The 72,089-nt window shown below is 38.8% G+C and overlaps 2 protein-coding genes across 2 annotated transcripts; one reads left to right on the plus strand and one right to left on the minus strand.

Moving 5' to 3' along the window:
• The first annotated feature begins 1,688 nt into the window (after nt 1–1,688).
• On the plus strand, nt 1,689–6,032 carry CUNH8orf88 (chromosome unknown C8orf88 homolog). The gene is made up of 5 exons (XM_007430001.2): nt 1,689–1,758; nt 1,884–1,975; nt 3,485–3,569; nt 4,076–4,182; nt 5,985–6,032. Exons 1-5 carry the CDS (start codon nt 1,689–1,691, stop codon nt 6,030–6,032), a joined length of 402 nt encoding a protein of 133 aa, XP_007430063.1.
• Nucleotides 6,033–13,794: 7,762 nt separating this feature from the next.
• Nucleotides 13,795–59,109, minus strand: NECAB1 (N-terminal EF-hand calcium binding protein 1). The gene is made up of 13 exons (XM_088148697.1): nt 59,002–59,109; nt 55,929–55,953; nt 51,057–51,165; nt 38,265–38,290; nt 37,102–37,199; nt 24,512–24,648; nt 23,617–23,729; nt 22,515–22,591; nt 20,899–20,952; nt 19,516–19,628; nt 17,713–17,787; nt 16,950–17,041; nt 13,795–13,820 (listed from the first exon to the last, which is right to left on the minus strand). Exons 1-13 carry the CDS (start codon nt 59,107–59,109, stop codon nt 13,795–13,797), a joined length of 1,053 nt encoding a protein of 350 aa, XP_088004823.1.
• Nucleotides 59,110–72,089: the final 12,980 nt, after the last annotated feature.

Consider the following 72,089-nt stretch of genomic DNA (forward strand, 5'->3'; position numbering starts at 1 on the left):
ACTGGGGCTTCTTGATCCAGGAACTATGCATTCAAATTTGCAGGAGTTATGTTTAACTACATACATAGTTGAATGAACTTCTGTTCACTTTGGGAACACACAATTTAACCAGAGGTGCCTAAATTTTTACGTTACTAAACATGCAAAATTATTCAACTGTTACCCTTTAAGTAGGCGGGCCTTCTCTGCTGTGGTGCCTGCCTTGTGGAATCTTCTCCCCCCAGAAGTGAGATTAGCTCCATCCCTCTTAACATTCCCCAAGTCCCTCAAGACCCAGGTATATGATCAGGCCTGGGGGTCCCAGGGGACCTGGGAGATTTTGCGATGGCTCCCTTATTAATTTTATCCCCTTCTGTTTTGTGTGTTTTTACAGTTTTTTATCTGTAATTGTTTTTATGTATTTATTCTTTTTAATTGTTGTATGCTGCCCAGAGTCACCTTGCGTGAGATGGGCGGCTATATAAATACGATAAATAAATATTTTATACTCCCATTTCTGTGCTTACTATTTCCTTACAAACTTCAGCAAGGGTACGAATGCTCTTCGAAATAAATATTAAGCTGAGCGAAGGCAAGAAACGCAACTCCCTGGGAAGAAAAGGCCTTAAGCGGCGCCGATTTCAGGTAGCAGAAGATGCTCGAGAAAAGCCTCCCCCTCAATCCTGACTTGAGCACAGCAGGACCCCGACAGTCGTGAGCGAGCCGACCCGCTCTGCTTTCCACGAGGGACCGGAGGCAAAGAGACCAGGTTCGAAGCCAACTTTTTAAAAAGGGTCTGTGGCCGCAAAGCCAAAAGGTCGATGATGGTGGTGATGATGATGGAGAAGGATAACAACGGCTGCCGCCAGGCTCCCCGCGCGCCTTTAGAATACTGGCGACTCGCGAGGAGGCGGTTAGCTGCTTCTCCGCCAACAAACATTCCGGCCGTCACTCAGCCGAGCTGCCCCGTCCGGTTACCTCTCGAAGACGGCTCTAGCGCTCGCGGGAACGGGCGGCGCTGCTCTTGCTCCCGGGGTGAGAGCGCACAGCGCCGGTGAGCGGGCCTCGCTAAGAGCCGGGAGGGGGCCGGGGCCGGGGCCGTCCGCCAACGAAAGGGTCGAACGCGACGGCCTTACCGGCCAGAGAAGCGCCGAGGGCGCGCCAGAAAAGGGACCGCGCATGCGCACGTGCGCGCATGTGGCGCGCCGGGGCCGCGGCTGTTTCGGGGCTTCGTTCTTCGGCTCTGGGAAAATACTTCCTCAGCTTAGTGGTTAAAACGTCGCCCGGGAGGCCGTCCTTCCGTGCGAACTCTGTAGCGCTTTTATGAGACCCCTCAGAGCCTTCGCGGTTTCCCGCCATTCCCCGGGAGCCCGCTTTCTCTCTCGTTTTTAACACCTACTAAGGTCCCGGGGTGAACTTGGGGGCTTTCGAGGGGCAGCTCCTTGAGGAGTTTCGCAGACGCTCCGGTCCAGCTCCCACCTCCTTCATCTTGCAGCCTCCTCCTAGGCTATCCCAGTCGCTAACGCTGGTCCCCTTCGTGGGCGGGATGGGCGCGTAGGAAGATGGGAGAGCGTTTGGGGCTGGCGCGTAAAGTCCGGTTGAGTGGCCATGAAGTTGGGAAGTGCTGAATTAGCAACCGCCCGGTTTCCATCTGTGTGTATTTTCGGGCTGTTTATTTTATAGCATGGCATCTCCAAGTGTTTTAACAGATGGAAACTAAGAGACTGATTGGTAAGCCCCTCCAGCCAGCAAGACCCGTGCGCCACCTCTCGCCTCATGGTAAGTGTCTTGATCACCCCCAAGGTGTTTTGTGTAGAAAACCTTACCTTAACACAGAGGTTTAGAAGTGCACTCAGCGTCTTAATGAAAAACTAAGCCTATTGCTTTTTCTTTTTCTTTTATAGCATCCTTTTCCACAGTATCAACAGCCTCAGTTAGCTTTCAGGCTAAGTTTCCATGCAGGGCTCCTGTCTTTTTGCATAATGAAATTGGTTCAGTAAGTATTATTTCAGTAAAATAGCAACAACAAAAAACCCTCTTTTACTTGAATCATTACAAAACCCTACACTATAGATAAGCTAGATATTGAGATTTGTAACAAAGTCTGGCTAGTTTAACAAGCCAGCTTCATAACCCATTAATTGAACTTGTTTTGAAATAACAGACTACAAAAAGATAATTGTGGTTATCTCAAATTTTAAACTAGTGCCTGGGATGATGACTTTTATTTGCTGTACCTACCAAAAATCCAAAGCCTGGTATAACCTTTTCCAACTAACAAGTTTTACACAAAAGGATAAGCTTTTGTGAGCTACAGCTCGCTTCATCAGATGCATGTAATTCTAATGATGTAGAGTTTAAATTGGGATGAGGCAGGGAAGAGGGAAAGGAGGAGAGCACAGGGTGGTTAGGCATATACAGATTACACGTTATATTATGAGTACCTTACCCATTGACAATCATAATGTCTTAAAAACATTTAAAATATTGTGTGTGTTGAGACATTTTGAGATAGCCAGATAGTACTTTAGAGAACTTCTAATGTGATATTTGCTAGCAGTGCCCCTCTAGTAGAGCAAACTTTGCACAAAATAATGGACACAAATTTGATATCAGGACTCAAAACAAGGACTAAGTAATATCACACAGCATTTCAATCTCCCGGGCAGTTTATTGCAGATCTTAAAGTGACCATTTTGGAAAAATGAGACTCTAGCAGCATGAATGAATGAGAAATTGCTGAACTCACATACATCAAAAAATTTCAGGCTATCTCAAAAGGTCTCAACAAAAGCAATGTGTTTTAACACATTACAAGTGTCATCTGATAAGGTACTTCTAATCTGTCTCACATGTAATCTGCATCAGCATAAAAAACCTGTCTTCTCTTCAAACCCCTCATCCCAATTTAAATCCTATATCAGACTGGTGATTTTTGTCTACGATAGACTAAAATGGCTGTCTTCCTATAATGTGCATACCAAATTGCTTGAACTCTGTGCTATTTCTTAAATTATGTTTGTAGTGAGTAGATTGTATCTTGTTCTTTCAAAATATAAATGGTGCATTAAAAATAGCAAAGAAGAATCAGAGAATCAGTATATGTGACAATTTTGATCTGACAGTCTTAACAGCATTTTCTCATGTATGCCTGTGAAAATGTTCTGATAGAATTTGAATAAATCTTGTTTTTCCTCCCATGCTGTATGCTGTGACTACATAACTGCCAACTTCATTGATTTGTAATACAGTTAATGTTTGGGTGCTATGGTGAAACAAGCTTGAAATGTTTGAGTGTTTCTACAGTTGGGCTGTTTTGGTGGTGCTCTTCACTATTAATACTACATGTGGTATCTTTTTAATTTTTTTAAAAAAATGTATTAACTGAATCATAATCTTAAATAAAACGTGTGCTCTTGTATGGATTACCAGAAGTTCCTAGAATCTTGTAAATCAATATACAAAATATGTGTATTATAATATATTTATGTACACTTAATTTTAGATGTGTAAATCTAATGGAATGCTGGTCTTAAATGAAAATGTGATTTCTAGTCTGTCAGAGCAGCAAAAACATGAAGTCACAAAAGGTAAACATTACAAATTCTAAATATGCCATGAAGAATTACACAAAGTATATTTCAGGTTATAGGTTTAGACTTTTCTAGCATTTTTCAATTTAATAAATATTTGGGATTTATCTGAGAGATTAAAATGAATTTTTATTCAGGAGCTCCTTTAGCATGTCGTGCTTACTGCAAGAGTGGTATTTATACTTCAGAAGCTCATGGGATAAGCCATATATTGGCTGTATGTCATTTCCAATCTCTTCACAACACTAGACATTGAACTTTAAAACCGTGTATAAATTACTATACCATTGAGTGTAGAATGCATACTCATTATAATTCAAATGATAGCTATATAAATATCCAGAACCATAATTTGTTGCTTTTAATGATACAGATTTGCTAACTAAAATACTTTTGTAAAATATTTGCAAAAAAGTATCTAGCTACTGATTTTCATAGGAAGATACCTGATTTGTATATCAGTGTTCCTCTCATTTTCCAGTAATCAAATTTTGTGTTGGCAGAAAGAATAACTTATAGCAGAGATTTCCTTCTGAAACTTTCAGGGGTTTCACTTGCCCAAAAGAAGCCAGAATTTCTTCCTGATCACCCTGTTGTACTGGAAAATCCAGTAAGTATTTGAATGTAAAACTGAGTTTGTGGAAAGAATTTAACTGACATTTAAATTAACAGTACAGATTTATTATATAGTGAAGCTTGCAGCATAGGTGTGCATTCTTAATCACGATGATGGCAAAATGATGTCATGATGCAAGCTCCAACCTTTTGTAGTTGTATTGTGATGTTGCGCCCAAGTATATGTGCAAAACTAAAAGCTATAGACAGAAGGTCCTTCCAGCCACCTTCCCACCAAAATATTGGGGGATGGGCTTTACAGTGAAAGTACAGTAGAGGTATATGTAGTGGCTATCTAGGTATATGAGTGAGGAGACAGCCAGGTGGAGTTTCAGAAGCTGCTCAACTTTGCAAAAAGCATGCTTCTTTAACAATGGGAAGAGAATGCTGTGTTTCTGTGTAGCAAAGTACCTTTCTTCAGGAGCAGCTATTGTTCCTTCCTATGTCACATTATTACGTAGATCAAGGACAGTTTTTTCATAGCATTTTTCTATATCTGCGAAGTGTTGTATGGTTTAGATTGAGTTATTATAATTCAATAATTGTTTTTGCAATCATTCACACGATGGTTATAAATACACAAAGGGTACATGTGATTAAAACTGTGTTATAAAACCTACTAAAACTTAATATAGGTACTCCTCGACTTATGGCAATTGGGATCAGAATTTCTGTCACTAAGCAATGTTGTCATAGGGGAAGGAGTGAAGGGGTGCAGCAAGGGTTGAGGGTGCATGGAGGTGCGGCACGGGTTGGGTGTACAAGCACACAGGTCAGTGAGGGTGCACGGGGGTGCACAAGTGGCCAGCGCAATGCGAATGCAGAGGGGCTGGGGGAGAGCATGTGGGTGGGGGAGATTTACCCCAGTGACTTGCAACTTTCTCTGCTGGCTTCCCCATTGACTTGCAGGGAAGGTTGCAAATGACAATCGTGGGGTGCTGCAACCGGTCGTAAGTGAAAATCAGTTGCCAGGCACCCAGATCGTGATTACATGACTGCAGGGGTGCTGGTATGGCCAGAACTTTGAGGACTGGTTGTAACCACCATTTGTTCAGCGCTGTTGTAACTTCGAATGGTTGCATGAATGGTCATAGGTCGAAGTCTACCTGTATATCTTTCCAGTGATTATGAGCTTCTGGGCTAATAGACTGTTAGACTGTCTAATTCCTGGTATCCTGGTATTCATCAGCAACTGTGGCTGGCATCTTCAGAGGTGGCAGTGATCTGCTCTGTAGCAGATTTCTCAGATAATCTAATTAGACCACAGCCTATTAGCCTGGAAGCTCATCAACATTGGATTGACACTGGCTGTGAAAGCCTGCATTAGTATATTAGTATAGCTTTATTGATGAGAGTTGAGAAGAGAATGTCTAAAATAACTTTAAGCCTCACTGGGTATAAAAAGCAATTTATGGAGGGTAAAGCTTTGAGAGTTACCAGCATAGAATATTATTCTGATGGATGTCCTGTCACACATTCTTTTATCCATAAATGTTTCCAGTATGCATTAATTATTTCTGTATTCTTCATAGCTCATTTAATGGCTTATGTAAGAGATTTAGGTTTCTTAAATAGTTTTATTACTCTGGTTAAATATTTAAATGGATTTAAATTAAATGCTTAAATAATTAAATTAAATGCTCTGGTTTCTCTTTTTTATTACGCGGGAGTTTCTTAAATAGTTTTCAGTCTTATCTTGAGTTATGACTCAATCTAATAAATGCTAACGTGTTTCAAAGCTTGTTTAAATATGTGATGTTTTCTATTAACTAAATATGTGGGCCCTTTGTCTTGTAGAAAAATTATTATTTATTACCTGCTACAAGCAGTGATAGAGCTTTCTGAAGATAAGGAATGCGTCTCTTTTCACCAGTAAAAAAATTAAGGGAAAGTGATCTGCAATACGAATAGACTGAATTCAGATGTATCCTTTATAGTTAGTGTAATTATCAGTTCATGTCACAAGTAAAGCTATGTTCAAGCAAAAATGTATGTGAATCAATTTCAACTTTTTGTCTGATTCTGAACTAGTATTACATTGAGATTTTTGTAGTGATAAAGGAAAGAGCTGCTGAAATGAAGCAGGATCATTATCACTTGTCAAGTTTTGCAAATGCTACATATGATAATAAGCTGCTATAGCTTTTAGATCCCAACAAGGTGAGCTCATTCCTCACCTTTTATTGTAGTAAAATACCAAGTATTGGGAACATGCCATATGTCTAACTGCTATAAACTGCTGATATCATGTGGCTGTTTGTGCTTTAGGCTAGAAGCCAACTCATATGATAAACTAACTGGGTTGGGTAACATGGATGCAAACCTAAGCTCGGTTTCCAAGTACCAACCTGCTTGCTAGATTGCAGCACATTTAGCATTAATATGTACAAATAATCGGTATAAGCACATGGAATCTTTGCAAATCTTCATGCTAAACATTTAACTAGTAAGTAGCACAACATGACCGTTAAAGATACAGATTAAATTCCACCTTCTATGTGTCCTAACTTAATTAGTTGTGTGCAGGCAAATGCTTGTGTAGGGCTGTTGGGTATATTACATAGGTTTGTACTGCCTTTTTATTAAACACATGTTTAAAACTTTCCATTGAATTATTAGGGTTTAGCTGCTTTGTCATTTTTTGAAAGTTTTTTTTTAATATTTTAAGTACAGAGTATTGTGTTATGTGTTAATAATTTGGTCTCTAGATCTGACATTTTCCCCTCCCTTTCCCAGATTTTCCTGTACACTCTTTTCCACATGGTAGCATCTAAATAGTTAACAAGATTTTGAATGCAAAGATACATTTGGTAAAACTGTTTCTCTTTTTCTGACAAATGAGTATGCTTTTCAGGCAATCATTGTAACTCTTCTGGAATAATAAGCCAAATTGAGCTGAGGAAGAATTATTTTAAACAATATGAAGATTTAATAATAGAATTGTTAGGGCCATGTATTGCTTTGGATGGCTGATTTGATTTAATGAAGCTTCAGTTGAGTCATCCCCCCCCCCCCCAGCGCTGTGTGATTTGAAGCAGTGCATTAAAATGCGTTGCCCTAAAGTGCTTTATTATAATTTTATACAATGTTGCCACTTCAATAACAAATAGAAAGAATGCTGAGGGTCAAATGGTGTGATGGCCTGACATTAACATAAGCAGCTGGCCAACGTGACGGATTACCTTATTACACTCTGCCTATCACCTCTTAAGGTAACAAGGCTAATATTACTTTGGGCTTCACTGACTTTCAACTTAAGCGAGCCATATCCTCTACCTTTCCTGTTTCTTGCTAATAAAATGTTACATTCCTATGCTGGTTCTGCCAATACAGCTGGGAGCTCAGCTCAGCTCTAAACACCCTGAATATGGGCTAAAGGGTGACATTTTAAATTCTGCATAATTGGAGCAGGTGTAACTCACTTAACAATGAATAGATGCCAAGCTAACACAGATACCAAATTTCTACTAGTCTAAAAATGGGGATGGGGTGGCAAGGATACAAATGGTCCTTTCTCTGTACAGGTAGTCCTCGCTTAATGACTGCCCCATTTAGCAATCATTTGAAGTTGTTATGGTGCTGAAAAAGTAACTTTACAACCAGTCCTCACACTTATGATTATTGCAGCATCCCATGGTCATATGATCACAATTTGCATACTTCACAGCCAGCTTCTGATAAGCAGTCAGTGGAAAAGCTGGCAGTAAAATCACAAGTCGTGGTCACATGTCTCACTTAACAACTGTGGGTGATTCACTTAGCGACCACAGAAGTGAGATTGTAAGCCTGTTCCAGTCACATGTCTCACTTAATGACATTGCTTAGTGATAGAGTTGCCAGTCCCAATTGTCATTAAGTGAGGACTACCTATACATATCTTTCTCTCTGGCTTGCCATTCTGCTTTTGCTATCTCTCCTAACTAACAGTTTATTCTCCGCAAACCACAACTTTGACCCAACCAATTCCTGCTAGTAATGGAGTCCTTTCCTAGAGGGACCAAACTTGCCAATCACCAATGCCATCTGAGAAAACCCAGTGATCAGAGGTAGCAAAGTACATCACTCCACCAAGAAGTAAGTTTTTATTCTTCTGAATCCTGTCCAGCAGTCTGTCTTTGCCAGTAGGCACTGGTACCTCTCTGATGCCTGTGATGATGGGATCCTTTCTAGGAGAGGCCATGCTTGCTAACCAGCTATGCCAGCTTTCTGGTGCCTCTAAAACCCAGCGAGCACAAGGAAGAAAGCACAAGCCTGTGGCTCCCTAGAGAAGAAAGCAGAGAGCTAAGAGGTTATTCTTAACACATTTTTCTACATTTGTTTTTTAACTTGGGATAGGACACTTTTTGCATTGATTCATTCAACTTTTCTGTGGGCTTTTTGCTAGATAATTCTTCATCTGTGAAAATGGGCAGTATTAAAAGGTACTTTGAAGTCTTTATTGATCCAACCAACCGTTTTGGAACTTTGATGATGATGATGATGTGTCATCAAGTCGTCGTCTGCTCTTAACGACCACATAGGTAGATTTTTGGAACTTTCACAATCCATATTAATATTTGACTGCAAAACAATTCTAAGACGACAGCTGGAAGTAGTACTGGGAGGGACTGCAATATGCAATCATTATTTATAGCAACGTATAAAGAAGGGCAGTGCTGTCGGCAGTCCCATGTGAATCAGGTGACTAAAAGACTCCTACCGGTATGATTAGAACACCCCTGATGTGACCAATTTGGCTTGCATTACGTCCAGTTGAAAGTAACGTTAATACATTGGCATTCATGAGGCCAATGTTGATGCCAATCTTTGATAGGTATGACAACTTTCTAGAAGCCTGCAACAATTTATTCTGCAGTCCCAGCTTTTGGCATTACTAAGGCTATGTAGTGATGAAAATGTAACTTTGTGACTTTCTGTAGGCAAGTGATATCTAGCCTTTTAGAAAGGGTGCAATCTAAATTTTTAAGAAACATATTTCAAGTCCTGTGATTTGTTCCGAATGTGCCTTGCACCATGAGGCTGGTGTGACCAAAACTGAAACTCATATTTGGACATGTGTCCTCTCTTACTGCCTAATGTTCGGTTTTTTCCCTGTGGGCTCAACGCTTCTGGGTTTAACTGATGGCTTGTTTCATCTTGGGATAGGATATTGAATGAGAAACTGAAAAATTAAGAGTTTTACTCACCTGCTACAATCATGCTGATGGGATATAAACATGCAGTGGCATCCCTTAAACAATGTGCCAAGGATTTGGAAGCCCAATCTGACCTGGCTTCCATGCTTAAAGATGGGCATTCTTGGGTAGTTGCTCACCTTTTTCCAAGCCATCTAAATATATAAGCCACATAACGGGTCCCAAATTCAGAAGAGCCTTAACCCTGGGATGATTTAACATCCTTCCAACAGCTATAATTGAGGGGAAATTATGGGGCATCCCATTTGAATGAAGACCGCTGCTGTGGTGAAGGAGTTGCTGAAACATTAATCCATGTTTTGCTATATTGCCCTTATTATAGCTATTAACTCTCCTTTTAGTCAGAGTTCCAGAATCCATTGTTGCTGTCATTGTGATTTTATTTCTCTGTGGCTAAATTTTGTTTTGCTATTTGTAAAATACACCATACTTTGACAACATCAGTTTTATAATTATTAAGTTTTACTATGGTATTTACTTGCTGTTTCAGAATTAGTTTTATTTCTGTTTTTGAGTTGGTCAGTGATCACAGTAAAATTTATTTTTACTAAAATTCCTGACCAGCTATAGCAAACTGCTGAGGTGATGTGAGTGAAAACAGTGAAAATATATACAGTGGTACCTCGGGATATGAACTTAATCCGTTCCGTGACTCTGGGCGTATCCCGAGTTGGTCGTAACCTGACGCAAATTTCCCCATAGGGTTCAATGTAAATCCAGTTAATCCGTTCCACCCTCTGAATTTGGTTGAACCCCGAAGCAAATTTTCCCATAAGGTTCAATGTAATTACCGTTAATCCGTTCTGGCATCCGCAGACCACGCGTCAGGGGCGGGAGAACGGCCGGGCACGGTGCAGCGGGAGAACAGCCGGGTGCGGCGCAGCGGGAAAACGGCCGGGTGCCGCACCACTCGGCGGGAAAATGGCCGCGGACCACGTGTCAGGGGCAGAAAAATGGCCGCGGACCACGTGTCAGGGCAGAAAAATGGCCGTACCCCAAGGCGGAGTTCGCACATCGAGGTAAATTTTTGCGGCCGGAGCTGGTCGTAACCCGAAAAGTTCTTTAGTAGAGGCGTTCGTATCCCGAGGTACCACTGTAATGGCTGATAACTTCAATCCTGACTTCCTGGCTAACATAGTTTGGTTTTTTTTTTTAAATATCAGCTGTGAGATGAGTTGGCGATACAGGCTACTAGCAATGATTTTTATGATCAAATATACATATCCCAATTTAAAGAATAATATTTGGCTAAAAAACCATTGAGATTCAGAGCACTTAAGAATGCAGGAAAAAATGGAAAGAAATAGCTATTTTTCAAAACAAAAAGGCAATTCTGATTTCAGTGCACACCTTTAACATATTCTTTGCCTACTCCTTTTTTTCCTGATTTTTTTCTCAGTTGCATCTGGATCCTTTTCAGTTGGGGTTCACGCCAGGTTATAGCACAGAGATGGCATTTGTCGCACTGGTAGATGACCTGTGGAGGGCTTGGGATAGGGATGGTACATCTGTCCTAGCCCTTCTGGGTCCCTCAGCAGCTTTCAGTACCATCGGCCATGGTATCTTTCCGGACTGGCTCCAGGGGCTGGGAGTGGGGGGCACTGTTTGTGGCATTTGTCTTCTTTCCTCTGTGGCTGGTTCCGGTCGGTGTTGGTTAGGGGAGAGATATCGAGCCCTAGGCCACTGAAACGTGCAGTGCCTGAGGGCTCAAGTCTCTCACCCCTCCTTTTTAATATCTACATGAGACTGCTGGGATGTGGTACACTGAAGATGACCAATTATACATCTCCACCCCTGGCTGGTCAACCAATGCTATCCCTGTGCCGGTCCAGTACCTGGAGGCTGTAAGGGTTTGGATGGGGAGGAACCAGCTTCAATTCAACCCTAGCAAGATGGAGTGGCTCTGGGTTTTTGAATGTCTTGGGTCCAGTGATATGTCATCTTTGTCTCTTGCCAGGCTAGCACTCCCTTGGACAGAGCTGGTATGCAATTTGGGGGTCCTCCAGGACTTGTGGCTCCTGTTCAAGGAGCAGGTAGCAGCCATGGCTGGGGGGCAGGCTTCGCACAAATCCATCTCATGCACCAACTGCAGCCATTCCTTGACTGGAAGGCTTTGCTCACAGTCATTCACACCCTGGTCACTTCACAGTTGGATTACCGCAATGCACTCTACATGGGGCTGCCCTTGAAGACTATCCAGAAACTACAATGGTTCATAATATGGAAGTGTATGGAGTTCTGGGGGCTCCATGTTTTGCCCATATTACACCACTGCTGCAGTGGCTTCCAGTTTCTTTCCAGGTGCAATTCAAGGTGCTAGTTATCACCTTTAAAGCCCTAAATGGCATGGGACTAGGCTACTAGCAGGACTGCCTCTCCCTGAGGGTATCTGTGTATCCCACCAGGTCAGATATGGTGGGCACGCTCCAGATCCTTTCCTTTAAATGTTGTCATCTAGCTGGACCTAGGAAGTACACTTTCTCTGTAGCTGTCCCTGCCCTGTGGAACAAACACCTTTTCCCATAGATCTGGCAGGCTCCCATCTTCCTTGCCTTCCAGAAAGCCTTGAAGAAGTGGCTCTTTCCATAAGCATTGGGGTAGGATGTAGCTGGAGCCCAGCAAGATGGTTTGTAGATGTATGGAGAGTGTTGCCCCAGGATGCTATGAGTTTTAATAAAGTTTTTACTGATTTTTATTTTTTTATTTGGGAGTTTCTATTGTTTTTACTGCTTTGTGTGCCACCCAGGGTTGTTCTTATAATATGGGTGGCTAAATAAGTCTTTTAAAATAAATATTATTTGTTCTTATCAATCTCCCATTAGCAGAATTTACTGTTCTTGAGACTTAGCCACACAGCCTCTAAGAAAATAATAAGGCTAGTAAATTACCTCTGTGTTTTGTTCCTTTCAATCTTTTCCAAAATCTGCAGATGTGTTACATTTGTTATGTTTTTCTGGTGAACACTGAGCCTTATAATATTGGTTATGAATGTTAATGTAGAATGGTATTTGCCTCTGGAGACTTTTTTTTTAGTACCTATGTATAGACTTACAGATAATACTTGTTTTCATTTAGAGCAATATTTGAAACTTTACGTACATATATATTCATCAGATTATTCCCTTTCAAAATAAGCAGTGTTCTGCAGAGTGCAGAAAAGGAGTAAACACAATAAGCCAAAAAAATTAATGGGCTATAAGAAACAGCCAACTCTAATTGACACCAATATCAATACTTTTCCATATTTTTCTGTCTTTGCAAACTGTTCTTGCTTCCACCATGTCCATGCACCGCCTTCTTTAAACTTCTTGTCTCTTTTTGAGGTTCTGTCATCAGTTTCTTTCAACCATCATGGAATTTCTTTCCCTTTCCTTCCCTCTTTATTTATTTATACTTATTTTGAATTAACTTCTCATTCATTCTTTCTAAATGACCTCAGTGTATGTTTTTCATAGTGGTTATTTACTCAGCATTCATTCATTCTTGACCCAATTTCTTTTCACTTTACCTCACACATTTAAGTTTCATTTTACAACTCACTTTTATATTTCTCCTGACATACCTCTTACTTCCATAAAGTAAATGGGAGAGAATCACACCATTTTCACTTCTTTTGACATTCATTCCTCAGAAATATAATAGGCTACATACTACCTTTCTAATAGCATTTGGACAACTTATAATTTCTCCATCTGTTTCCCATCTTCAATAAACATATGATGGCACACAAATTCATCCATTTGCTCTAATTTTTCACCATTGATGTATAATTTGCAATTGTTCACTCAATTTTCCTTATCAAACATAGCTATCTTTGTTTATAATAGATTAATTTTCAGATCCACGCTCCCTGTTGCATCATACAGTTTAAAACATTCACTGCAAATTATTCAGGTTTTCAGCTAAAAACATGGCATAGTCTCCATACAAAGATATATGCTGTACTCATATTCTTACTGATGTCAACATAACCATTCCTTACACATTTATTTATAAATATAATGAAACTTTTTCTATTAATATAAATATGAAAAAACAGTAAAAACACTTTAGTTTTTTCACAGGTCTGTTTCTATACAGATCTGACTTCACTGCACATCAGGTTAGTAGGCAAAGGGAACAATGTCAAATATGATTGTAGAAATGAATTTTCAAGGAACTTTTGAAACAGTAATGCACACGGTAAGCACAACCAGCACAATACTACATTTAAAAAGAGCCTCAAGAAACTAAAACTATTTTACACTATTTCATAAAATACTAGAAACAACAATTTATACAACATGGATTTGTTTTTAAATGGAAGAATCTATCAGTGAAAGAATAGCTATGATCTGCTAACTTTAGAGACTTTATGATTGTTCTCTGGGAGCTGTTTAATGTAGAGCTTACTTTTAAGAAGTATAGTACTTCTAGTTGTTCAGGATGCACCACGAAGCTGAAAAGAAAATATTAATGATTTAAATAATTTTATGTCAGTAATTTCCATCAACATTTCAAACGGCTGTTTAGTAATTTTGCAGCATGTAAATGGATGTTTCACTTTATTTAGCTGTTATACCAGAACAGATTAAAACATACTGACATGCATAATATTATAAGAAATAACATGAACCTTGCAAAATTCCTATAAGATTAAAATATTTTAAATGGCAGAATATTCATATCCCAATTTGACTAAGACACTTAAATTGTTGAGCCTTGGCAATCTTTTTTATCTGACTGATTATTAACAGCACAGCTTTAGAGTAAATTACTTGTAACCTGCATATAAGTTTATGTATATAATGTGTGTTTTTAGCCTGATTTAAAAAAACAGCCACCGATTTCCATCATAACATACATACACAGAAATGGGGGGGTGGAAGCTAATGAAATTTGTTCAGTTAACCCAACAATTTAGTAAAATGATGTATAAATAAAAGTGCTTGCTTGACATTTAAATGATAAATGTTTGGGAGTCAGGTTAACCCCTTTAGAAAGGTACCACAGCTGAAAAAACTCCCATAGATTAACTTTGCAACTTCTGATGAAAAGATACAGAGGAGGATATTTATAGGAGATCTTAAATGTTGGGTGGATACAGAAGAATTTCTTCAACTTTTTTGGTTCTTTCTGGATCCAGTACTAACTGAACCTTCAAAATGATCAACCAATATCTTAAATTGGATCTGGAGGCAAGCATTCAGCAAATAAAACTCATATGAATCAGCATATTTGAATTACAATTTTGACAACTGTATTCCCTACTAATAAATGCTTTTGAATTATCTTCATTGAATGGAGAGGGGTTGGACTCAGTGACCAATTCCAACTCTGAAATTTATAGAACAGAGCAGTAATTCAATAGAACAGAACAGATGTCAAACAGTCAAACAGGGTGGCATCAACTAAGTTCATATATTCCACAAACCATAATATTTTTGTTCTAAAACTCATAGGTAAAGCCAGCCATCTTGTTTTGCAACATTTACAACTTCGCATTATGTATGAAGCTAGGCTTCTATGCCTTATTTAATAAACTATGCTTTAAACATAGTTTGTTGAACATAATATTTATAACATATTTAACTGTAGTTTTAATTGATGTGTTTTTATCTTTTGCTTTTTTGTACTACTGTATATTTGTTAACTATCCTAAGTGTTTTATGAATGGAAAGTTGCTATTGCTATATAAATCAAATGAATAAATAATGTCCCTATTGCCTCTGTCTTGAATTTCTGAAAAATAATTATTTAATGATAGAACACCAACTAAAAAATGGGGGCCTGATACTTGCTTGCCTTCCTGCTTAGTTTTGAGGTTGTTTCCTAAGAAAGTGGTTACAAATTTAGGGCTTTACACTTTGTAAGGTTTGTAGACCTGAATCTCAGAAAATCCAAAACTAGGAATTCAGGCAGAGGCTCTTTAAAAGGAACAGCACTTCATTTGGCCAAGTGAAGCCGCTGGGTGGGCAGCAATCCCAAAACACAGGCGGCAGAAAGTTCTGGGAAGCTCCACACCAACAAGATTTTCAAAGGTAGTTTTTATAGCTTTGCAAAGACAATAGATTGCAACTAATAAGGCAGTTTAAGGCAGTTTGAACCAGTGTCCCCATTACCCTCAAGACCTCTCCCCCCTCAAGGTCTTCTGTGTATATGTCCTTGCTTCAAGATAATGATGTCTTCCTAGCCAAGCAAAAAATACAGAGGCGAGATAGCGAGAGCCCGGCTAACCCCCCCCCCTTCACTTTAAAATTTGCACCTTTACTTATGTTTGAAGGGCTAGAAGGACTGTTTTGTGAGTCTCAGGGAATGAAATGTAGATCTAGTTATTCTACAAAAATCAACATCACACACAATCAATATAAATAAAAAGAGGAGTTCTGATGAATATTGAAGCTTGATTGTAAATTGTCAATTTGCTTGGTCATTTCTACCATAATGGTAATTTTATTAAGAATAATTACCATTTTGTGTAAATTAAAACCTCTGGTATTAATAACATTATTTTGGTGAATTTTAACACAGTATTTAATTTTTGTGCTACAACTGCCTGAAATATATTAGTTATCAATATATTTCAGGTAGTTATAACACAAAATTTAAATAAATTTAAAATCTACAGTTGTTTGTAGATTAACAATAATTTACAAAGATACAAACCAAATCAAAATTTCTGCATGCATTTTTTCTTTTAAAAAACTATATTGTAAATTGGTCTCCTGATTTCCAATTTAAAATGTATTAGGCAATGCTGTTTTCATAGTTACAGACATTAAGACTTTGGTCATCAGTTTTCTTACCACAGAGACACTAGATATTTTCAATCCACTTACATTAAGAAAGAACAGGAACAAAAAAAGGTGTGCTAGACCAGATCAAAGACCTATTGAGCCCAAAAGTTGTTCTCAAATAGCTAAAGAGATACATATTGGAAGGCCCAAAGCAGGACATAATTGTAATAACACCTTCCCACTTTGGATCCCCAGCAATTGCTGTTGAAAATCATGCTGATACTGGAGGTAACTGCAGCCATCAAGACTAATAGGCATTGGTACTTTTAAAGTTTTAGTGGTGACTATCATTACATATTGTGGTGATGATTTTCATTGTTTTACACAATATTTGGGCAGACTGGCCCAAAGTCACCCAGTTGGCTTTGTGCCTATGTGAGGCTAGGGCTCACAGTCTTCTGATTTCTAGACTGGTGCCTTAAACCATTACACCAAGCTGGCTCTCCTACACACTTAATAGCATTACTTTAAAAATACCTTTCTCCTGTCAGCTTAGAACAAACGTATTAACCCCTTCCAACATTAAGATATTTCCTTTTAAATTTGCTATTTGCAAAAAACAACAAGGGAATTGACAGGGTAGAAATACAGCTGTTAACCTAATGCCATTCTGTGCATAGTTAGAAGCAAGTCTATGAGTGTTCAATGAGATTTATATTCTAATAAAATTCGCTAAATGGATATTTATCTGCTACTGTTTCTAAGAGTAGAAGTAAATGATGATTGGAAAGATGGAAGAACACAAGGAAATAGATAACTTATAAAGTAAAAACAAAAAACACCACCATTACCAGGAACAAGCATAGTTGTAATGCGTTCTGGAGCTTCCAGGCAATCTACATTACTTCTTTGGAATGACTTGCTATAATTCATCTGGAGATGGCTGTAGAAATAAATATTTATTTTCTTACACAAAGTCATACTTAGAAACCTTTTTGGTTTCAATCTGTAGCATTAAAATGCACCACTAAATTAATCAGGAATAATAAAAATAGCCCAATCCAAACCTAGAGGTCCCAATTCATATATGAATTCTTCAAAAGTGCACAGCCTCACAACCAGACAGAACTCACACAGAGATATGACTTGTGATTAAGGTGCCTCAATGGGGGAAGGTGTAGTTGTGATTTGTGTTATCACAGAGCTTCTTTCTCTGATCTAAAAATAAGATAGAGCCACCATGGGCTTCTGAGGCATTTGTTCTGTAGCCACACTTTTATGCCAGAAAAGAATTCTCACATATTAAAAATATTGCCATATTTTATTTGAGTATTTTCTGAGCTTTGATGCATCAGTGTTTTCATCTTCAACTCTATTAGAATCAGCTGCATGCTTTTATCTCATTCTTTTACATTACTTCCTGCTTGACAAATGCCTGTGGCCAAGAAAACCTTCATATTTTAAGGATCAGTACTGCTGGAATAGGAAGTTGGTATTTATCAGAAAGGTAACTGATTACACCAATTAATGTAGAGAACTGACACACAATATACAGCTTATGTTGCCTAAGCCCGATTATGCTGATGTATAATAGTGTTTTAGAAGTCTACTTACCTGTTCCAGGCATTGTGCTCCCAAAATTCATACACAATGAAACAGGATTTGCTTGAAAATTTCTGAATGGAAACACTAGAAAATAAGCACATAATTTAGTTGGATAAAAAACAACCCATGTGAATACTTCATTTATTTAAAAGCATTTCTGTAGTATTTTTCACCTTAGGGTTGGTACAGGCATAATGAGAATGTCTAGTTTCTGTAATGCTAAACTAAGAAAGGTCATTTTTTATTACCTTGAGATTGATATTTTAAATAAACCATCATTCCCAGCACTGGAACATCATATAAAACTGACTGAAAGCCAAAATGCACGTGCGATAAATGGTATTCAGAGGGATGTTGAGCCTAGGGCTGAGCAGAGTATATTTTAGCACAAAACTGTGATTTCCTAGCCATAGCATAGTGGTCATTTGAACTGTGTATAACTTAATAGAAATTTGACATTCACTGTTAGACTTTTCAGTAAGGAAATACATGAATATATGCATAATTATTTTTACTGAAACTTTTAAAAAGTGAAATACTGTTAGTTGTTTGGAGGAAGAGCCATTGAATCCAAACTCCCCAAATCTGATGGATTTCATAATCTGACACCTAGAAACTACACAAGAAGTATCTCTTGGAGCACACAATTCCTTATTCAATTGGCAAGACTTGTAGGAAAGCCTACTTTCTTGGGCATTTGACCCTCAACTGAATGAAATGGAAATTTTCAGTCCTGGGGTCAAACTCATTTTCAGCTACATAATTACAACAAAATGTCAAATTTGAGAAGTACCAGCAGATGGCATCATCTACACGGGAAATAATAAAACATCAGATCAAAATGGAAATGTATCTTAGTTTTCTATATTACTGATGTTAATTATTTTCTCATATGGATAGCAGTTTCCAGTAAAATTGTTGTAATTCTACTCCACTTACATTCTTTTGTTCACTGTACCTTCAAGAATTTCAGTAGATGTTACTTTGGCATAATGGACAACATTTACTAGTACGACTAGCTAAATGTAATGCAAAGTGTGTTTTTTTTTAATATTGATTTTTGTTTATATAGCTCTGAACTAGTTTTGTCAACCAGTTTGCTTTGTCAGCAGTAATATGCAACATTCAAACAGAAATTGGAATTCAACTTTTGGGAAAAATGTAATCCTATGCATCCAAATAAGTTTGACTGGTCAGCCATAGTCTGTTAGCTTTCTTGGAGTCAGAGAGCACAAGTGACAGCCTGCTGTAATGTATAATCTCTACTTTTTAATAGACAAAAGTTTTGCAGTTAAAAACATAAATATTTTACACTTTGAATGATTTGCACTGTAATATAAGTAAACTAAAATAAAGTACCGAGAGATCCCATAGAGGCTTTTGGCAACAGGAAAGCACTCATTCACTTGTTCTTGGTTAATACTTGCACATTCAAAATCTAATCCCTGTTTACTCAAAAGTAAATTCTGTTCCTTGAGATTTACTTCATAAAATGTATGTTAAGGATTGAGGCCTTGTATGTGGCTCATCTTCTGAGAAATAAGGCTGCTCTATTCAGCCAGATTTATTCCCAGGAAAATAAAGATGGCCTCTTCTGTCCTATTAATGGCTGGTTTCCTAGGTTACTATGGCCCGAGTTCTGTACAATTATAATCCAAGAGAACAATATAATGGAGGGACAAAGTTTGCTGAATCAGTCAGACTAGGATGTTTTATAAATGCCCTTTATTAGTGATTTCCAGTGCCTCTCAAAGTGCAATCTCCTATAATGACCTGCACTCCCCCATCCTTTGAGAATAATGTCATACTCACTGCAGACATCCATCCTGAGAAGAGGCCATATCTATGTACTGCTTTAGAGCAAAGCGGAATGGCTCTAGTTCTTCTGTGATCACTGACATCTGACGTTGAACAATCATTATTTGCTGACAAAACAGTAGTACAATCTGATTAATTTACATTGACTGAACTGCCATCAAATTACCTTTTGTCATTTTTAATGCTTATTCTATACCCCTTCCCTCTGGTTTTCTGGTTCTTCCTTGCAACCCCAGCCACATTATTTTGGGTCCACTGAATATGCCTCAGTTAGTTGTTATGGCCTTTTTTTCCCTAAAATTTTTTTTGTATTTTTATCGATTCTGGGTTTCCCTTCCATATGCTAACTTGCTTTATGAATTCAACATGTAAAAATATTTCTAAAGCTTAATTGTAGTACAGTGGTACCTCGGGATACGAATGCCTCTACTAACAAACTTTTCGGGTTACGACCAGCTCCGGCCGCAAAAATTTATCTTGATGTGCGAACTCCGCCTCGGGGTACGGCCATTTTTCCGCCCCTGACACGTGGTCCGCGTCCATTTTCCCGCCACGCGGTGCGGTGCCTGGCCGTTTTCCTGCTGCGCGGCGCAGCACCCGGCCGTTCTCCTGCCGTGCCGCGTCCGGCCGTTCTCCCGTCGCGCCCGGCCGTTCTCCCGCCGCGCCGCGCCCGGCCTTTTTCCCGTCGTGCCGCGCAGCGCCCGGCCGTTCTCCCGCCCCTGATGCGTGGTCCGCAGACGCCAGAATGGATTAACGGTAATTACATTGAACCTTATGGGAAAATTTGCTTCGGGGTGCGACCAAATTCGGAGGGCGGAACGGATTAACCGGATTTACATTGAACCCTATGGGGAAATTTGCGTCGGGTTACACCCAACTCGGGATACACCCAGAGTCATGGAACGGATTAAGTTCATATCCCGAGGTACCACTGTATATGTTTGTCCAGGCTTTTAAGTAGTTTATTAAGCTAGTATGCACACAATAAAACAACAATAGGTTAATTAGCCGCGCATAAGATAGGATTAAGCCTTTCATTGATTTAAAAATGGATCAGTCTAAGAATGACTAAACCTGAATCCAGTTCCAATGGTCAAATAATAACTAAAGCAAAAAAGTAAAGTTTTAAATGTTTGACTGCAACAAGAGTATGGCAGAATTTAACCTTGAAAAGTAACTTGTGTGACTCTTGGATCATGTTTCTAGAAAGCCTTTATTAAAAATAAGTTCCAAGAAGATTGTGGATTCATTTCTAAATCAGTGAGCACAGGTTGGCAGCCTTAGCAACTCCCAGGACACATTCAGAACTCTTTTCCTTCTGCTTTTCCATTCATATGGATTCCGTGGGGGGTGGCGGGGGGGGGGGACATGACTTACAGATTTAGTATTTCCTTCTGATACCTCTTCTTCTAGTGGCTCAAGCTTTAGATCCTTGTCAACCGATAAAGGGGAAATACAAACAAAAGTGTGTATCTAATTAATGCTTTAACAAACAGTCTTCAACTTAATAAAAAAAGAATCCCCAATACCATGATGACCAATTTTGGTAGAAAAGAACATGCAAAAATGGTGTGGAATTTAAGGGTATTGAAAAGGTGATTTCCTGTAATTATGGAAACAGACTAGCATTGTCCTTTGGATGCAATAGCTTGTGTGTGGGGGTTGGTAATGGAAACACATCTCTGGAGATTGCTAGGATAGTTACAAATATTTCTACCATCAGGTCATTTTTGAAAAGGGGAAAAACCCAAGAATATTCCAAGTGAACACCCTAACCCTAACCCTAACCCGAACATCATATCCTGCCAAGTAGAGCCCTCTTCTGATTTATGGCTGACCATAAAAGCCAATGTACCTCTTTTTTATCAGGATTAAAAACTCTTTTTGTCTGGGATTGGTTGAAGACAGTCCATGTGACTGAAACATTAGGAACTATGGCTGTTGCAATGACAAAGCTTATCAGCAGATAGCAGATGAAACATGGGCAAATCGTGATACATGAATAATTTCAGGTGGTTAAATCTGCAGTGAAATAGGATTTGCAATGGGTGGTAGATTAGAAGATAATCTACTTGTAAAATATCATTCTTTTAAATACAGAGATTAAAAATAAATACATCCTGGTTGGTTAAGATACATCCTTTTTCTAAAAAGCAATACATTGTGCTTCCTGGAACTTCTTTTATACAGGTTGCTTATTGATTAACAAACCTTTCCTCTACCTAGCCTATGATGAAAGGCAATAAAGATATTATGAGAGCAAGAACATGCCTTAATTTGCCCTGTGAAGTCACTCTGTGCTTTTTGTAATACACAAATTTTTGTTGCATACCTGCTCGACTGCAAATAAAGAACAGGCATATTTGTGACTTTCTTTGCTGATAACAGTTGCAGCTTTTCTTGCATTTATTTATTTTTTATTTAAAATTCCCTTCCCTCCTATTTTTTAAGTCACAACCCCTGCTCCGATCCATACCATTTTCAAAGTGGATCTTTCTTTTGTCAGCTTCTCTCACCACACAAAATTTGGTTCCATTCTATTCTGTTGTTGGAAAGTTGCCCTGCTGATAAATGGATGGACAGAGTCCTTAATCCAGTGTTGTCCAAACTTGGCCACTTTAAGATGAGTGGACTTCATGGCTGGCTGGGGAATTCTGGGAGTTGAAGTCCACTCATCTTAAAGTGGCCAAGTTTGGACAACACTGCCTTAACCTCTTAAATGCTGGTGGATGTAGAGGACATGCCTGCCCTATACTGTACCTTTTTTTTTTGGTTTAGTGAAGACATACAAAACAGTGGGATGGAAGGGGTGTATAAAGAGTACAGATCTCATCAGTTTGTCCTGTTTCTAGAACAAAGTAAACTTCAGAGACTCTTAAACAAACAGACGAAAAAGAAACCCGAAATGCTGAATGAATCATATTTCTTACAGAAGCTTCCTATAGCAAAGGGGCATGGAGAAATGCTGTGAGTAATGAAGTCATCGTGCACACCTTCTGTTCTAGCTTATCAATCAGCTTCTGAAGTCTGTTTATCTGGGTCATCCATTGGTTGTCGTCCTTCTGCAAACCTTTGGAAAACATACGTAACAGAGTTGAAAGCATGATTGAAGACTGTACTTGCTTAATAAGGGAAACTTTTATGATATCTATATATCGTTTCTTGGAGAGGGAAGGGAGTTTTTGTTTCACTTAGCAAGTGGTACAAGTAAAGTATAAATCCTATGTTGTTTCTGTCTTGATTTAAATCTTTCTATTGCTGCTATTGATAATTCTTTTGCAAATGTAGGAAATCCCATGGATGGCCTGCACTGCATCTGATTTGGCACCAGAGAGTAAATATTAGTAAAGATAATTATGCCTTCAAGTTTAGCTCAAGCCCTCTGTGAATTTTTCTTGGCAGCCATTTCTTGGTTTACTGCTGTTTTCTTCTGTTGTTGTTTTTTTTTTTTACTCTCCTGTCTTGCCAATAGTCTTGGAATTTATTACACACACACACACACACACACACACACACCACTTTCTATTTAAAACACCTCACAGCAATTTACAATTCCAAAGCAGCCAGTCTAGGTGCTGTCATCTGCTGAAGTGAATATTGGTGGGAAGGGAGAAAATTCCTTCAGAAAGTCAGACTTTTATCAGTCTGCCAGTTGTTCAGAAGGATGGAAATATCCTTCTCTACATCCAGCAATGGTAAACACACCATGAAGTTGGAAACAGAGAAAGAGCCTTTTCATCACAGTGGGTTTATCAGGGCGAATGTTTGTTACACAAGTGGCCACTTCAGATTATTTTGCACACAAGACATTTGAGGCATGTTACTGAAAGTATTAAAATGCATAATCTAAAAAGATTAAAATTCAGACGTTCAAATATTTTAAACCCTGTGAGAGCCATAGTTGGTTGTAGATGCTTGGCAGATATAAAGCCAGTACACAAATGATGTAAATATAAAACATGATCAAAATATAAGAAATGATCAATTTTATACATTTTCTGTTTAAATGAAATTTATTTCTTCATTAATTTTATATGACTTCTTATTGGCATGAGTTTTAAAGAATGAATAAACAATGGTAAATGTTAATATTACCTGGGTTAAAAAGAGGACTAACTGGAGAAAAACTGTTATTTCTCTGGCGCCTTCGACCTGAACGTCTTCCTGGGTGTTGTATTTTGAGCACCTCTGGCTTCTTTGGGATTTGCCTTTAGAAAAAAATTACATAAAGCAGTTCAATGCTTAAATTTATCTCTATTTTGAATCTGTTTGCAGCCCTTTACATAGACAAACTCTGTTAAACTTTCCTATTATTAAGGTTTTTTGCCTGCCACAAAATTGGCCCTAAATACACTGGCTATCAAAATAAAAACCGGCAAGTTAGAAACAAAACCAGCAATAATAATACAGGCATAGATAACATTTATTCTATTTCTATACTGAGTCAACATAATGACATAAAAAGTCACAGACCCTGATATATTTCTTTATTATATTTCTTTATTTTTATCCAATCTTTCACTTAGGAAGTCAAGACATACATAGGACTCCCTCCTCTTATATTTCTCTAGTCTCTAGTGAGAACTAGAATCACAAAGGATCATTTTGGGAGTGACACTTTGCTTTGATTAAACTGTGGACCAGGCAATGGGATAGAAAGCTCCAAAGTAGTTCCTTTTTAGTTCAAAGGCAATGGTGGCAAAAAAAAAAAAAAAAAACAGCTCATCAAGACAAGAGCTGCCTTGAAATCATCACTACCTGTAAATGGATTCATTGGGAAAGAAGAGTCTTGAAACAGAAGGTACAGTTAAGTTAGGGAACAATTAATGTTCCCCAAAATCTTTTGTGCAGCTTTTATTTAATAGAAGTTGGAATAGGAAAATGTCATTCTCTAAAATAATTGAGCAAGTCATTATTCCACAGCAGCTTCATTCCTAGAACAATTTCTACCACGCTGCCATTATGACACAATAGTAAGAATCTTCCTTACTTCTCTTGTTGGGTTTGTTCCTCTGTGGTTTCCATGGCACATTCCAGGGAATTATGGAGAGACTGTAGTTGATTCAGGGTTTCTTTTAACAAAAAGCGAGTCACAAACTGTTCCAACTTAGAAGCCACTTGATAGTTCTACACAAATGGGGAAAAATGCTAGTAAAAAGAAAAAGCTTAACATTTCTCAGCTACAAGTGCTTTCTCCTAAATAACAGTTCCATACAGTCATTGTTCTAAAGTCAGATTTGGTGTGCTACTATTGTGATTCCAAAGAAATATATATTGTCTTACAGGTAGCAACTAGCCAAATTTTGATGATCTCAAAATATCTAAGCAGGGTAGGACCTTTAGTATTGGTTGGGAGACTACTAAAACTACTAAAGTTGTAGGCTACACTGGAAAATTAAAAAAAAAAATCCCATAAGGCAGCAGTGGTAAACCACATCTGCATTATTTCCAAGAAAATTATATGTATGTGTCCACATGATTACCAGGAGTCAACTTTGACTTCTGGAAATACAATTGGTCCTGGGTGGTTGAAAGAGGGTTAAATCATCATCATGTTAAATCATAATATGGATAGCTTGGTTTTGGCTTAGTGTGTTGTCCAAATCCATGCATTGTAGACTATAAACCATGATTTAGGATATTGTCCATCCCACATGCTTGGGGTTTGTTCACCAAATTGTGGTAAACAACAATCTATGAATCCAGGCATTGTGACTCATTCAACTATGATTAAAACAAGCCATGGTTTAGTGTAAGTATAAACTGATTTCCTGGTCTGGGTTGCCTTGTAATCTTGTATTCAGGGGATTTACTTTACTTTAAGGCTATTGCAAGATAATTTTTTTATTTATTTATACTTTCAGGCTTTTGAATCCATTCTCAATCAAGTAACTTGGCATACTTAGTAACCACAAGCAAATTTGCAAAAAATGTTAAGGGCAAATTAACATTAGGACATGCTTATATTCTAAAGGCTTTTAGAAGTCTAAAATGACCGAATGGCCAATTTAAAAATCAGTAAAATACAGATTTGTAATTGCTAAACCTAAAATGTAAAAAAAAAAAAAAGCTACATCTCATTTAAAACTGAAATAACATTCAGGAACATTAATCAAAAGGTTTACAAGTATAAAACCTCACCTGAATTCCCACTGAATGATTCTTTCAGACATTCATCTGTTCCCTTAACTGCAGTTGGAAGATGCCTTGCCACCCATTGTTTAAGGTCATCTCATGGCTCAGCCTTCCCCTCTCCTCCCACCCACCCAAATGATAAGTGAGGCTGCCTGGTTTTGGAGTTTTCTGATCTGGTAAGAAAGCGGGGTTTGCCATCTTCTCCAATGTAAGACTTGCTACCTATATCATGTGAAGCACTGCAGCTGTGACCTTGGTGAGGATGTAGCAGGGGTTGGGATCTGCCCAGATCCTACTGGCCACTTTTAGGAGGTCACATGCTGCTGCCCCCCCCCCCCGAGCAACTTACTTATCAGTCACGGCATTTTTGTTTTCTAAGTCAGTGGGCAAACACATATAGAAACAAATGCCCTAGTAGGGAGGCCATTTTGTGGGCCAGGACAGTGCAGGCCTTCACCACTCCACCCTTGAGCTGCTGATAATCTGTACCATCCTGTACAGCAACCTGCCTGTCAGCCCTACCCACCACACAGATCATCTGCAGGTGCGGTAGGTGGTACGGGTGGTGGGGTGGGACATTCCAGTAAAGCCGGAGTGGAAAGTTCCCACTCACTTTGCAGATGAAGGCACTCTACCCATTTATCAAAACTTGCCTCCTCACCCAGCTCCAGCCTATACTAAGGAGAATGATTGATGGATGTCTCTCTCACCAGCTGGAACTCCATTAATAGCTACACCCTAACTTGCCCCATTATGAACTATTAAGACAGTACCACTTGCCAAGTCACAATAGGGATTGGCTATGGGGATAGAGCAAATTATGCTGGCATACTCAGAGATTGGAGGAAAATTTGTTAAACCAGTGGTCTGAACCTTATCCTTTATGACTTCAAATGGTTTTTATATCTGCTTGTTTCAGTATATGATGTGTATTTAGTTATGATACATTGCAATGAAATAATGCAATTCAGTGAGTAGGGATCAAAGATAAACTGTCTTGAGTTTCACCAGGGAAGCAAGGAAGAGTATAAATGGAATCAACAGAATAGCAATTCAGTTGTCTCGATTTAGACATTCCCCTACCATAGGCATCTTTGTTATTAGAGATTTATCACTCATATTATATTGATTTTTTTTTAACTAGGCCAGAGGCATTTCTTATTTCTCTTCTTCTGTTTGTGGTGGAAGATCAAACAGTTATTGAAAGCCCAGTTGTTACTCGTCTTAGAAATTGTCCATATTAATGTGGAGCAGAAAGAATTATATTCTTCACAAACATTTATTTAGCATTCATGAACATTAACCAAGCCTATAATGTCACCAATCACAGTAGCTGTTACTTCTAACATTAATTGGGAAGAAAAATCCTGAGAAAATAAATTATCTGTCATTCCCTGCTTTTAAGCTGATATCAACTCTGCATGAAAACATTTGTGACAGATTTTTGAAAGTGTCAGAACTCATTTGTTCAAGTAAGGCTAATTTCTGTCTTCCTCTACATTATTTGACAAGGCTGTCTCTAATTAAATTGAGGATGGTGTTCCTGGAAAACATAATTTAATTGCTGGTGGTTTTCATTCTCTAGACATGAGGCTAGAGCCATCAGGGAGAATGTTGCCAGAAATGGGCAGTGAAACTCAAAATTTTCAGCAGATTCCTACAACTATTTGAACTAATTATACCTGAATAACTATATTCTTTTGCAGTAAATGAAGACAGACAAATATATTATTCGGAGATCTGCCTTTCCTATAAAAAGTTCAATAATATAAAAGGTGTTCCTTACTTAGGAATGATCAGTGGATATTCAAAGTCTGCCAACATTACAGATGTGTCTCCTGGACCAAGAATTTTGAAGTAGATATTTTGGGGATTGCTGTACAAATAGTTGTTTTTAATCATGCTGATTCAATTAAAAAGAAATTGCTTTCATTTTCTTCTTCAAAGGAGACCAAAATTTTCTAAAATTCTCATGGATAGATGGATGAGACTCTTGTATTTATAATTAGTTACTAAATAACCAAGAGTGTATGTGAATGTTCTGTACTCTCACCTCTTCATTAACTGGCAGCCTTTCTGCCTTCCCATACTTCAATTAAATTCCAAAAAAAGTTATCCTAAGGAATATCTATTTGGGGTGGATGGGTTCAGAATAGAATACATAAGCAAATAGGGAGAGTGAAAAGATAGTTGTAAAGGGAGAAAAATCTAAAAACTGGTATCCTCCACCTCTTCTTTAGAGTACAGTAAGTTCAAAAACACTATCAATTCTAAGAAAAGTTGGAATGCCTGCAAACGAGGGAAAAACAAAAGTTTCACAGGAGAAACCACCCAAGAAAATTGAATGACAGACTACAATATAACAATATTGGTTAGTTTAATATTCACAGATACTTTAGATTTCTATCCCATCCTACCCTGAAGTTAAAGATAGTTTGCCATTTAAAAACAAGAAAAAAATATATATACTTTCTGTCAGTCTTTTGAAGGAATTGTCCAGAAAAATGCTTTGTGACTCAGGAAAGAGACAAGTGTAATAAAGTTACAATAAAGGACCTGGTTAATTGTCAGAAGAGGCAATAGATTTTTTAAAAGTTTCTAAATTATGGATTTATGGCTCATTCCCTTTCTTCCTAACCATGTTTGAGAATAAATTTTTACATTATAACAAGAACTTCAAAAGATTTTAAGGATTATGTCATGAATTTGCAGGTCCAATCAGCATAAATGCATCTCTTACTGTGATAAATGGTCATCTGTGGATTAATAGTTTGTGAAAACTGTAACTCTCTCCTGTTTTTAGAAGATACGACACATCAGAATTTGAGAGAACAGCCAGCTAGAAGACATTTTTGTAGTCCAGAGAGGACTATAGCTTCTCAGTAGAACATATTGTTGAATACAGAAGTTTCCTCGTTCAATATCTGGAATCTCCAAGGAAGGGCAAAGTTTTGGTCTGATTCCATGAACAGAAGATCATCATCAGCTTTCATTTTACACTCTGGGGCTCCTGCAACATCAAAATGAGCATTGGCAGTTTAACCCTAGTCTTATATTCAGCCTGTAACTCAGGAGAATATTCCAAAGAGAGCTGAGAGACTGAAAAAAAGAAGTTACTATGCTATTGTTTTTTTTTAAGTGCCTAGGAGAAGTATGCGTAAGTGCATTGCTTTGATGTTGAGGCAGTTTTAATCATTTGGGTAAATGCAGAGGTAGAAAAAGATTACTGTTATTGACAGGCAAGGTGGGAAGAGTTTATTATATTTCTTTTTATATTAAAAACCTGCAACTGTAACTTTTAATAATCCATATTGGTGGACTTCTAATAAAGTAGGTTTATTAGAATTCTGAGAGCCTTATCTGTTGATACAAGGTTTCGTTTTATTTATATGGCTTTATTTGGGTCTATGGCTATAAAATATGGCCAACAAGAGTGAACCTCAGAAGTTCTTCTTGTTTTCCCATATAGGGAAAGACACAAGAGGAAACGTTCATAGCTCTATATTGCTTTCCTCCCAGCCCTGTTCCTGGGTGGTTTTTTTTTTTTGTTTTTTTTTTACGAGTCTTGCAACTCTGGCCTTCAGGATCCATTACACTTAGAAATACATTAAATCTAAGCTCTGTGCTGCCAGCAGGGTTCCATTATTTCATGCAGGTGAGAAAAATAATTAGATTTTATGTTCTCAGACAGCTATCACAGTACTTGTTAAAGGAATGCAAGAATTTCTGTTTATTAGGGGTTTTTTTTGTTTTTGCTTTTATTTTTTTACTAATGCTGGATTTCTTTTTAAACAGACAACAGAAAAGGCCTCTTGAAGTTGTTCTCTTGCTGTTAATGCAGACTTGTATCGGGCTACCATATCTAGGCTGCAAAAATCTGAATGGCCATTTGATGGCAGCAAAGAAATATTTTTTGCTGTCATCTAGCAGTCCTCTTGATCTTTGCAGCTCAAATATGGTAGCGCTATCTGTAAGTTGTCGATGTTGTTTGAGGAAAACAGTGGTTCATTTGTAAACATATATTCAGCATGTTTCTCAGGTTTAGCTCCTAGCATCTCCAGTTCAGTATGATCCAAGAAGTGTGATTGTGAAAGTCCTCTGACAGAAGCCTATGGGAACCACTGCTTGTCAGTATTTACAGTACTTTCCTATGTGTCAGTTCTTACCTGCACATGAGATTACCTCATGCGTTCAAGTGAAAGGGCCATGTAGCACAACAATAATGGTCAGGCTTAAGATACAGAATAGTTGCCTTCCGGGTGAAGTTCAGTGGTGAACTAGATATCCCTGAAGCAGCGGGGACAGTACTGTGGTGGAGATCGGTGGCCAGATGGCAAATTCTGGTTGGCAGAGTCTCTCCGGATAAGGAGGGACCATGAAATTGCCCATCTGGACACCGGACAGCTGCTCCTCGTCAGGAGACTGCAAGAATTGTGGTTTTTGTGGTCAACTTGTAAGTCGAGCAGCTGCGAGTCGAGGGATTTCAATCCTGCTCACAACTGCAATGCAGCCTGTAATGGACATAAGGTTCGCAAAAACCTCACTTTCTTTTTTTTAAAATATTTTTATTAACATTTATATATATAAAAATTAATACTAAACTAAAAAACCTACAAACAAAAAGAAAAAAGAGAAAGAAAAAAGAGAAAGAAATATAAAAGATGACTTCCCCCTCCCCCCAAGTATATGCATTAACAGTAATTTAACACCTTCTCTATTTTATTACTAAAACAAAAAAACCCTAAACAATAACTGAATTATGAAAAATATTCAACAATAATCTAATCAGCAAAAGCATTAAGACTGCCAGTAATAATAAACTATATATTTTAAGCTTAAACAAATAGGTTTATTGTGCATTTTAGCTTCTAAGTTTTTTCTAAGAAATGAAACCTAAAAGATCGCTCCCCTTAAGCATATAAAAGACCAATAATAATCACAAATGTATTTTAAGCTAAACCAAATAAATCACTTTTACAGGTATAAATCATCGTCTTACAGTCCTGGTCAGGAAAAGAAAATTCAGTATTAAAAATCCAAGATCAAAACATGGACAATTTAACCCTGATCTGATAAATCCACTTTGAATTCCTTTCTCTTCTTTTTGAAAAGCTCAGTCTTCAGTCTCTTCTCCAAATAAAACCCCAAATAACAATCTCTTATCATTCTCTTCCTATCTATTTTCAGAAAAGGTTTCAGAGATTAGGTATTTCCCTTCTGTAAGTCCAAAATAGGATAATTCTCAAAGTCACTATTCTGGTCCATTACAGCTTCTTTCTCCATATCATTCTCATAATCAAGCAACTTTGAATCTATCTTCAAATCCACAGCATCTTTTTCCATATCTTCCATGTCTCTCTTATAATTTGGCATTTCTTTAAAGTCCATTTTAGAATCCTTATTCAAGTCATCTCCACTGCTACTTTATCCAGTAAAATCTTTTCTTCTTCTAAAACCTCTGTTAGTCCCAATTTTAAAAATAGTTCCTGGACAGACTGATTCCAAACAGCTAAAAATTCTTCTTTGAAAGAAGGATACTCCTCCATTGTGTTAAAACAGATATATTTCTTTAGTTTCCGTTCCCTCTGACCTTGAAAGCTCAGTCTTATCTGGTGTTTACTTTCAGAAGCAACTATTTCCCAGGACAGATTTTCTTGCAATTAAATCCAAATTCACTTACTGTATTTTCTTAAACTTTTAAATCAATCCTTAAAAAACCTGTTTCAAATCCACCTAGCCTCTTAACTGTCCCCAATCAACATTCTTAATTCCCTTTCGCCATTTCCAAATGTTAAAATATTTCTTTTTGATCTTTAAACTTACTTTGGTCTTCTTTCTCCCAGGATAATAGGAAATTCTCCTGGTGTACAGCAACTTCTCTTTCAGGAGGTTTTTAATTGCCAAATAAATCACAAATAGGCAGTTTACGGTGTTGATTAAAAGAAGAAGTAAAGCAAATCTAGTGTCCTTTTGAAGGCTCCACACCATAGCTTGGGCTCAATGTTTTTTCCCTCGACTCCCAGAGTGCTCCACATGCTAGAGATTGCTAGATTGCAATCTCTTCACAGGGAATTTCTGTAAGGAGTACCTATGGGTGATCCTGTCAATCTCCTTTATCTGGAGATAATTCTGAAGAGCTGAACCAATGCCAGCTCCCCTAATTGCAGTGGGCGTCGCCTCCACAAACAATGGAACCATGTTCAGTCAGCCATTTCTTCCTCAGAAGCCAAAAGCCTCACTTTCTTAACCACTATTGAATACAATCAATTTAAAGTTAAAGAGAGATCTTCCGATTGGGAGGATAAGGAAATGCCACTTGGTAAGTCAGCCGTCTTTCTGGATCAAAGAAAGTGAAAAAAACAATCTTTTAAAGGATTTTAAATTGTTAGCAAAAAGCTTAACAAGGATTTGATGTAAGAAAGTTTAAACGGATAAGGGGACAATAATTTTGAAAGATTAATTTTTGGTGAAAATGCTTTTGAAAATATTGGAACTAAATAGACAAACAGACTGGACTTTCATGGGAATATTGTTTGTTTAATATTAAAGAATGCAGACAATTGGTGGATTTTACAAAACAAAGAAGATAAAGGTAATATGAAACAGACTGCAACTATGGAGTGTCAGATGAGACTAAGTATTAAGGATATAGAAAGGCAAAACAGAAAAGAAAGGGGAAGCCTGCTTTTTACTTTTTCCCTTGTAATTCACACTCTTTCACTTCTGGATTACAACATTAGAATGGCAATCACCAGGAAAACGGCACAAATGGGAGAATGGAGGAGAGGGTCATTAGAGCAACTTACAGAATGGGGGATCACCCCAGAAATGTTGCAAAAAATGTTTGAGGAATTGGGTAAGAAGATACTGAATCAGTTAATGCTAACTTGGCAGCTTTTGAAAAGAGAATGGAAGAAAGACTTGTAAAGATGGAAGAGGAAATGAAAGAAGATTGAAGAATCTATAGGACAAGTAACTGGAGATGTAAAAGAAATTAATGATAAAGTTCATTCATCTCCCATGAAGCGGGCCTGATCATGTATCTTTTTTTTGCTGCTCTTGCACTTTGAAACATCTTGCATTCCAAAGTACAGAACTTAGTAGCCTTTAGAAAGCTATCAAGTCCTAATTGTTCTGCAGAGCATTTGGAGGCTGATGAATGGGATGCCTGAAGATAGTTAATTAGATTAATTGCTTCTTGGTATACCTCTGTTTTGGTTATTGTAAACTGCCTTGAATTGACAATGTGGGCAGTCTATACATCAGTCTAATAATAATATAGAGTTGTTGGGAGTTGGGTGGCATACACATTTAAAAAATCACTATTGCTATTATTCAAATAATAAATACCAAGTATCCTGGTTTCTGCTGTTGGTTATTCAGGCTGCAACAAACTTGTTATAAATAGCCTCTCTCAACAACATGGTTATAAAACAGATATTTTAGAAATTGCCCTAATTGTAAGAAAGTTAAGTAGCATTGCAAAAGCTCTTTAAAATGGCCGTTTAATGTGACATACAACTACAGTTCTCTTTCTTTCATTGTTGCCTAATGGATAGGAATACTGCTGATGAGAATTGGAATTGATCTCTCAATATTGCAGCAAGTTTTTTCAAACCGTTGCTCCTATCTGAGGATGAAAAGGCTCTGTTGCAGGTAGTGAAATGTCTTATGTCAACACTGTTCATCACTCCATTAATCTTTGTCTAAAATGGCACCCTCCCTATGAATTGGATATATTTGGGGGACAGCACATTCGGGAAGTTTGCTATGGACTACACATGCAAAACACAGTGATTCCTGGTGGATTCCTAATATATGAGGATGACATTCTTGGCTTTTTATTTTTCCTGCGTTTATTATCACAAACAGCCCGTACAGCAAACAGAATTGAAGTTCGCAGTGTAAGATCTTTGCCAGACAGAAAAAGCAGCTTTGTGTGGTTGGCAGGTTCATAATGGATAATAGATAAAATAACCAAAACAAACAAGAGGGAGAGAAATAATGAGATGCTGCAATTCTTTTGAAGGATGAAGCATTCCATTTTTAACACATTGTTCTGGTACATCAAACAAGAAGAGGACTGAATCAATCTTCTCATTTCTTCTTTCATCAGGCAAGTTTTAAGCTAACAGAATTGCAGGAAAAAATATGTCTCAGATCAATTGTTAATCTAACCACAGTTCTATTTTGCAACATAAGTGACTCATAGCAATTCCCCTCCAGGACAGAAGTAATGAGATTTATATGCTACCCTTCTTCCCATCACCTTTCTTTCTTCAGACACTCCATTACACATACAAGGACTTCCATGGGCCTTTCTCTCCCTTGCCTTGCATGCTCTGCTTCAGTAAAACAACAGCAAAGCATTTGTCAAACCTGATTTTGCCAGGTATCTTTAGCTATCTGATCCCATTCTTTGAAAGTAGAAACACAACATTTTTCCCACAAAGAATGACAAGATAAAAACAAATGTTGGATGTGCCAAGGAGATGAGACTGAAAAGTCTGTGGATCTTTCATTTGGAGGTTCTTGTGAGGAGGAACATCTGGAGAAAGTAGAGTAACAACCTGTCTTGGTGAGAGTTTTAGCCATCCATAAATTGCTAGTATAAGTCACAGGGAAATTTGAGGCAAATTTGGAATGTTCTATTCAAACAAAACCTTTGAAGAGATTTGAAGAAAAGCAGAAGGATTTTGAAAACAGTAATAAAACAAAACAAAAAATCCTAATGAGTGTTTTGCATGTCCAGGAAGGCATTCTCTGTGATGTTGGCATACCCAGCTTGCTCTGCCGTACTTCTGAACCACTGACTTAGTTCATATATCATGCCAAACAATAATTGGTGTAAAAGCACTGGGAAGTAACCTGTGATCACATTGGTCTAGCCTGTCAACTGCAGGCCAGGCAGACTGCAAATGTTCTGACTGTACCTTTTCTCTCATATGTGGGGGTTCTACATGTAAGCAAAAGGCAGTTTTGCCTCAACCTTTCTTCCCCCACAAAGAGAAGGTTTCTGTTGTTATGGGAGACTGTAGGTGGAACTCCAGGTGAAAAGGAGGAAGAGAGTATGTTTGGGAAGGAGGGCAGGAGCACTATCCCAATATCTTCCAGCTTCTGATTAAAGTGGAATTTTCAGGTAAAAAAGAATGTCCAAATAATTGAATCAAAAGGGGAATCTGATTCAAGGATAGCTTATTCTCTAGAGCAGTATCTTTCAAACTTGGCAACTTTAAGATAGGTGGACTTCAACTCCCAGAATTCCCCAACCAGTATGCTGGCTGAGGAATTCTGAGAGTTGGTCCACCCATCTTAAAGTTGCCAAGTTTGATAAACACTGCTCTAGACAAATAAGAAAAAGGGTTAAGTTTAACCATTGTGTTCTTTTTGTACTAGTTAAGCAGTATTGTCTTTTAAATGTTTTGCTTTTAAAATTTAAGAAAATTATGCATTTAATCAGCAGTCTTAATTATTTAAATGAGGCTAGACTCCAGAAATATCTTTTACTCTGTAAGATCAGTTGATGGGTAGAGAGGTGTGTGGTTACTCTGCCAGTTAGAGGCAAGATATTGTATGCCTCGAAGCAAAGTGCCCCTTTGAAGTTTCTCTTGGCTTGATCCATATGTTTGAGGAAACTTAGGGAGAATTTTTGTGGGGAGAGATTATAAGGGTTTTTTTGGAGAAGTTGACAAAGAGATGCTTAGCTACACTCCTAGTTTGATACTGAATTTGCGTATCTCACTGAACCATAATTGGCTTAAACATAGTTGGCTGAGTAAGTCACAGTTGCTAGATTCACACAAAGCACTAGCCAAAATTGCTACCTCAATTATCTCTTAGCCCAGTGTGTCTAGTAGCCTAGGTGTTACCAGTGACCCACGGCAGGGTAATGCAGGTTCAGCTCCTTCAATATCCACTCATGTTTCTCATGGCTCCTTGGAGTTTTAAATTAGGTTGGCTCATTTCTGACCTCTTTTTGTACTGAAAAGTTACCTGTTAAATAATTAACAACCCATTTTCTTAATCTGATCAACTGTTCTCATACAAATTACTTAGTAACTTGACATCTTGAAGGAATAGCGTGATCTAATGTACTCTAATAAATAAATAAAATATATATTTCTGTTTGAAATACTGAGATTGATCCACTTCAGACTCGTTTTTTCCCTCTCTGCTCCTACTTTACTCAGTTACTGTGGATACTAAAAATGAATGTTTCGTTCCATGGCTTAATTCAGCCCTTTTCAAGTAAATATGTCAGTCGAGAGACATACTGACTGGGGCTATACTCCAAAATCTCTAGATGCCTGGTTGGATAAGATTGCTTTAGAGACTTCAGTTTCCCCACTAAGAGGATTGACATTCTTTGCTGATCTAACTGTGCACAGCACAGCACAGCATGATCTTTCTTTCAAGGCACAGATGTGAATTAATGAGTTGAGCCTCTGAGAGAGTGTCTGGAAAGTGCTTCTTCTTCCTGGTCCTGCAAGAAGGTGTGATTACAAGGGCAAAGGAAACAAATGTTACATTCTAAACAAAGATTGTCCACCCCAATCTAGCTCATTACAGACATATTAACAGTGGTTCTCAGAATGTTACTTCAGCTTTATTTTGGGTATACTTGAGACTGAGCCTGGGACATATTTCATGAAAAGCATGTATTCTTCCACTAAAATACAGAAACAAGTGCAATGTTTGAATATCTTCCTAGAGTTGCAGTTCACAAAACATAATATTTCACTTTATTTCATAAACAGTAACTTCTAAGTTAGGACAGGAAGGCCTGGCGCAATATGGTTCATGGGGTCACGAAGAGTCGGACACGACTTAACAACTAAACAACAACAACAACAAAAACTTCTAAGTTCCTTCCCCACCCCACTTCAGATGAAATCTGAGAATCCAGGCCCTTCCAATATTATTGGACTACATTTTGTTCTTCTGTGATAATTTGATATACTAGCTGGGGCTAGGATCATATACAGAGGAGGTCATGTGGATAAATTACCCATATGCCATCTGTGCTGAGTGCCCCACTCAAATTAAGGTTTAGTATTTGAAGTGATAAAAAATGTCATTTCATTCCATTCAAGGCAATAAAACTTACCACTTTACATATTAATCCCAACATTATTTAGTATTTTGAGTATCCATGGACCACTGGCTACAATTAAGAAAAAACAGTGGAGAAAAAAAAATATAGGATGTAGTGTGGAGGAGGGGTATGTGTGTCAATTTAACTTTCTATGCCCAGGCCCCAGAAATATCTTAAACCGGCTTGGAAGAAGTGATGGGAACTGGGACTGAACCACGCAAGGGTGGCCACTTGTTTCCTATCTAAGCAAATGTGACAATTATTTTCTCACAAAACAAATCCCTATATATTTAAGCAATACAAGCCACCATTATATCACACAGTTGGAAAAATAACATAAGGAACCCTACTTTTTTTGTAGCATCCATTGCCTTCAGTATGGCTACATTGAGATCTTCCAAAGCAGATAAGACACTTTCATAATCTCCCAAGTGTTGGGAAAAATATTCTAAAATAAATAGAAATACACATTCAAAAAGTGGAAAGATCCAAGAATCAAAATGGTAAGAGAGAGAGAGAGAAACAGACAAGCATAGGAAGCTGGGTCTCCCAAACCCTATAGGATAGCAGTTTATTAAGACTTTAATACTGGGTAAAAGTAATATATAGATTTATTTCAGCAGTAGCAACTGAAAGAAGAAGAAAGAAAGGAAACTAGAACAAGCAAAAAGAATGTCAAAATGTAGTTTATGAAGGCTATATAGAGATATCTTACATATAAGCTACACTTGCATCTTTGCTTCTTCACAGAGAACAGAAGAGGCTCTAGTAGGTTATTTAGCTCAAGCACCTGCTCTCAGAGTATGTTCAATATTCCTCTGCCTCGGCCTGAAGACATCAGGTTAGACAATGCCTCCTACCTAGCTGTACACCAGGCCAAATATCTCTAATTTACTTAGGATGTGGCTCCCTTCTGCTGCCTCTCTGAAGGTAATCAAAGTTGTGGAGGATTTCCATTAGGGAAATGATGTAGAAGCAAGAATTAAACACCCTCTACCTCCAGAGTCATGATTCTAATTAAATTGTTTATAGTTCAGCATAAAAGCATGAGCTTTGATGACAATGATAGATTCCCCAAGTCAAAGCCCATCTGATCTTTAAGCTAGCACAAAATGAAAACATAAAGGGTGAATGTGTCATTTCTTGCCTTATGGCAAAAATAAAAAAATAAAAATAATTGCCAGTTAAATGAGATAATCAAAGGAAATTGTCTACTGAGGATCCATGAATATCCTTGTCTTTTCAAAAAGTGAAAACCTTGCTTCCCCAAAAAAAGGGGTACCACCATTATTATAAGACAAGTCCCTCAGATCTGCCCAGCTCTACAGAGCTCTATCCATATGAAGATAGCAGGAGGAGGTACATAAGAGTTGTCTGACTCTTATAACAACTAGCAGTGTTGGCTCTAGGCTAAGGGAGAAGTTCTGTCTCTTCTCTCAGTGGCCTCTCCTCTCTCTCCTCCTGGAAGTGATGAATTTGATTCTCTCATTTAATTAAAAAAAGAATCACTTACCAAATAGTTCTTCAGTTTCCAAGTTGCTGCAAGGAAAAATATATGAAAATATAGAAAATGCATTGCTATTTCGTGCATTCTGTTATTGACTACATTTAATTAGGTTTGTAAACCAACTAATAATTTAAGTGTGAGTTTGTAGGTTATTGTCAACAGTGCGTGACCAATTTTTAATTTCCACTATGTTGGTTTGCAGAGATTAAAGTCTACATAAAATTTATTTCTTTATTCCAAACTGAATATGCAGATCAGATTGCAGCTCAGACAAATTTTCCAAGCTTTTCAAACTTGAATAGCAAGTTTGAAATGTGCTTTACCATTAGAATGCAAAATGGAACAGTTGAAAATGGCATAGCAAGATAATAACAGGCAACTTTCTCAAATAAAAGCTACATCTATAGATTCAGTTTGCTGCCTTGCATAAAGGAGTACTTCAAAGACTTCATTTTCTCTACAGAGAGAGAAGTATTACATCAATTTATTTCATTTTCTAACTGATGCTTATAACAGCTTCAGGAATGACAAATGAGCCTCTGGCGACCTATGAAGAATACAGAATGCTCAAGAACATACAATAGAGTTAGGTAGTATTGTGTGTTTGTAAGTTGGACTCCAGCTTTTATTGGGCTCTGTGCATATAGTTCAGTCCATCTCGCCCATATCCCATGAGTATGAGGGGAAAAAATGGGCACGAGATGGAAGTTCTCAGGAGCTGCTGAATATACATGGCAGTAAATACCAAGAAAAATAAACAGTAATAACATTCTGTCCTTTCAAGGAACCACAAATCGACTGTTGAGGTGACCCACCCCGCCCCCATGGTAGGGCCATCCATAAGAAGCTGAAGCAACCAATAGTCATAGTTTGTCCCTTATGAATTTGATATAGCAGAAGATGGTAGATATGGCGAAGCCAGACTCCTGCTATTTTCCTAAAAAGAAAAGTTGTTTTTAAAGTGCATAGGAATGGAGGGCGGAGCTGGCGTCGCAGCGATACGGCGGGGGATCCTGGGCTCCCAGGATCGCAGCCGATATCTCCTTCCCCGGACGGTCCCGATGGACCTAAGCCGTCCCGTAGAGATGGCGATCGCAAAGGGCGCGTCCCGTGGATCTCAGGGATACCGCAAGTCCCAGATTGATCCCGGGAGAAGCTCTTGAAGCCGGCGGAGGAGAGCCAGCCAAAATGGCTGCGAAAGCCGGGACAGCTCCAAAGGAAGAAGGAAGAGAGGGGTGTCAACTGGGTGAGATGGACTTTTACTATTCAACTATTCTTAGAGAACACCTTAAGTAACTTAAAGAGATTTTTAAAAGTGAAGAAAAGTGGATTAAGCGGCGAGATTGAGCCTTATAAAAAAAGGGGGGAAATTTTTTTTTTCTTTTCAACTTTCCCTTTTTAGTGGAATTGGCAAGATGTTTTTCTCTTAAAAAAATATATTTTTAACTGGATTGGCTTTTTCTTTTTAATACTTAATAACTCTTTATCCTAAGCCTTTTTTTTTTACTAAGATTTCTTTATTGTTGTAAGAAATTTATACTTTTTGATTTTGAAATGGGGAAAGTGGAGTTAAGAGAAAGTAAATGAAAGAAAGTTGCACTGCCATCTAGAGGCTCAACATAGTGCTCTTTTTCTTCTATTGTGACGCATGCTCAAGGTCCCTGTGCTTTCTAAAAAGATAGTGGGATGTGCATGTTTATACAGGTGCCATCCGTAACTATAAACAAGAAAGTGGAGTTGAAAGCGATTTTGAAAATATCAAGATGGAAAGTTTGAGCTAGTCACAAGAGCCCTGATTAGTGGCAGTAGCTCTTCTTTCTGCTAGAAGCTCTGCTTTGCTCTCCATTCCCCCCTCAGTTGGATTTTTTTTAAAGAGACTTAGTCTTTTCCCTCCTCTTCTTTTTTTTTTTTCTCCTCTTGCTTTTTTTTTTTCTTATTTTTGGCAAGAATAAAGATAAAGAATCCTTTGACTCAATGAAGGTTTATCAAGATAATAAACTATACGAGAAACACAATGCAGAAAAAGATCTTTAAACTATTGAGGATGACTATAAAAAACTGGAAGAAGAGCTGCAGAAATTCCCGCAAAAAAAAAGAAAAAAAGATATTAAAGCTAAAATGGACTTAATTAAACATAAAACGGGATCAATGGAAAAGGAAGAAATAGTACAAGAAATCAGAAACATTAAACAGAATTATTGTGAGGCCTATAAACTGAGAATTAAAAGGGTTAATTAACTGATAAATGAAGAGGGACAGACTTGTTCTTGGCACTGAGGGTGAGAAAAAGATTATACAAGATTATAATGGAAAATCGTACTAAGAGAATGCACAAAAAGAAGTAAAACAATATTGAAAGAAACTACTTCAGATGTTTAAAGAAAAAACGAGGGGAATACAACAATGATGGAACTGACAGAAGCTTCAAAAAGCAGAATGTTTGAAAGGACATTTATTATTGCTTTCTTTTATTCAATAATATAGAAAAAGGAATAAACAGCTAGATATTTTGGGATATTGAATGAAAAGGGTGAACTCAAAATTATGCAAGCGCTGGAATAAAGTATAAATCCGAGATATATAGTTAAAAATTGTATTTGATTGTAAATGTTTCAAGAGATTAGACTAAAATTTATGCATGGTTGAATATAGTAACATATAGATTTTAAACTAGAGACATTTTTGTTGAAACATGTAGTGAAGAATCTGGTTAGAACTGTAACCCGGTTAGAACTGTAACTGATATTGTAACTGATACTGGTTAGAACTGTAACTTTTAAGAATTGGAAAAATTAAAAAGTACTTATGCAGGAGGAAGTTATTGAAAATTATGGAATGTGCAGAGATGAGTTAAATTGAGATTTGAAATTAGAGTAAGAAGATAAGTAATTTTATATGACACTGAGAAAATATAGTAATGTAATGGATTAGGAAATTTTATAATAGAAATTTGATATTAATTATTATATATATACACATATAATCGATAGATGAAAATGTATTACTAATCCTATTGAAAGTTAAAATTTCTTGTAGTAAATGATTCTATAGATTAGCTATGAATGATTAATAATTGTTAATTGATAAGTATACAAGTATATTTTGAATAGATGATATGAGAATTTAAGATTATGAAAGGGGCACCAACGAGTTGGTAACTGGTTGACACACGGTATAAAATGGAAGATGCTTTTTTTATGCCTTTTTATGTTTTTGTTTGTTCATGTATGTTTTGTGTTTGTTGTAAAAATAAAAAAATATTAAAAAAAAAATAAAGTGCATAGGAATGAAAGAACCTATGGACTTTTGGGTGAGGAATGGTGAGCTAGCACATCTCCAAATGAGCGGAGATGACTTTGCGGCCACAACTGAAGGATCAGCAAGTAGACTGGTCCCACGGAACCTCTCTGGATAAGGAAAAGACAGGAGATCATCCACTTGTCCTCCAGACAGCTGCTCCTGATGAGACGAAGGGAAGCCATCATGCTCTCAACCACAGGGGACCCTTTTTAAGGAGACTGGGTTTGCTAACCTCACTTTCTAATCACTTTTGGAAATTACCTATTTAACTACCTTAAGGTTAATAGAAATCTTAAAAATGGCAAATTTGCAAAGCCACCTGGTGAGTTTACCTTCATTATAGAACAAAAGAAAAAACAACTGTAAGCTTAAGAATTTAAAGAATTTGAAATAAACGCAAAAGCTAAATAAGATTTTAACTCAAGAAAGCTATAAACAAATTAAGGGACCAGATGAATTTGGAATATTAGGACTTTTGCTGTAAGATTTTGGAAATAATGATGTAAATAAACAGAGCCTTTGTGTAAGCTAAATTGTTTAGTCTACTTTAAGTCATAACAGAAATATGAGACTTTATGGTTTCAGTAATTGGACACTAGAGGGTGCCAAAGATTCCAGGCCGGCATAAAAGGGAAAAGAAAATAAAATAAAAAAAGGGGCGGGGGGCAGGCTTGCCTTTTGTCTTTGGTCAGCATTGAGACAAAATGACAAAAAATGGTATGACAGTTGAAATACTGCAGGAGATATTTGAAAAATGGGGACAGAAACTAGCAGCTACAATGTCAGCAATGTTCTTTGCTTGTATGGATAGACTATGTCCAGAATACATTTAAAAGGAAATGACAGATCTGAAAGATAATACTTTCTCTTTCTACCAGATCTACAGGATAAAGAGCTGAAACAAGCCTTATCTGATGTAGAAAAACTAGAATATAAAGAAATTGTTGAAATAGTGGAAAATGAAAAAAATTATGGATTAGAAGACATAGATGACAGTTAAAATGGAAATACAAATGATAAGGCAAGAGAATGACCTGGACAGTGACTCCTTACTGCATTTACAAAAGAGGTTTGTTAAAGCTTCAAAGAAGCCTCTGAGATGGGAAAAAGAAAATCTGAAGAGATCAAATCCTATGACATCTTAATGAAATAATGATTAAGATTCCTAGAAGCAAAAGGAAGGAGTACAAAGTTGGTTTGTTTGACCAAGGTTAAAATAAGACATGCTTCTATAAAATTCTGGGAACCTTTTATGGACTTTTGCAGACACCAGGACTGAAATGTTGATTTATGGATTTGTATATGGATAAGGGATGGATTATGGGAAGAGGAGATATTTGCATGCAACCTTATAAGGGGTGAAGAATTACTAAGTTTGTTTGTACTTGTTGCGATGAAGATCGGAAGTCACTTCTTTAAATATTTCTTTTCTTCTTTTTTCCTTTTTCATCCTTTTTCTTCCTTTCTCTTTTTTCTTTTTTTCTTGCATTTTCTATTCTTTCTTTTCATTTAAGTTTAGTTTATATTGCCATTATCTTTAAAAAAAAAACTTTCAATAAAAATTATTAAAAAAAAAAAGGAATGAAAGAACCTAGGCACGTTTGCAGAAAGAAAGTTGGACCAAAAAGAAGCAAATTCAGCAAGCAACTTCCCCCTCAGCTGATTGATTGATTTAAAGAATTTATATGGCTGCTTGTGTCATTCTTCTTACTTTGGACAGCTAACAAGACATTAAAAACCAAAATAAAAACCAGAACAACAAAAATTGAATTATAAGAGGAACAAAACCATGAAAATAATATACAGTGGTACCTCGGGTTATGAACGCCTCTACTAACGAACATTTCGGGTTACGACCAGCTTCGGCAGGAAAAATTTACCTCGGGTTACAAACTCGCCTCGACTTACAAACCGGATCCGCGGCCATTTTCCCTGCTGGCACGTGGTCGCGGCTTCCTGTGGGCGAGGTCACGGTAGCAAGGAGACGTTCGGTGAGGCTTGTGGTGTGTTTTGTGGTGTTTTGCGAAGGTTTTGGTATGCGTGTTAGCATGGCTCCAAAGAAAATGCAGAGCAGGCTTGGCAGGAGTAAGGCTCTGAAGAGAAAATTGCCTCAGGTTGCGACCAAATTCGGGCGGGGGGTGGAACGGATTAACCGGATTTACATTGAACCCTATGGGGAAATTTGCCTCAGGTTGCGACCAAATTCGGAGGGCGGAACGGATTAACTGGATTTACATTGAACCTTATGGGAAACTTTACCTCGACTTGAGACCAACTCGAGTTGCAACCAGAGTCACGGAACGGATTAAGTTTGTATCCCGAGGTACCACTGTACAGTGTGCCAAAGCCCACCAAAAGCAACTTCTCACTCAAACTACACAAGGTGAGCTTGCCTAGTCTCCTGCCCCCAGCGCCTGGGGAAAGAGCCAGGTTTTAAAGCCTTCCTAAAGGCTAACAGGATCGGGGCCATCTCAGTCTCTGAGGGAATGCAGTCCTGGGGTCTGGCCCTGTGACAGAGAAGCGTGTGTCCTGTGCTCCAGTTCTAACGACTGTGTCTGTGCGTCTACAGCTGATTATGTTTTCTGAATAGCAATTGCATTTCGGAAACTGAAACCTCACACACTGAAATTGGAACTTACACCTGGAAGGGGTTTCAAGGCAGATCCTATCCCTGTTTTTTTTTTTTTCCTTTCCCCACTGGGGGGACAAAACAGTGAAACTAGAAGGTTTATTGATTCATTGCAATAACTGCTCTCTGAACTTTTTTCTCAATATCTCCACTTGTAAAAGGGTTAGATGCATATTCTGAAATACAGTTGAAACTATTAGTCATTACATCAATGTGTGCTGTATAAATACAAATCAAATTTAGATTTTTATGAATTTGTATTATATAAATCCTTCTAAAGCGGAGCACAATATTAGCATTAGAACTTGTATTTGATACATGCTTATATCTAAGGCAGTACAAGATCAATGGTTTTTCTTCCCAATAACAACCCTGTGAGTAGGTTGTCTGAGAGAGACAGACTGGCCTAAAATCAGCCAGTGAACTTCCATCATTGAGATCAATTAAAACACAGAAATCATCAAGTCTGTTTCAAGAGGGTAGCGGAAAGACTCTGTGACTCTGTGATGGAAGAGATATTCCTGTTAGGAAACATCAGGCCTTGATGGAAGAACATCTGCCTCCTTTAAATAAAGGCACCATGTAATTTACCTCAGTCCATCTTCCATGGAAGAGCTGTCAGTTCTCTATTTGAAAAGCTGTCCAATTTTAAAGATAAACTACCATAAGAAAAGAAACCAACACATATCCCAAACTTGCCCATCAACAATTAGAATTTGCATCTGTGATAATGTTGCATTTCTATGTACATTAAAATATTTAGTTATCTACATATTTAAATGGCCACGATAGCAACAAGCTATGGCCCAGCTTATCTGCATTTGAAAGGGGCCATCAACATAGTACTTTCAAGGAATCTGCCCCAAAATAATATCTGCAGCCCTCCTGCTTAAATTATTAAAACATATTTTTTTCAGAATGGCTGAAATCTCACAATAACACCAGATTCTTGTGAAAGACCTGAAAACTCGCTGAAATGGCAAAATGGTTGAAAAGTTATGACATTTCACAATTTGAGGTAAATTAAAGTGCTTGAAAGGGTTGCTAAATAGCACATTTAGAATATCTATAGAACACCACCATGAAAACCCCAATCGTAGCCATGCCAACTGAAGAGAACTCCCCATGCCTATATCTTATGTACCCACCTGCCTTCTACAGATTTCCCAATGAATGTTCATGGGTAGTAAAACACTCTACTACTATGATGCTATAAGCCCAACAACACTGCTACCCATGTGCATTCTTGGATGAGTGGCAAACCTCAAAAACGTGCTGCAATAGCTTTATCATATTTACAAGCATGCTCAGCAAGCTTGTACAGACAAAGGAGAAGCAAGTTTTGACAGATGGCCGAACCCATGCTTCCCTTCCCTAGATAAAAGGAGAACACAGGATTAACCATCTGACCAAACTATTCCCCTTTGACCTAGGGTAGTATCAGGCTTTGGGACAGCTCCCTAAAATAGAAAGTGCTTCTTTCTATCCCAGTATTATTTTTAGCAAGATTTATTGGGAAGAAAAGAATGAAGTTACATAAATTCCAGCAGCTAAATAATTTCCATTTAGAACCATTATATTTTTGTGAATATTAGGGCTTTTCTATTTCCTTTATAGCAATCCCCCCATGCTCTGGCAAGGTGGTGGGCCTTTACACCTTTTCAATAACAGAGAAACTGGCAGCTGGCTGTTTGTATAACAGTTTCCTGAATCCTTATCAATCTGGAAGCCAACTCTTACACCAAAGAAGTTTTGTTAGAAGGTTGCAGGTGATCTCCTCCAGGTAAAAGGAGAACATTAGAGTCACTCTGCAGTGAGATGGGCGGTGACAAATTTGAAATATATATGTGGCTGGATAGTGTAGCGGTTAGAGCACCGCCTTTGACGCAGGAAACCAGGGTTCAATTCCCGGCTGGTACCTATCTTACCAGCAGGGGTCCTTGGATAAACACCCCCTAACGCTTCACCTGCCTACCTCAAATATGAGAGTGACACAAACTAAGAGAGTCATGCCAGTTTGGGTGTCACCCAGATTAACAAGGGAACCAGGACAATCTGACGATAAGGGGGCTACTGGAACAAATCATACATGGACAAGACAAGAGAACTTGGAATTGATGGAATGCTACTACAACAGTAGACCTAATGAGAGGGGATATATGACATGTATGAGGGAACTATGGATGGACAGAAGACCTGCATCCACACTGAGAAACAACTAGTCACCCATTGCTTCAACATAGTGAAGAGGAAGCTGCTGTCGCAACTTGAGATAGACCAACTGCACATTACATCCCAGACACAAGAAGGCCTGAAAGAACAACTGGATGTGCAGCCAACACCTGAAGCTGGAACATCACTGTCAGCCCCTCCATTACAGAGCACAGCAGCTGATATGAGGCATAAGATCATGGATAAACTAGCTACAGTCAACCCTCGAGACTGATTACCAAGGCTCAGTGGAGAAGTACCATCAGATAGTATGCTAGAAGATGCCAATAGAGCCCTCCAGACAATCCCTACTACCACCATAACTCAAACCAATGAACTGGTATGCGCTACACCCACTGTAATCCTGGGAATGCTTGGCTACATGATCAAGAACAGCAGTATATATCCCCCGCTCCCCGGAAAATGAGGTTGGAGGCTAAGATCAAGGCAACTCAGAGAGAAGTTAGTCAGCTGGTGGAACTAAAGAAGGGTGCGGAGATTAAGGATAAGACTTGGCTACTGAAAAAAATACATGGGCCTGACTCCATCTGAAGCCCTAGAGACTGCTAAACAAAGGCTCACACCACTGGCTACCAAGTTAAGGAGATACACTAGAGAAGCAGAGGCCAAGAAGATAAATGCCCTGTTCTCCAAAGAACCATCCAAGGTGTACTCCCAACTGCAATGCAACAACAGAGTAACAGCAGAGCCACCAGCAGCAGAAACTGAATAGTACTGGAAGAATGTATGGGAGAAAGAGAAGACACATAACACCAATGCAAAGTGGCTGCAGGACCTGAAAGCAGACCACAGCAGTCTCTTAGAACAGGAACCAGTCACCATCACAGTAACAGACATCTAATAGTGGGTCAAGGACATGAAGAGCTGGACAGCACCTGGCCCGGACATGATCCACACCTACTGGCTAAAGAAACTAACAGCAGTGCATGAACGCCTAGCAGCACAAATGAACCAGGCTCCCACCCAGACTGGCTAACACAAGGGAGAACAGTGCTGATCATGCAAGACCCTCACAAGGGAATAGCACCATCCAACTACCGGCCAATAACCTGCCTCCCCACGACATGGAAAGTCCTGTCAGGCATCCTAGCTGCCAAGCTACAAGACCATATGGGCCACTACATGAGCACAGCTCAGAAGGGCATTGGGAACAACACCAGAGGCTCAAAACACCAGTTACTCATAGATAGAGCAGTTGCCCGAGACTCAAGGTCTAGGCAGACCAATCTGAGCACAGCCTGGATTGACTACAGGAAAGCCTATGACTCAATGCTGCACACATGGATCTGTGAATGCCTGGTGCTATACAAAGTCAACAGGACGCTAAGGACCTTCCTCAAGAACTCAGTGGGACTGTGGAAGACAACACTGGAAGTCAACTCAAGATAGCTCACACAAGTGGCCATCAAGTGCAGCATATACCAAAGTGATGCACTGTCCCCGCTGCTGTTCTGCATAGGCTTAAACCCCCTCAGCCAAATAATCACAAGGACTGGATATGGGTACAAGTTCAAGAGTGGAATCACCATCAACCACCTCCTCTACATGGATGACATCAAGCTGTATGCTATGAGTGAATGAGACACTGACTCACTGATCCACCTGACACGGATCTACATTGAAGACACTGGGATGTCATTCAGACTGAAGAAGTGTGGCAGGATGATAGTAAAGAGAGGGAAGTTAGTTAAGACTGATGGGGTGGAACTAACAGTGGGCCACATAGCAGACATACAGACCAGCTACAAGTACCTTGGTATTCCACAGTCACATGGGAACCACAATAAGGAGCCAAGGAAGACAGCAACATCCAAGTACCACCAAAGGATAAGACAGGTCCTGAAGAGCCAGCTCAATGGGAAGAACAAGATCCATGCCATCAACATGTATGCCCTGCCAGTCATCAGATACCCTGCTGGTATAGTGAGCTGGCCAAAAGAAGATATTGTCAGGCCTAGCCCAAGGAACTCCAGGAGACCATGCAGAATCAATCCAGCAAGGTTTATTAGCTACAACCCCTTAACAAGAATGTTCCCAGAATGAAACCAGTTCCCAGGCTCAGCCAGTTCACACCAATGGATTTTCTTAGGGAGGTGCCAGTCTCCTCCGCTTATCTCTTCCTCGCCCCTCTGGAGATGAGAGCACATTCTTTACTCCCCTCCCACCATTCCAGTCCATCACAGATATGGAGGCTGCTGATGTGAAGACCCAGAAGCTCCTCACAATGCATGGAGGTGTCCACCCCAAGTCCAACACCCAGAGATTGTACACCAGCTGCAAAGAGGATGGGTGGGGTCTGATGAGTGTCAAAGCCATTGTCCTGGATGAAACCTAGAGAATCCAGGAGTACATCACTAAGATAGCACCCAAAGATGAGCTGCTGAGATAATGCTTGAGGCAGCAGTAGACATGGGAGGAAATTCAAGTGGAGGAAATACCATGGCAAGACAAGCCCCTGCATGGGATGTACCATCGACAGATAGCTGAGGTGGCTGACATTGGGAAATCCTACCAGTGGCTGGAAAGGGCTGGACTAAAAGACAGCACTGAGCCACTAATCATAGCAGCACAAGAACAGGCACTAAGCACCAGATCCATAGAAGCAAGAGTCTACCACACTAGACAGGACCCAAGGTGCAGGTTGTGCAAAGAGGCCTCAGAGACAATCCAACACATGGTGGCAGGGTGTAAGATGCAGGCAGGAACAGCATATATTAAACGGCACAACCAAGTAGCTGGCATTGTGTACAGGAAGATCTGCACAGTGTATGGGCTAGACCCTCCCAAGTCCAGATGGGAGATTCCACAGAAGGTCATGGAGAATAACAGGGCTAAGATCCTGTGGAACTTCTAGATCCAGACGGACACGCAGGGTACTGGCCAGTCAACCAGACATCGTGGTAGTAGACAAGGAGCAGAAGACAGCAGTGATGATAGATGTATCAGTGTTAAGTGACAGCAACATCAGGAAGGAGTATGAGAAGCTGGGGAAGTACCAGGGCCTAAAGGAAGAACTAGAGAGGATGTGGAAAGTAAAGGCCAAAGTGGTCCCAGTGGTGGAAGGAACACTCAGGCTGTGACCTGTGACCAGGAACAACATCAGAGCTCTCTGTCCAGAAGAGTGCAGTGCTAGGAATAGCTAAGATACTATGCAGAGCCCTCAAACTCCCAGGCCTCTGGTAGAAGACCCAAGATTGAGGAAGACACATACCACCCATAGGGGTGAGAGGGGAATTTGTTTGTTTGTTTGTTTATTTGAAGGACGGACGGACATTTAGCTCACTCACCCTGTGCCTTTGCAGGCTCAGGATTCCTGGAATGGACCACAGCAAAAAGGCCCATCTGAAAAAGCTGTGAAGCCGAGCAAAAAGTAGCCTTGTGCCTGGTTTGTTATGAAAGAGACCCAGTGCCTGCTCATTCATACAGGAGCAATCCAGGGTGCTGAGGCTGGAAGGCACAGCTGGTGTTAATACATATAATTGCTACAGACGCCAGCTGAGCCCCATGTCTCTAATGGTAATTTCAGATCATCAGACTGATGCTGAGATCAATTCTAGCAAAGTAGAGATCCAATATGAGTTTTCTGATTTGCATTTTTGAAAACTCTGGCAGAAGCTCTAAATGTTAAAAATGTAATTATCATTTTGGAGTTGTGATTCACAGAGCTCTCTCCCCTGGACTTTGACCTTAGATAGGTTGCTATAGCTTTTTTTTTACCTGTCAAGACTTGTGAGCTTACAACAGCTGCATCAAATGCAAACATTGAAGCAAAAATAATGCCATCAGCAGGACATTCACAGTAACTACCTGACTAAATTCAAATGCATATCGAATTTCAGCTTCACTTTAAGTCTTTCAGATCTGGGCTGCAAAAATCTGCATGACCTCCAATGGGAACAAAGAGTTAATGTTCCCTATATCTCTTTGGTGCTACCTAGTCATCATCTGAATTTCTACAACCTAGATTTGGGAACCCTACAGTAATATAGCCTAATAAAAGCACCCCTACCTGGTGGGAGTATATTTTAATCATAGAATATGGTTCAAACGCTGAGTTAGTAACTTGGAAAATTGGCTTATTTGGCTGGCATGCTATGTTGGTAGCCTAAATCCAAATCCAGAACATTATGTCATCCATGAATATAACCACATGACAACAAATGGCTATATTTTCTTCCTCCGATAGCACAAAACAAAAGAGTTTACAGGCATTATGGCTCCTATATGAACAAATACTTTATTATCTCCACCCTGGTGTGTTTATTGAGCAAAATTGCATGGCAGGCTAGAACCCCCCCCCCCCCGAGTTCCTGGGACAACAATGGTATAAATCACTGATATTTCCCTATGCAAGCAAACTATATTTCAAAATGGTGGAATGACACTACAAGAAATAAAAAGGAAAAAGCACTTTCTCAACATTTATATAAACATACAAAACAATCCACTGTTACCCAAGGAGTACAGAAACATTCAACATTTGTAGATTATGGATAAGGCATTTCATATATACATTCATTTCATACATTATTTCTAAAACAGCAAGTTTTCCTGACAAATCCATGCAACAAAATGGCCCTGCCTTTCCAAATTCAGCCCCAGTGTCTTTGAATGATTTTTAAATCAATGCTACCTACTCTGTATTGTGTACGTCAATCGCCCGAAACAGCTGGTGAAGTTCCTCCCTGCTCAGGATTCCATCAGCAAAGTAAGCCTTAAATTCATCAAAGGACAATCTGCCATCATCTGGAATCAGAGAAAGATTTGCTTACACATAGAGCCATGTTACTCCAACTCACTTGAAGGTCATGACTTTTTAAAAGGAATCATCACAGACTGTGTTTTTTCTCATTTTTAAATTTAGAAAAAATGTGTTTCTTTTGACTATGAATGGCCATTTTTGTGGTGAAGTGAGTAAAGTTTGGCTGTTCACGTTCTTACATACTTTCCATGAATAGATCTGAAGGTTTTTTCCAGACGCACCCAGCTCCCATGGTCTTTGGGACCATGATCCCTGAAAGCACTGTGCCTCTTACCAGGTATCATTTCTTTCCAGCTACATACAAGGAACTCTAAGAACAGAATTCTTCATGGTAAAGGGTATGACCATTGAGCTAGGCAGGATGGATTTCCAAGCCTTAATAAGTTGTACTTACTCTCCCTGGCAACATTCTGTATAGACAATTTAGCAAATCATATTATGATGGAAGTTTTACAAAACACCCTTCCTGGTGAATTTTTTGGTAAGTCCAACTTGGGATCCCAATGGGCTACTTTTGTTCAGCCATCACATGACTGCCCTTCTCTTTCTTGGATCTCACTTGTCTAGGTATAATGTTTTTTTTTAGAAAAGCTCTTTGCTTTTGTAAAAAAAATTCTAAATTCTAAAAGAATTTGCTGCTCTTGAAGTAGCAACAAACGTGTGATGATGAATCACCAATTTTTTTATGCTGATTGTTATGTACTATCTACCATACTGACATAGATAACATGCCTCATATCTGCTAATGTCTGTCTCCTACGGCTAGAACAACTTCTACTCTGGCCAGGGTTTTTTAATGGAACTCCTGAATCATCCAGGGAGTTGTAACTTCAGTGCTGTTATTCCCAGGGGGCAAGGCAGTCATGAATAAAATTGCTGAAAAAACTGCTGAAAAAACTGAATTTATTAAGAAATACAAAGGACAGAAAAGCCTCACTTCTACCTACAGTAAACTACATCTTAAAGAGAAAGAAAGATGGAAGTGGGGGAGAGAGTTTGGTACACAGACACACTTTTACCTAACCATAGACCACATGGGAAACAGATACAAGGATCGCCTGAAAAGACCCTTCCCCTTATCTACAGTACCTTTTATGATTTGTTCTGGTGGTCAAATCAGCTCAAAGGTGCTGATGATGCAAGAGATGATGCAAGATCCAACACAACATACCCTCACATGGTGCCTTCCCAACCTGTTGGGACTACAACTCCTGGAAATGCTAGACTAAAAATTCTGAGAGGCAGAAAGTATCTGATTGGATAAGACTGCACTGAAGGTTGTGATAGGAAAATGAAAGTTCCTTTTATCTATTTCCTCCTGCATTGGATATTTGTTCCATCATCCAATGCCATCAGTGCTAAATAAGTCTCCTAAGAAGTTTTTGACCCATTTTTCTTGAATGATTGCCACAGTGAAAGGAAAATCCAATTTCAATGAAAACTAAAAACCCACACCTTGCTGTACATGATTCATGAATAGAGTTCCTTTCTGAAATGACATTTTCTTCAGATACACTGAAAGATAGCTCAATATTATATCAATTTCCTTTGCAACATTTTGAGAAATGATTTTACCTACTTTCATAGCTATCTTTTTCTAAAGTGTTTCATTAGCATCTCCTCAAGTAGCCAAAGAAACCTGTTCTGAGCAAGTAACATGCTATTTGTTTTATCTGATAGTTTATCCACCAATGATTCTCTCAACTTGCCCATCAGGTTGTGGTCTAACCACCAGATCCTAGCTGTATAATGTTAAGTATAGCTAGAATAAGAAAAAAGATTTCCTTATACTGATGCTTATACAGGTAGTCCTCATTTAGTGACTGCCTTGCTTAGTAACCATTCACAGTTATAATAGTGATGAAAAAGTAACTTTGCGACCAATCCTTGCATTTATGACCTGTAAAGCTAAGGAAAGCTGAAGTAAGATAGTAAGCCCAGTCATGGTTTCACTTAGCGACCACTTCATTTAATGACTGAGTTGCTGGTCCCAATTGTGGTCACTAAATGAGGATTACCTGTAGAATCCTAAGTCTAAGTCATCTAGGTACACTGTATCAGAAAACAAATACAGAAGGGTTTTTTAATATTTAAAAAGACTGTTGCTATGAAAGATGATTGTGAATTTAGCTAAAGCAAAATTAATGCCAAACTGAAGCCTAGCTAGTATTCTGCTCCTTCATACTGGTTATGTACCTCCCAGCCAGCATGGCTGTTGCAGATAATTCAGGTTCAGACATTTGGAGGGAATCCAGATTGCAAAAGATGGCTACAGTGAAGCAGAATCAGGTATGCATAAGCGTCAAAATCTGCAACACACTGGGGCATAATGTCACAATCCAAGCCCTACCACTTTTGTACATTTCTTGATGTTGCATGTACATGCAAAAGAGGCAGGACTTGGATCATGATATTGTAGCCCCTTCTTGCAGATTTTGACTGGCTACGCTCTATCAATAAGATTGTGTTCAGTAGAATCCTTTACTCACTGACCTGGGAATACGTTCTACTAAACCCAGAGGGCCTTAACTCCCAGATGTGTATAGAACTGTGCTATTAATTCTACTTTAAATGTCTGATTTTTCAACCAGATAATCAGCAACAAAGTCCCTGATCCAAATGAAAATGAAACATTTTCTTGAACAAATTCATAACTTGCTTTGTAACTACTTTCAAATAGTATTCCAGCTATTTTTGTGGTAAAATAGAAGGATAATTGGAAAAATGCCTAAGATTAAACTACTATTTTTTACCTAATGAAAGCAGTAAAATCTAAATGCCGCTAAACACATTCTGAATTTAATTCCATGGAAGGGGGGGAAATCACAGACCTTAGAGAAAGAGTAAGAAGCTAACAATTTGAAATTAAGGATGAACATATATTTTTCTCTTTGGGTGGTGAGCAAAACTGGCTTCTGCCATGAAGATGGGATCCTTCCCAACAGTTCCTTGGACAGAGCTGTGTGAAACTGGGCCAGTTCTGCATTTGAAACAACAGGTCAGTTTATGTTGCCCCCAGTTGTTTTACTAAAGCTAAAGATCTGTTCAAGAAGAGGAATCTTCATATTAGATTTATTTAGGATTTCATCCCTTCTGCATCAGATGTAGTTCTCATTTGTTTTTTCTGCTTTGCCTCACAGCTGTTCTTCTTGGCATAATATGGATGATACTAACATCAGGTATTCTCAGCCATACCTCCTCAGCTTTTCATCAGTTCTTAATTATTGGATTTTTAGTGGCTTGTTTTCCAGAGCGCTGCTGGAAGCTCTGCGCAGCTGTTACTACACAGTTCCAGATTTGCATCTCCAGCTACGAAATCTTCTCTGCTGGGGCTTTTTAAAAAGCAAAGGTTTTGCTCCTATGTTGCAATGAAGTGGGTAGACATTGGAATTAATTAGGAAAAGGGGTTTCAAAGCATGTAGTACCTGACTGGAACTCTTCATAGCAGCTATGTCTTTTCTGGAATCACAGGGAATTTGTAATACTTATATTTGAGGAAAAGAGTGCAGTACAATCAGAGCTTTTCCCTTTTTCATATTAAAGCCATTTCCCTTCTGACCCTCACTGAGAATGATATAAAGCATCTCCTCATTACTATTTAAGTGATGGCGGAACATCTCTAGAAGATGCTGAAAGTCCCTAGTGAGGGTCCTGCCTAAGAATAAATGTAAGAATAAACAAAATATAAGACTCCAAGAGGCACTGAAGTATCAAAGGGAAAGACTTTTCTGCTCAGCCCAGATCTATGAATCTAGTTGCACGTTACTGCCAGAATGGTGCAAAATTAGATGTTCAGGTCAAGGACTTAAAATGGCTAGTTGGTTTTCTTTTCACTTGGTGTGTAGGGTAAGCCCAACCACTGTAGACTGTAAACTATGTTTTATAGCTTGGCATGATGTATGGACTTAGCCACTGTTATTTATTCAACAAATAATGATTAAGCCATGACTTCATATGATGTGTGAACATGCTTATGTGTGTAAGAAGCTTTGGATAGATTTATAAGTCCTACTCAACCACATATCCCATCAGGCTACATGCTCCCCATAGTTATGGCACCATAGGTGTCCAATGCAAGTTATAATGATGTTGCATGTGGCATGACATCATTGCACAAATGAATTATATACTTTGCATTACAGATAGTCCCTGGGTTAAGAACACTTGGTTTACAGACAACCCATAGTTAAGATTGGAGCCTATTGTAGCAAAATTGGAATTAAATACAGAATGATTCAAGTTAAATACACAATGGTTTGAGTTAATTACACAATACTACTTATACAGTATTATACAATAATATTGTTCCAGCTTACATACAAATTCAACTTAAGGACAGAGCTTGGGAACGAAACTCATTCTTAAACTGGGGACTCCCTGTATTTGCATGGTGATGTCATAGCAAGCATAGCATCCCTTGCCCACATTCCCCTGTGGATTCCCCTAATCAGCACAATCTAGATCAGTGTTTCCTAACCTTGCAACTTTAAGATATGTGGATTTCAACTCCCAGAATTCCCCAGCCAGCATGGGAATTAAAGTCCACATATCTTAAAGTTGCAAGGTTGAGAAACACTGATCTATATGATGATGGATCAAACTTCTCAGCCAGGTAATTTTGGAGCAAATGTCCACCAATCACTGCCTCTCCCAGGGAAATGGGGAGCAATTGAACTAAATGTTCCACCAGATCCCTCCCCATTTTACCTTTAAATTCTGAGAAAGAAAAGCAAAGGATTGTACTTACCATTTTTATCTGCTCTTCTTAGTATCTAAAAGGAAATAAATCAATATAATCATTATCAACAAAGAAATAATTTAATGTTTATAAGGACACACTTATAGTTCAATAACATAGCAATGTTTTAAAGCATTTAAAAGAAGGCATATTAATTATGGTATCAATACAGACTATATTTTTGAAGAAAGGTACGTTTAGTGGTAGCATTTTCTTTAGACTAATAGGTGGTGCACATTTGCAATTGATTAGATGCCAAGATTGCCCTTCTATTTAGTGCAAGGTGAAAATAATTCACTTCTGTCAGGCTTTATAATCAATTGTGGGATTATGTATCAGACAATTACAGTGAAGTGGACACTGACTATGTATTTTAATTTGATGTCTGACATTGTTGTGGCATTTTACAGTGAAAGACTGGTGTAAGAAATGTTGATCTGCAGTGCATCCATACATTACAGCAAGGATTTGAGCTATCAGCCATGTGCAGATCCACAATGGAACAGACATTTGTGACCGCATCCTTTAATTACATGCATGGATTCTATCAGTGATTTCTGCTAGGTAGAATCTTTTCCCCACATTCTGTTGCCACATTTGCATGAATTATTGCCAGCAATTTATAGCTATATTTGAGGATCTATCTGGGGACTGCTGTTTTTGGAATCACCTGTGACACTGAATATATTTGATGAATTTTCACCAGATGTTCACATTTCACATGCAGTATATTTTAATATGTGATTTCAGAATATTAAGACTACTGTTACATAGCAGTGCTTAACAAATAATAGTATTTAATAGCTGACATAAAATAGTATTTAGGATTTAACATAATTGGACAATTGTCAACAAATGATTTTATATGGAATTATCTTCCAAATCCAAACCTATCCAGAGATTCTAAGAATCTAAAAGCATTTACATTTGAAAGGAGAAAATGTATACTGAAATTCCTATATAAATATTAAAATGTTTTATCTGATAATTGATAGATGAGATTTTTTATATAATCTGTTGCTAATTCTGTCCCAAGATTATTTGCTTTAAACAATATTCTTTTTATGGTTTTTACTGATGTTTTAATTTTTTTATTTTCTTTTTGTACATACACAGCCATTGGGAGTTGAAAAATCACCTATTCATTGAAATAACATATAATCTTTCTAAATACTAAATTCTCTCTATATATATTCTATTTTCCATAGGAACTATTAGATCTGAGTTTGAGTGTCCAACAGTTAATAACTCACTAATTAGTTTGGAAGGTTAGCATTATGTCTTTAACATTTTTTTAAAAAATCAAACATGGTCCCACGAAATTGTTATTCTATCATTTATGACAATTATATTCTGCTTTTGCTCCAGAAGCTCCAAGTGTTGTACATGAATATCCTTCTTTTATTTTTCTGCACACTAACGTCATGAGATAGATTAAACAGAGAAACCAAAGGGGTCTCTGGAAGGGACCAAAATCATCCTATGGCTGAGCTGATGTGGGAAACTACATCTCACCTGTTCCAAGCCAACACTGAAACCACTTTTCCCAACTACAGTGGTACCTTGGGTCACAAACGCTTCTGTTCACGACCAATTCGGGTCACGAACAGCACCGTTCGCAAAATTTTGCTTCCATTCGCAAACTCCGCATCAGGTGACGAACAGGATCCGTGGCCATTTTCCCTGCCGTGACACATGGTCGTGGCTTCCTGTAGGGAGGGGGACTCTCCCTCCAAGCAATAACCGCCTCCCCACCCGCCTTCCTGTCCTCCACGCCTCAAGCAAGGTTAGCGTTCTTGCTCTTCATAGTGTACTGTATTGTACTTTGTGTCATATTTTTGTGGTTTAAAAAAAAAATACATATGGTTCAGAACTGATTAACCGTATTTACATTGAACCTTATGGGAAAATTTGATTCGGTTGGCAACCAAAATCGGTTGGCGACCAAATTCGTAGGGGTCAGAATGGATTAACCGTATTTACATTGAACCTTGTGGGAAAATTTGATTCGGGTCACGACCAATTCGGGTCGCAACCAGAGTCGCGGAATAAATTAAGTTCGTGACCCGAGGTACCACTGTATATTATTGCTTTGCACACAAAATAGGATAAGTACATAATGTCTATGCCCACCAACCACACACTGATGACTCTGCTGCTGATGTTCATTTAAGTTGTACTAAAGATTTATTTTTATCGTTCGGGACTGTCCTAAGGAAGCATTAGATATTCTAGCATTACTGAAATTCACAATACCTTTCCTAAGCTTCTCATCCTGAACAACCACCAATTCTTTTGCTTTGGAAATATACCCCATTGACATTAGAACAAATAGAGCATCACCCCTGTCGTACAGAATCATTTTGACTAATTTTGCAAATGCTGGATTTTAAATAGACTGATATTATTTTTAAAAACTGACATTTAAAAAAAAATCAGAACAGAAGAACTGGTATTCTGGCATATTAGGACATTGGATGAGAAAAAATGCTTTCTCTTTTCTTGGTTGTGCTTTTAAATATCTAATAAAACAAAACCACATGGAAAAATGGTTAATCTAAATCCGTTTCCTATTGAGAACAGTGCAAAACAGGTTAATATATTTGCAATTAAGTCCAGAACCTGTGATTTGTGCCTCATGTTGTTTAGCACTCAGCCAGAGGGTCTTATCTGGAGGACTCTAATAGGCCCCATATCTAATAGTTACGATCAAGGGCATTATTAGCATCACTGGGCAGAACAATCTCTTTAAGATTGCGCAATTCTTGCCACACATCGATTTGGGTTGGGCAAACGTTCAACAGGTACTGATTTCCACACAGGATGATACAGGGCGAGGAGCAAAAGCCCAACCTGTTATACGTTTGCAAGAATGGGATGCGATGGGATGGGATGGGATGGGATGGGAAGGGAAGGGAAGGGAAGGGAAGGGAAGGGAAGGGAAGCTTTTTCCCACCGCCCACCTCCGTCACGTTCACAGGAGAAAAGCCTCGAACTTCCCTAACGCCGCGGACGCAGCAGATCAAAGTCAGACAATGCTGAAGTTGACAAAGAAGGCAGGCGAGGGACCCGCCGCGCTTACGTCGAGGAAGATGGAATGCCCCTTGGTCGTGGTCAAGGCAGAGCGGGGCTCCTTGGAGGACTCGGGGGAGAAGGCAGAAGCTGCGTCCGGGCGCCCACCGCCATCCATGCTGCTCGCTCTGGACCTCCTTTGCGACTGTGCCGGGATGCGACGAGGGAGGGCGGCGGCTGCTGGCGGCTGCTCCTCCCACTGCCGGCGATTGCCCCCTCGCTCTTCCCGGCCTCCCAGCCGAGCCCCGACTCGCGAGGCGGCGAGGAAGAGCCGCGGCGTCCGGACGAAGGAGCGAGCGCTCAGTGCCCGGCGCCGCCCGCGTTGGCGCCGCGCTCGGCTGGCCCGGTAGAGCCTCGCGGTTCCTCCTCGCTCCCCGCTCCCCGCTGAGCGCGGCGTTGCCTGAACGACGCTTTCCTTCAGTCTGGAGCTGGGTGAAGCGGAGGTTAAAGCATGTGCAGAGAGCCGTACAGTACTTTTATCCCTGGGCATCCATCAGTGGAGCGCCTGATTTGCGCGGAGTTGAACGCTGACCTTAGAACATAAATAAATTAAAAAATAACAAATGAAACATCACTGTAAGGCAAGTAACTACCCGTTGCCAATATATGCTAAAGCAATGTTTCTCAACCTTGGCAACTTTAAGATGGGTGGACTTCAATTCCCAGAATTCCCCAGCCAGCATGGGGAATCTTAAAGTTGCCACGGTTGAGAAACACTGTACCAAATGGTTAATTTCCACAAGTATAAAAATTTCCAGACTAAACAGTCATCTAGCCCAGCCAGAAATCTCTAGACAGCATACAAGGAGGCCATGGGAATGGACTTTCTTCCCCAATGGCATTCAAAGGTATTCTGCTTTTCACTGTGGAAGTTCTACACCTTGGTGTCCTCCATAAATCTTGGAATCGATGAAATTTGAATTTCTTCTGAAATTTGCCCTCTGAAGGATGCTAAGTTGGAAACATTTGTTCTGTATAAACAAAGGATTGAAAGAAAGAGAGAGCCAACGCTGGCTTTGTGCCTCACCCTTTTTTCAGCAAACTGCAATAAGGTGGCTTCACAAAACATATTAACTCTAAACTGTGTTTTACAAAGAACACTGGCTTGGTTCACAGAACACACAAAGCTGCAATCAAGCAACCCACATGCTGGTTTAGCATTTCATGCAAATTTAGCCAATATAGTTACTTTATGGCTCAGCGTGTGTCACACAAAGCAAGAAAATTGGATTGATTGAGTCAACCTGGTTACGTGAACCATGGTAAGGAGGTTGTGGGCAAGCTGATGACATACTGGGAGATCTTCAAGAAGATTGTTGGGGATCCATTTAAATCAGTGTTTCTCAACCTTGGGAACTTTAAGATGTGTGGACTTCAACTCTCAGAATTCCCCAGCCAGCATGGCTGGCTGGGGAATTCTGGGAGTTGAAGTCCACACATCTTAAAGTTCCCAAGGTTGAGAAACACTGATTTAAAGTAACAGATGCCTCTTGTCAAAGTGGGCACTCACGGCCGACTTGAAATATATCTGCCATGCTACTGTTTGTCCAAATAGTGAGAATTCAAGTCCTTGTTCTTGTCTGTTTTCATCTGTGGATGAAGAATAACAACAAGGAGAGAAAATCCATGCTTGGAAATCACACAGGAGAAAATATTAATTCTATTTCCTGTTGCATCTGTGCTGTTTTTACTTTCAAATGACAGCGGCACAGGGAATTCAAATAACCTGTAATCTCCTTTGACAGTATTGTAATCAGCACATTTTTCTCATTTCCCCCAGTGATTTCTGTTATTCGTTCCCACAACCCAGCATGCATCTTGAGAAAGGGTTCTGAGAAATTTGAATGCTTGCTTGCTCATTTTTATTTATTTATTCTGCAGCCTTTTGGCTGTTCTTCATTGACATATTACTGTATTCTAGTTTCTTTTCAGAGATTAAAACAAGGTACTTTAGCTCTGATTTTTCTGCTAGGGCTAATGTATAGATGGTATCCAGTGCATATATACTTAATGGCAAAGGGGGCATTTGCCCTCCCTACAGCCACACTCAACTTCCAAATCTGTTCTGGAAGGCTGCCAGTTTTGTAGAAGAGAAAAATCTTACTGCGAGAGGGGAAGTCCACAGGTAAAATGTTGGATTTTGCCCAGATTCATTCATCCTTTCTCAGACACTGCGAGGCTACTGATTGCTCACTGACTCAGGAGGAAACAAATCCTGTTTGCTTTGCCCTTTCACGATGATTTAAACCTCGTTCTGAATTCAAGGCTGATTCCTACGACTTCCTTCAGCCCTGCTGACTGTGGGCCAATTCACACAATTATTACCGGGATTCTCTCGATTAGGTCGACACATTGCTCTACAAGCAGCTGCGTTGCTTTTTTGACAATATCCTCATTGTGGTGCCCATGCATAAGGCTTGCCAACTTTCTAATTGGCTGAGCAGCTAATATCTGGTGCAGCGGCTGTCTGTGCAGGCATTACAACAGTGCAATGTTTATCTTCATGCTGTGAAGTGCTTCACCTGCTGATTTCTTCAGATCTAGTTGTCAAGTAGACTTGAGTGAGAAATAATTTGCATCATTCATCTCTAGCTGAGACACACACACAGAGAGAATATGTACTTCAGCAGGGGGAGAATCCTGCTGGAATCTTCTCAGTAGGTTTCAAAACAAAGTTCTGTTGACGGCATTCTATACTTAACGTGGCTGTGCAAAGCTTGGAGGGGGTGCTTTGCTTCCATGTTGCTTTGAGCACAGCAGTCTTTGAAGCTGCTTCATTAAATAACCCCCCCCCAACTTCTAAAAGCGAAGGTAAGTGGCTGTATTGTTTTGCTGTGTGCCGCCACAAGGCCTTGTTTAGCAGCTAGGAGAGACATCTGCACATCTCCTGTGTGTGCTCAGAAACCTCTTTGGACATTTCCAGCCAGATGTTGAAAAGCCCTGGCAAGGCCTGGGAGTGACACAAAACTCCTTAATGGAACAATCACATCACCACTGTGCCTCAGTGGCATCACTGTGACATAATGGTGCAACACTGTCACAAAAATGATCCCTCCCATAGGTGTGATTCCATTTATATATAACTTGCAGTTGTTCATTCCATTTTCCTTGTCATCCTTGGTCATTAATACATTGATTTTCAGGTCCGTGCTCCTTGTTGCATCATACAGGTTTCCTAACATTCACTGCAAATTGTACAGCTTCTCAGTTAACAACACAGTATCTAAATGAATATTTTCTAAGATATTTTTAAAAATAATAACAGCTGTGTTGGTCCATGAGAAAAAAGAATCCAACTTCCATTGTACAGCAATGCCTTTATTAAATCTATCAATAACATCCAAAAGTTTATGCAAGATTTTGGGTTCTCTATGGCTTTCGCTGCTTTTGTTTGTGCCTTGATCAATGGCGATCATCGCTGTAAGCCTAAAACTGAAAAAGAATTATATGTAAATTAGAAGGCCACTATTTTACTAATTTATTCCTCTGCTTAATTTTTGTCATGTAGTATTTAATGGAATAGAAACTAATAAAAAGCAAAAGCAAAAACACATTGCTGAGTTCCAAATTTCATAGCTAGGTGGACTTTATTATACTTTAATACTTTATATAGTTTGCACTCATTTTTATTATTGCTTTATAGATTGCGTAAATAGCTTCACAATACCATGACTGATGGAAAGATGGAATGCACACTTTAAAGTAAAGTAGCAACAAAATAATTCATATATTTCAAAGCAGAGTTCTAGAACTGGGACTTGCACTGTAATTTAGAAGTAAATTAGAAGTAAAACTAATTTATAAGTAAGCCTCACTCAACTGGGCAAGCTTAATTCTAGATAAAGAAGTTCAGGATTTCCTGTTAGTTGGTAACAAATGTTACTTTGGTCTTATACTCTTTCTTTTATTCTTTAGGAACACAAAATGAAATTATCATCCACAGTTAATTCGGTACCTTTAAGGCAGGCCTGACCTCCAATGACTATACAAACAAATGCCTGCTGTCTTGATCTATTTCTGATGACAAGCCACGGCTCTTCCGAGGAAAATTCATCAATCTCTTTGATCTTATCCCTCTTATCCATCAACCCTTGCTTCCTTCAACTTTGTCAAAATAGTCATTATTCCCCCCCTAATCTATCATTTGCTTGCATCACATACACCAAATATGTGAGTTCTGCTTGCTGGTCATTGCCCCAAGGAATCAGTCAGTCTTTATTTGGTTCAGCACTGACTGATTCATTGTTTTTGTGATCCATGGTATTCTTAGCACCGTCTTCAGTTCTCTGATTTGAAAGCCTCTGTTTTCTTTCTTAATGTCCAGCTTTGACAGCCATATATTACCACTGGAAAGATATTGCTCTAACTCTTCTCAGGTTTGTTGTCATAGATATGCTGACAACAGCAGAGATCAAAAAGACCCTCCAGCTTTGAATTTCTGGATGTCAAAGTGAAAATGCATTCCACTGAGACTTGAAACATAAATGTGATTAAAAAAAGAAAACTAGGAGAACCTGTCACGAAAATAAATTTCTTAGCAATAAACATGTATACATTAATTTACTTATTCAATATTTATCCTGCTGCAATCTTGCATTAGTTTTGTCTTCCACTGAGTGCTATGAGTAGCATTTCTGTTGGATACATCATCCCCATCAACCAAATTGTTTCCTTCATGGTGCAGAAGAGACAAGGGATCAGCTAGTGTCCTACTTTCCATGCCTTTTCTGTTGTTATGTGCATAAAAGGGTTAAAGCTAGAATAAGCAAAGGCCACTGTCTGTGGGTCTGTCCATGCTAATTGCCCACAGTGTTGTTTCTAATAGCTCTGGAAAGTTTTGTTCCTTTTGATGGGGTAGTGTAGTGGGCTGTGAGAATAACCTTGGGAGACAGGAAGAAGAGTCACAGCCTAGACAATCCAAATGAAATTTGAGTCCAAAGGAGGAATGGGGGTGGAGAAAGCATCTCAGAAGGGACCCTCCCTAGGTCTCTGGAAAGTAAAGGCAGGAGAGGGGGGAAGTGCTTTCAGACTTGCAAGATTATGTCACTGTAATTTATAATAAATAATTATAATTAGTACTCATGATTTTGACTTCCTATCTGGACTACCTCAATGTCAGGTTCAGCCCAAGAATCACACGAGACAGTCCAGAAATCAGCTCAGCTCCTTTATTAGCTAGCACCTGATAGACAGAATCTCGCCAGACTAACTCTAATTCCCCAGCAACTATAACCATCAAGCCCTTAGGGAGGGGCCAGTCTCTTCCTCCTTACTTTCACAGTCCAGCTGGGGGCTGAAGAGATGCTTGGAATGTCACTCCCCCTCCCTGTAACCTTGAAGCTCCATTCCAGAATCCTCCCCGCTCATGCCTTCCACCACACTCAAAGGGCGAACAGTTACAGACAATGCAGATCAGTGTTTCTCAGCCTCAACTTTAAGATGTGAAGACTTCAGCTCCCAGAATTCCCCAGCTAGCATGCCATGATAGACTTCTCATCATTTGTCCCTATCCCCAGCCTTTCTGCAGATGCTAGGTCCCTCAAACCAATTACTTAACCGGGGCAGGGGGCAGGGGGAGAGACAGTGTGGGCAGTGACAGTGTGGAGAGAGTGTAAACTGAAAGACCAATTCAGTGAGTCTTATTCCATATACAATTCTCAGGGTCCAACCAATTAAGTAAATGCAGAGAGGAAAATAGGAGAAACGGGTCAGACCTTTCTACAATACAGATAAAAGAAAATCTCTAATGACCTCTAATGGTCCTCTAATGCATCCATAAAATGAATAACAAAAATAGTCCATGAGAGGAAAAAAAAAATCCAAAATCCATGGGAACAAGAAAATAGATACAAAAGAAATTTCAAGTATATGAGCTTTTCAGAAACTTCTTTTTATGTGATACAAAAACAGGGAACGGAAAAGAAGGAGCAAAGTTCCAAGATTCAACCACAGTGTATTAATTGAAGTTAACATTCAGTATAAAGTCTTCTTTAGGAAAAAGAAGAGATACTCAGACAGTACAAACTAATTGAAACAAAAGTGGACAGCAACCACGTAATGATGTTGTGCTTCCAGCTGGAAAGAAAAAATAGCTTTGATCTGAACATGAAATTAGCTATTTCATAATTAAGTACCATCTATACTTACTTGAGTTATTTAAAGACTTCCTTTTAGCTGAGCCAGTTTAAACAATCTCCATCTCTAATGATGCAGACAAACCCTTTTTGAATGAGTATTAGTTTCAAATCTTCTCAGATACTTGGAAAATGCATTGCATAATGCCCTATTCAGCATAAAGCCTGGGTCATTATTCAAGATCAGTGTTTCTCAACCTTGGCAGCTTTAAGCTGTGTGGACTTCAACTCCCAGAATTCCCCAGACAGCTTGTACCTGGGTGGGGAATTCTGGGAGTTGAAGTCCACCCATCTTGAAATTGCCAAGACTGAGAAACACTGCTGTAGTCTAATAAAGTGCTATTTTCATCCGACACTTTTGGTGCTAGTCTGTATTTTGGGATCTGTAATCCGGTAACATGTCTGAGACTCTTCAGAGTGACTCCCACCTATTGTTTTTCAGTTAACAAAAAAGGGAAGATCTTTTCCTTCTTTTAACCCTGTTCTGACGTCCCTGGGTGAACAAGAAAGAGGCAGAGGGGATGACATCAAATACTACTGAAAGCATTCGCTGTTGCTACATTCCTGCCATCCCAGTTGTCTTGGCTCGGTGGGGCAGCCACGTGGTAGTAGAAACCCCCTTACAGAAGAATACATGATCTGGCAGCACTATCCTTGTACCTTAGTGGGTTTTTTCCCCTTTAAAACTGGTGTCATTCTATAGATGCAGTTAATTATGCAGTTAATTATTTAACAGCATAATCTAAAGATTAAAATGCAGTTAACAGTAACAGCCAAGTCAGTAAAGCAACTGAATGACAGAACAAATAAAATATACATTTTACATTTCAGAGAATTTCTAATTTCCCATTCTGTAGAAGCCCTTACTTTTGTTTCTACGCTTTCTGTCTCAATCCAGAATGCTCTTTAATTCATAATTTCTTCAACAAACATGCCCTCTCCTGGTCTAAAGAGAGAACTGTCTGAATTGTTTTGAAAGAACAAATTTTGCATGTGAATTTACCATTCCACTGAACTAGTTGTAGCACCCTAAAAGCTAACAATCTGAGGCACAATAACATAACAATAAACCAAACTCTGAGAGCGATTTATTGCAACATGGCTAACTCATATATGCTTTTATCTTTGTTAAGATAATAGCCATTTTCTTAGTCATAACACTGTGAATGTTCGTTCAATCTACATTTGCACCAATTCATCTGAAAGTAGCATTGGAAAAAGTGAATTATTTAATCAATTCATTGTTTTAAAGGCCCTGCTAATTTTTAAAGTAATTATTATTGTTTCCCCCAAAAAAGCCCTTTAAAATTTATTGGATCATAGTGGGAGGTTATAACATTCTGTTCCTCGGTAGTGTCTAAATTAATTTGTATCAAGTTAATTGTTTTTAATTAGGTTTCAAAGCAATTAAGACGCAATGGTAAAAATCTGTCAAATAGTGATTGACAGATGAGATAAAGGATGCAAGAAAATTAGGGCCATCTCACAGTAATCAAGCCCAAGGAAACAAGAACTACACAGGTTTCAACAAGGCCTCTTTAATCCATCTGGAGTAAATTCAGAATCTTGGAAATTGTAATAAAAATTTCCCAGCCTTATTTACAGAATTAAGGCAGAGGCTCTTTGAATACTTTGAGATGCTTTTTCCCAGATTGTTCCCCTCTGGGCTGAGTTGTCTTTTATAAAATAATCTATGAATTCACTCACCTGCTATCTCTTCCCTCCCTTTCCCACAATCTCTGTCTCACACACAGAATTCCTTTTACTCACATAGGCAAAAATATGACAACACGATACAAATCCTTAGGATCCTGTGCTCCCCACATCCCCTGACTTAGAGCCTGGATAAGAATTCTGGGGCAGTGGCATCTGTGAAGGGGGAGTGTTACACATGCTGCTCCCTGGTTTGGCTTATGGTCACTCACTCACACACTCACAGCCTGTTGAGGCACGCGGATCTTGTCAGCCCCCCTTGCTTTCTACCTGGGTTTCCAGATAGGTGCGGTTGGAGCAGACAGACACACAGCCCTGGTCAACAGCCGGGAAAGAATTAGGGATACACACAAATCACTTCCAACCAAACACTGAGGCACAAGAGGTTCTTTGTAATACACGGAGACCCAGTGAATTTAAAGTAACAGCAAAACTTTACTGGTTACAAGGTACATTTGCTCTTTCTCATACACACACACACACACACGTGCTCATCCACACTTACCCACGTCCTTCCCAACTAGGCTGCCAGGCACTAGCTAGAGGGATCCACCAAGTCTGGATCCAAAGATGACTCAGATGACTCAACTCAGACGACTCAGAGTGGGTGGGCTTTGGGATCCCTTTTATCCCCAAAAGTCCTTGCTGGATTGATTTACAAGTGGATGGGATTGGGGTGAGGGTTTCCATGTGCTCAGGCCCAACTTCCTTTTCTGGTTCAGGTCCTTTTTTTTTCCTTAAAGACTTGCTTCCTTCTTATCTACCTCCCTGAAGGGATCTCATAGATAAGTTTCCTGCCTTTTATCCTCTCTGCTTACGAGCCTGCTTCATCTTTAGGTTATGGCAGCTTCAGCCTAGTCTCACAGGAGGAGGGCAATCAGAATGACCTAAGCAGTATCGTAGCATCATGACACAACCCCTACCTTTTTCTATATGCCTTATGATATCCCATTCATATTCCAAGGGATCAGGCATACATCATAAGGCTGCTTTCATTCTGCCACAGAGCTTGCAGACATGGGAGCTCCAGTACAGACCTCTGCTGTTATGTGGATGGAAGATGCAGATGTGAATGTTCTTCTTTATTAAGAACTACCAGGCAAAACTCATTAACACAAAGCTAGCATGGTAGAAAAATGGGCTATAGTCTCTTCTGTTTATCTTTTTTACTCATGTGCTATTTTTCTGTTTGCAGAGTATATATTGGAAGACCAGCACCTGTATTCTGAAATTATGGAGCCCCAGGGGACTTCTAGCATACGTTCAAATAAATCAGAATATATCCTTTGCCTTTAAATTTACAGGAATAGAATAGGGGCCAAATTCTCATCCAGTCAGGTAGTATGTCACCTAGATCATACTACCTGACTGGTAGATCTACAATATTGTAGAGTTTTTCCAGTTGATGACTTTCAGGGAAGAAATGGTGAACTGAAGATGGTTCTGCTTTTGCAGAGCTGACAACTACAGCGGGATGAAGAGCTGGCAAGTAGACTGGCTCTTTGTAATTCCTCTCTGGACAAGGAGAGGACTTGAGATCACCCACAAGTCCTCCAGACAGTTGCTTCTCATGAGGAGACCACAACACAGCAGTGTTTAGAGCTCTGGGAGACTAAGAAATAGCCATCTCACTCAAACCATGGTCAGCACCTTTAAGGACACTGAATTTGCATACTTCCTTTTCTAATCACTTTCAGAATTTTCTTTTTAACTGCTTTACAGCTATTAGGAACCTTTGGATCAACAAGTCTGAAAACACCAGTTGAGTTTCCTTCAATCCTTAGTGAAAAATGTTTTAAATACAAGTTTAAGACCTTAAAAAAAAACTGGGGGGGGGGGAATAAACAGCAAAAGGGTGATTAGAATTTTGATTTTGGAAAGTTACAAACAGACTAAGGGTCCAGATGGATTTGAAATAAGATTTTGGAATTAATTATAAGAAAACTTCCTATGGGAAAATGCTTTTGTTTTGAATTATTTTTTTTAAAAAAAGATAGGATGGGACTTTGAAGGTTGGACACTAGAGAGAACTAGAAGGAACTAAAGATTACAATGAAAGGAAAAGAACACTTAAATTTGACTTACTAATACAGAATGGAGCAAAATATTTTAACATTGGACATATTGAAGGATATTTTTCAGCAATGGACCCAGAAGATAATTTTAAGAGTGTCTGCCTCTATAGACAGACTGTGTTTAAAATATGTTATGGAAGAGGAACAAGTTTTACCAGACAAGACGGAGATTGATCTGAAAGTGGATTTAAAAATGTCAGGCTACAAGAATGATATGGAAAAAGATGGTACACTGGATATACAAATGAAACTGCCTGATGTCTTAATAATTAAAAGGGATATACAAATAACAAGCCAAGAGAATGACCTGGATAATTTTCCTATACTGGATTTACAAATAAGGTCTGTTAAAGAATTTTGTGAGAAGGGACAAAGAAAAAATGAAAAGAAATCAAGTTCTAGGATATTATTTGAAGGGACTAAAGATCAAGATTGTTAAAAGTAAAAGGAAGGAATATAAAGTTGGTTTATTTAATCAAGGTTAAAATAGATATGTTGTTACCTCTGGTAACTCTTAATGGTCTTTTGCTGATCAGGACTGAAATGATGAGGTTTTAAGGATTTGTTTATAGATAAGAGATGGGATATAGGAAGAAGAGATCATTTGTTGTATTTTAAGAGAAGGTGATAAGTTACTAAAATTGTTTATACTTGTGATAAAGGAGGAAGTCATTTCTTCATATATTTCTTTTCTTTTTCTTTACTATATTCTTATTTTTTTCTTTCTTATTTTTCTATTTTTTCTGTCTTTTCTGCACCTTCTATTTTTTCTTTTTATTCTCTTGTTTTTTTCTAGTTTGTATTAGTTTTTTATGGTTGTAATTTTAATTTTCAGTAAAATTACTATTAAAAAAAAGACTTTTTCCAGTTGATGGTATAAATCAGATTGTGTTATAGCTTCAGTAGGCTTTAATCATGGGACTTCTGGGAGAATAATGGCAGATTGAAGATGACTCCACTTTTGTGGAGCCAACGGCTGTGGTGAATAAGAGGAGCCAATGAAGGATCCAGTTCTTTGGAACCATCTCTGGATCAAGAAGATGACTGGATCACCCACAGGTACTCCTTCAGAGGCTCCCTCTGAAGAGATTGTAAAATAGTGATCTCCAGCAGGTTGAGCACTCTGGGAGTCGCAGGAAACATCAAGCCCAAGCCGTGGTTTGGAGCCTCCAAAGGAGGCTTGGAGGTTTGGAGACACCAGATTCCCTTTCACTCCCTCTTTTAATTAATATTGGAAACTACTAATTAGTGACTTATTTGGAAATTAAAAACCTTCTGAAAGGCAAGCTGCTGTATGCCAGGAGAACGTTCTTCTATCCTTGAAGGAAGAAAATTTAAATAAGTTTAAAGATTAAAAAGAAAAAAATTAACTTTGGGAAAACAGCAAAACGGAGTTTAGAATGTTGATTGTTTATAGTTAAGGGGCCAGATGGATTTGAAAGAATAGTTTCTATGGACTGTTTCAAATTTTATAAAATATGGCTGATGATTTGGGAATTAACTGTAAGAAACCTTACTGTGGGAAAGTTTTGACTCTGAAAAGAAATAAAAGATAAGACTGGGCTTTGAAGGTTAACTAGAGGGAACCAGAGAACAATTAAAGGGGAAGATACCTACTATCATAATGAATGAATACTATTTTACTATAGAAGAAATTAAGTCTGTTTGGGAGCAATGTACTCAAGACCTACTTCTAAAATTTTCTGACACTTCCAAAGTGGATCTAATAGAGGTTATAGAAAAAGAAAAGACTACTGGATAAAACAGAGGCTGAGGGTGATTTCACTAGGGATCTTAAAATGGACTTTAAAAAATTGCCAGATGATAAAAGAGATATGGAAGATATGGAAAAAGATGCTGTGGATCTGAAAATGGATTTAAACATGTTTGACTACAAGAGTGATATGGAGAAAGAAGCTGTATTAGACTTACAAATTATGCTGGTTCATGTTTTAACAATTAAAGGGGGCATTCAGATGATAAGTCAGAAAAGTGACTTGGAGAGTTATCTGTTGGATCCACAGAAGTACTACATTTCTGAAGTTGTTCCTGAAAACAGAGGGAGAAAATGATAAGAGATCATCATGTGGGACTTTATTTGAAGAAGCGACCGAAGATCAAGCATCTTAAAAAGAAGAAAAAGAAATTCAAAGTGGACTTATTTGATCAGGGTTAAATTGTGTAAGTTGTGATTTCGGGTTGTTACTACTGCAATTTCTTTTTTGACCAGGACATAAGATGAGGATTTAAAGATTTTTTCATATGGGATAAATTTTTTATGTCCTATTTGTTAGAGAAAGTTATAGCTTAGAATGTAAAAGAGACCTATTTGATTTAGTTTAAAATATATATGTCATTATTATTGGTATTCTTTATGCCTTTGGGGATAAATCTTTACTTATTAGAGAAAGGTTTAAGCCATAATGTAAACTGGATTTATTTGTGGAGGGTTAAAACATATAGGTTATTATTACTACTATTCTTAATGCTTTTGCTGAGTAAGATTGATTGATGAATTTTTCATAATTCGGTTATTCTTAAGGGATGAGCAATGGGAAGGTGTTTTTTCTGTAATACTAGAGAAGGTGTTAAATTACTGCAAACGTTTATCTTGTCTGGAGGGAGGGGGAGTCACTTTTATATATCTTTCTTTCCCCTTCCTTCCTTCCTTCCTTCCTTCCTTCCTTCCTTCCTTCCTTCCTTCCTTCCTTCCTTCCTTCCTTCCTTCCTCCCTCCCTCCCTCCCTCCCTCCCTTAATTTCTTTTAGTTTTGTATTTGCTTTTATCTATGTAAAATTTTAATAAAAATATTATTAAAGGAAGTGCTACACCTGATGCAACACAGCAATTTCCACACAAGCAGTCTTATGAACTAGGCTCCATATTTTCAAAGATCATGCTGGAATGCCTTAACTCAAATACAGTGGTACCTTGGGTTACGAACGCCTCTGTCAACGAACGTTTTGGGTTACGACCAGCTCCGGCTGCAAAAATTTACCTCGGTTTGTGAACTCTGCCTCGGGGTACGAACAGGATACGCAGCCATTTTCCCTCCCGTGACATGGTCCACGGCCATTTTTCCGCCCGACACGTGGTCCGCGGCCATTTTTCCACCCCTGACACGTGGTCCGCAGCCATTTTCCGCCCCTGACACGTGGTCCACGGCCATTTTTCTGG

Source organism: Python bivittatus, unplaced genomic scaffold (genome assembly GCF_059951505.1).
Source record: "Python bivittatus isolate LINGU-HERP-01145 unplaced genomic scaffold, Pbiv_v1 ctg000590_np1212, whole genome shotgun sequence".
NCBI lineage: Eukaryota > Metazoa > Chordata > Lepidosauria > Squamata > Pythonidae > Python > Python bivittatus.

Bases quoted from the DNA above. Each gene is read 5' to 3' on its own strand.
- CUNH8orf88 (XM_007430001.2), top strand. From the start codon at position 1,689: ATGGAAACTAAGAGACTGATTGGTAAGCCCCTCCAGCCAGCAAGACCC. The intron at 1,759-1,883 runs GTAAGTGTCTTG...TTTCTTTTATAG, and splicing joins GCGCCACCTCTCGCCTCATG to CATCCTTTTCCACAGTATCA. The intron at 1,976-3,484 runs GTAAGTATTATT...ACTTAATTTTAG, and splicing joins TGCATAATGAAATTGGTTCA to ATGTGTAAATCTAATGGAAT.
- NECAB1 (XM_088148697.1), bottom strand. From the start codon at position 59,109: ATGGATGGCGGTGGGCGCCCGGACGCAGCTTCTGCCTTCTCCCCCGAG. The intron at 24,649-37,101 runs GTAGGGTTCCTT...CCATTTGTGTAG, and splicing joins CAATGGATGCTACAAAAAAA to AACTATCAAGTGGCTTCTAA. The intron at 20,953-22,514 runs GTGTGCACGATG...TCGGTTGACAAG, and splicing joins TTGATAAGCTAGAACAGAAG to GATCTAAAGCTTGAGCCACT.